This window comes from Triticum aestivum, chromosome 4B (assembly GCF_018294505.1).
Source record: "Triticum aestivum cultivar Chinese Spring chromosome 4B, IWGSC CS RefSeq v2.1, whole genome shotgun sequence".
In the NCBI taxonomy this organism is placed as follows: Eukaryota; Viridiplantae; Streptophyta; class Magnoliopsida; order Poales; family Poaceae; genus Triticum; species Triticum aestivum.
The window spans coordinates 26,383,422-26,455,510 of record NC_057804.1 but is presented as its reverse complement, the minus strand read 5'-3'; the positions used below and the strand labels follow the sequence as shown (position 1 = coordinate 26,455,510).

General features: G+C 45.5%; 3 protein-coding genes across 3 annotated transcripts; 2 read left to right on the top strand and 1 right to left on the bottom strand.

The window, feature by feature from the left end:
• The first annotated feature begins 21,410 nt into the window (after window positions 1–21,410).
• LOC123090733 (HIPL1 protein) lies at window positions 21,411–26,268 on the top strand. Its single transcript, XM_044512067.1, has 7 exons — window positions 21,411–21,648; window positions 21,736–21,893; window positions 22,901–23,692; window positions 23,773–23,989; window positions 24,535–24,713; window positions 25,021–25,262; window positions 25,590–26,268. Exons 1-7 carry the CDS (start codon window positions 21,546–21,548, stop codon window positions 25,996–25,998), a joined length of 2,100 nt encoding a protein of 699 aa, XP_044368002.1. The 5' UTR covers window positions 21,411–21,545; the 3' UTR covers window positions 25,999–26,268.
• Window positions 26,269–27,025: 757 nt separating this feature from the next.
• LOC123090732 (beta-glucuronosyltransferase GlcAT14B-like) lies at window positions 27,026–30,025 on the top strand. The gene is made up of 4 exons (XM_044512066.1): window positions 27,026–27,777; window positions 27,869–27,944; window positions 28,031–28,146; window positions 29,115–30,025. The coding sequence occupies exons 1-4, from the start codon at window positions 27,168–27,170 to the stop codon at window positions 29,726–29,728; spliced, it is 1,416 nt and encodes a 471-aa protein (XP_044368001.1). The 5' UTR covers window positions 27,026–27,167; the 3' UTR covers window positions 29,729–30,025.
• Window positions 30,026–30,898: 873 nt separating this feature from the next.
• On the bottom strand, window positions 30,899–35,995 carry LOC123090731 (uncharacterized). Its single transcript, XM_044512065.1, has 5 exons — window positions 35,562–35,995; window positions 34,544–34,633; window positions 32,913–34,415; window positions 32,109–32,298; window positions 30,899–31,778 (listed from the first exon to the last, which is right to left on the bottom strand). Exons 2-5 carry the CDS (start codon window positions 34,556–34,558, stop codon window positions 31,150–31,152), a joined length of 2,337 nt encoding a protein of 778 aa, XP_044368000.1. The 5' UTR covers window positions 34,559–34,633; window positions 35,562–35,995; the 3' UTR covers window positions 30,899–31,149.
• Window positions 35,996–72,089: the final 36,094 nt, after the last annotated feature.

The window sequence follows — 72,089 nt, the reverse complement described above, 5'->3', positions numbered from 1 at the left end:
ATCTTGGTGTAAGAGTTGGCTCACCCAGCGGATTCGGGACCTTCTTATAAATGTTGCCGTCATGAGACCCTCACGTCTCGGTATCCATTGGTCCTTCTGGATCTGTATACTTTTTCCATCCCCTACACGCCAGATCAAGCCTTTCTTAAGGAGTTCTAGTCCAAACTCAATTGCCCTCCACACCGGCGATGCATCAGAAGCGAACACCGTATCCAGGAGGTTTCCATTTGGATAGTACTTTGATTTGAGCACTCTCGCGCATAGGCTATCCGGATTTTGGATCAGTCTCCAGCCTTGTTTTGCAAGGAGGGCCTAGTTAAACAAGTGCATATCACGGAAGCCAATGACACCCGCTCTTTTTGGCATTATCATACGCTCCCAAGACATCCAATGAACCTTCCTATGCCCCTCCTCGTCACCCCACCAAAAATGCCTGATCATCCTCTCATACTTCTCACAAAAACCTTTGGAGAGCATGAAGACACTCATGGTGAAAGTAGGGGGGCTTGAAGGACCGATTTGACGTGGACCTCCTTTGCGGCGAAAGACATGAACTTCTCAGTCCAGTCATTGCATCTCTTGCCAAACCTATCCATGATTGGTTGAAAATTATCATCTTTTATTCTTCCCTCGGGTGTTGGCAATCCAAGATACTTACTTTCAAAAGAGTCTGTTTGCACACCAAGAATGCCCTTTATTTCCTCTCTAGTGCCAGCTGGGCAGATCTCGCTGAAGAGGAGTGAGCATTTGCTCGTACTCAGCAGCTGGCCCGTACATCTCTGGAATGTATTTAGAACTCTTTTGATTGTCTCAGCTTGTTCCGGTGTCACCTTGAAGAAAATCAGACTGTCATCTGCGAATAGAAGATTGGATATGCCCGGGTTGTTTCTGGCAATCTTCAGAGGGGTCAAACTGTTTACCGCCAATTCCTTCTTCAAGAGATGCACTAGACCATCAGCGACAAAGAGAAAGAGGTAGGGACTTAGAGGGTCTCCCTGTCGCAGTCCCCGGGAGGGGATGAAAGGGTCCAACAAGACTTCGTTGCATCTCACAGAATATCGCACAGACCGAACACACTGCATGACCCACCCCATCCATTTGTCATAAAAACCCACCTTCTTGAGTACTCCTTCCAAGAAATCCCAATCCACCCTATCGTAAGCTTTGGCCAGATCCAATTTATATGCGCAATACGTGTCTCTGGTGTTCCTGCTGTGTTGGATCTTATGGAAACATTCAAAGGCAATGATAGCATTATCAGTAATCATCCTTCCTGGAATGAAAGCACTTTGGGTCTCCGATATGATGCCATCAAGAAGAGGCTATAGGCGGTTCACGAGGCACTTCGCAATCACTTTGTAGATGACATTACAAAGGCTGATTGGTCTGTAGTCTTTCAGAGATTGAGGATCTTTTCCTTTTGGTATGAGGACAATCATGGTATCGTTAATGCCTTCTGGGAGAACATCTCTCTCAAAAAAATCTAGCACACCTCTCACGACATCCTCTTTAATTTCCCCCCAATTTCTTTGAAAGAAATGGGCCGGGAGGCCGTCTGGGCCCGGTGCCTTAAGGGGGCCGATCTGAAACAGAGCATCGCTAATTTCCTCGGCTGTGAAGAGTTTTGTTAGCCCATCATTCATAGCTGCATCAACGCATTCAGTCACAAGCTCCAGGATTTCAGTGGGGTCAATGCCCGCTTCTTTCTCATAGAGGCTTTTGAAAAAAGCCATCGTCATATTGTGTATAGCTTTGTCTTCCTCAACCCATATGCCTCTGTCATCCTTGAGTTTAATAATTGTGTTTTTCTTTTTTCTCCATGTCGCTTTCTGGTGGAACCACTTTGTATTTCTGTCCCCATATTTAATATACGTTGCTCGTGATCGTTGCCTCCACATAATCTCTTCCCGCCGTAGCAGCTCATCCAATTCCCGCCCAAGCTTGCTCATTTTCTCTTGTGCAGCAGCCGATGGAGGGCCATTCCATATCCTGCTAAGTTTTTTCCTTATTTCTGCAGTCTTTCTAAAGACCGAGCCAAAATCTTTGCTCGCCCAGTTCCTCAGCTCTTTCTGCAAGTTCTGAATTTTGGCACCTACCTTCTGTAAATTAACTGTAGGTCCATCTCTGTTCCAAGCTGCGGTGACTGTTGGTTGCAGGGAATCCACTCGCTCCCACATTTGTTCGTATCTGAAAATTTGCAAGCCCTTTTCTCCCACAGGTCTCCATTCCTTCTTGCAGCCCACTCGCATCAGGATAGGTAAATGGTCCGATCGCGAGGAACAAATGTGTTCCACTGTGGCTTCTTTGAAGTACTCTGTCCAAGTAGGTGAAGCTATAGCTCTATCTAAACGGGCACGCACATTGTCTCGCCCTCCCTGTTTGTTGTTAAAAGTCCATCCCGAGCCTTTGAACCCCAAATCAAACAGGTAACGGTCTGACAGAGCTTTACGAAAATCTTCCATATATTTCTCGGACCTCTTTGCCACAGAGAAGTGTTCAGACTGCCACATGGTTTCATTGAAGTCGCCCATCATCAGCCAAGGTAGATTATGTGTGTCTTTAATCCTTCTTGGTAGAGTCCACATGTGGTGGCGCTCATGGGCTTTTGGTTCCCCATAAACAAAAGTACCACTCCACAACAAGCCATGAGGGTTTAAGCGAATTAACACATCAATATACCTCGTCCCAACGGCAATCTTTTTTATTTCAACATTCTCATCATAGAAGAGGGCAATGTCGACACCTTTTCCAATGCCGGGTTGCGCGATACAGTGGCGGAGGCCCAGCCTCCCCTTGAGGTTCATGACATACTTATTGCTTTGCCGTGTTTCAGTGAGGAAGACGAGCTTGGGCTTGTATGTGTGCACGAGGCACACTAGCTCTTGAACTGTTCGAGGTTGCCCGAGGCCTCGACAGTTCCAGCTTAGTACCGTCATGGCTCCTGGTGGGCGCCATCCTTAGCACCCACCAGTTTACCGGGAGCCCCTGGTCCGGTTGTTTCCTTACCGCCATTGCTGCCAAGAAACTTTCCATCCTCCTCTGTCATGGTGCCCTTACTCTTCTTTTTCTGCTCCTTGTTGTTCTGTTCGCACGCCATCTCTTTTATCACGTCTGCATCCTGCTCTCTGTCGCCCCTCTTTCCAAGGACGGAGACCGTCTGATCGGTACTGATTCTAGTCCTCCTGTTTTCTTGTGGCTTCTTGATCTGAAATGCAGTTCCACTTGTGGGGGTCATCGTCCCTATCTGTGAGCCTACTGGCAGGTTGTTCGGAGTATCAAGCACGCCATCCGCCCCTCCTGAAGGCAAGGGAACGACGCCAGCATGCACAATGAACTGGGGAACCGGGCCGAAACCCGACGGGAAAGCAGGCTCCTCCAAATCTTCCATCCCGGCGTTCTGAAGCTCCTCTGCCACATGACCCAGGGGTGCAGGTTTGGCCGGGCTCCCCTTGCTGTCTGCCACGAGGTCCTTGGCAGGATCGGTATCCGCCTTTAGGAACACCGTGGGTACTAACCCGCCTCCAGCAGCTTTGGTTACACGCTCGTCCAGGGGCGCTTGCTGCTTTGTCTGGGTAGTCCCGTCAGATACTTTCAGTGCACTGACCGCCGCCATCACCTCCTGCACCAGCGGGTTCGAGAGCACCTCCTCGGGGATCATCCCGTAGTCAGGTTTCGCCAGTCTAGTTGAGCTCTCTCTGTGCACTTCCTTGCCGAAACTAAGGAGCCGGCGGGCGCTATTTGCTACCGGGGCGACATATCCCCCTCTACTGCTACTCTTTTTGCATGGGGAGGCGCGCATTGTTGCCGTGTACCTCATCTCTTGGAGGTCCTCCGGCAACTTACAATCGTGTTGGCCATGCCCAAGGAAGCCACAAAATCCACAAAAACGTGGCACTCTCTCATACTTAACCTCTAAAAAGAAAATCTCATTTTTTGCCTTGTCGTGGGAGGTGATTTTACTACGGAGGGGCTCATCTACATCATGGCTCGCTCTAACCCTAATGAAGTCACCCCACAGCTTACCATGGATATTTGTGTCCACCTCAAGGACCTTGCCTAGTTTCTCACCAAGCTTCCAGGCCACCTCTTCATCCAGCATGATTGGTGGCACATCATGGATGCGAACCCAAACTGGCATGTGAGCAACCTCAACATCAGTTGGCCGAGCGCCACCGTCCACAGCCACCATTAGGAAGGTGTCGCCTTTGTGAGTCCAGGGGCCGTTCTCAAGAATGAAACGACGATCACCCTCCCGCTCAAACTCCAGCAGGAAACGATTGTTCTTGAGGGGCTTGTAGTTGAGGTGGCCGTGGAGCCCCCACTTTCTCTTGAGCTCGCCGAAGAGGCCCTCGTTGCTATAGGGCAGGGGTGAGAAGAAGAGCCCCACAGCAATCCAGCGGGTCATCATCGCAGCTCTCTCTCTGGTAAGGTCCAACTCCACTACGTCATCGATCCCCTGGTTCAGGTTCACCAAAAATCTTGGGGCGACGACGTCGCCGCCAGCTCCGAGCCTCCTCATGGCAGCCCTCCCACCTTGGACGTGGGAGGACTCACCCTGCAGAAGCACCCTGGCGAGGCTGCAGCCGTCACCGGCACGGCCTGCAGCGGCCCCGCCTTCCATGGGCGCCTTGTTCTTTTGGTTGTCCTTGTTCGCCATGGAAAGGGGTTTGCACTTGAGGAGACAGTGTTGGTGATGGGAGGTTTGGATCCATCCCTCGATGATCCTTTTATACTTGGTTCCTGTTGCTGGTCCGATCCAATCATCATACGGTCTGCCGATTTGATAGGTGATTCCTTCCCTCCTATGTGATCTCTTTCCTCTTTCTGTGGATCCATGATCCCTCTGCCCTTGTCAGGGGGATCCGTGTCGTACGAGCAGGCGTTTCCTGGGGATCTTGATTTGCATCCCCTCTCCCCTAAGCCCTGCATCAGATCCTCTCTCATCCCCTTCAGTCTTTCACCGATTTTCCTCAGCGCATCACCCGCTCGGGCAGGTGATCTGGTTGCTTCGCCCGGCCGATTCCGCGCAACCCCATCCTTTTCTGCAGCGATCTTGATGATCGCCTTCCTGGCTCTGAGCCATGCCTCTCTCAGTCCCAGGGGATCTACTTCCTTCACGGGCCCTCTCTTTCCTTCTGCTGAATCTCTCTCACTCCTCCGATCTAGGGATCTTGCCGTCGGCAAGTCCGTGTCATTGTCGCTCAGGAGTCGCCTGGATGTCGCCCCGACAGGGGCTCCGCTAATCACGCCCATCATCCCCTGTCATCCAGCTTCTGTGTCCACTATACTCTGCAAGTGTAAAAAATATATTCATGCCCGTGAAATACTAAACATATGGCGTGCTTGATTGACAAAATAGAATAACCGATGCACACATACACTTTGCTTATTGTTCCGTGGCAACACACGAGACTAATGGTGTGGTTGAATTTCTCACGTGAACAGCCATACGCAAGCGTATGGCCAGCATGACACGAGACACACGCAGCCCCTGCCATATGAGATCTAGGGTGATCCTCATCCTCCTACGCTGGTAGATCGCCGGCCTCCTCCGCCGCCACCGACTCCGTCGGCAGGAGTTTGTGAGAAGACCTAAATCTACCGGTGGGAGCCATAGTTTCCTTCTCTTGGAGCATTAGATAAGTTTCCGTTCGGAGGTGGCTTCACGATGGTGCTCCGTTGGCGTGGAATAAGGTTTCCCTGGCTCGCCCTCGTTCCAGTGATGCTTACTCGTATCCTTGGGAGATGTGTGAAAGATGGTGTGTCCTCATATTTCGCAGGTCTGTCTAGGTCATGTTATCTTGCGAAGCGGGCAACATGGTGTACGTCTTGATCCTCCTATTTTAGTTCCGACTGACGAAGATCAGCTAGCCTCGACCTCGTCGGAGTGCGTGGAAGGTTTGTGTTCCCCGATTCCGTCTGACTGCAACTGGGGTGCTCTCTCTCCATCGTTTTCTTTTATGGGGTGCTGATTTCCTGCACAGATCGCGACGGTCGGGTTCTTCTGGTCTACATTGATGGCTTCCTGGGCGCTGCTTCTACAAACTCTTGGGTTTAAATAAGTTTTATTTGTTGATAAACCCAGAGACAACAGTCAGTTTTGCTCAGGGTGTGCCCCCGGTTGATGTAGGAGGAAGAGGATTTGGGTACCTTCAAGGATTTGGATGCAATTTTCAATTTATGTAAGGGTGTTTTGTAAGGTTTTGTGCTAGTAAATATATTGCCTTTGGACATTTCAAAAAGAAAAAGAAGGGACCACGGTGTTTGACCCTAGGGCGGATCTAGCCTGGCCTTTAGCCCGGTGCTTAGGCCCAAAACTAAAAACTACATGAAATGCTGGGAGCAAGGAGTGGATTTCGAGGCTAAAAAAATTGCCACTGGTTGCCTATGACATGGCGTTAAGAATGGATTGGTTGAATACACCGTCGGGGAACACTCCTATTTCACGCTTTTTGCGCTCATAGGTGGATGCAGCACACATGAGGTGTCTTGATGCCCCGCCCATGCACGTTGTAGCGGCAGTTGAGGAGGTATCGAACGTTGATGATCCTCGGTTACTGTATATCACGCATACTTTAGCAAATTACTGTAGGTCCATGTTCCTGTAGCAGTTTACTGTATCAAGTTCTTTTTGCAACATAGTACTTTTTAAAAGCTGCACATATTTTAATATGTCGAACACTTTTTGAGAAGTGTTTCTTTTTTTATTTGTGAATAAAATAAGATTTTTTTAAAAAATTTCAACAAATTTTGAAAACGTTAACTTTTCAAAAATCACGAGCATATTTCTATAACCAAAATATGAAACACGAATATTTATTGAATTTATGAATATTTTTGGAAAAAGGAGCATTTTATTAAATTTAAACAAAATATGGAAACATGAATATTTAAAAAAAATGTAGAATATTTTTTTAAAAAAAAGTGAACATTTATTGACTATCCGGAATTGTCTTGGAATTTCTGAATATTTGAAAAAAGGAAACTATTTCAAAAAGAAAAGAAGAAAAATAAAAAGAGAAAACCCGAATAAAACAGAAAAAAGCCTGGAAGGTTCCTAAAACTGGTAAAAAACAGAAGGAACCTACTGGAAGGATCGCAAAACCAGTGTGTACGCTAGCAAAAAATAAGATTTTTTTTAAAATTTTCAACAAATTTTGAAAACGTTAACTTTTCAAAATCACGAGCATATTTCTATAACCAAAATATGAAACACGAATATTTATTGAATTTATGAATATTTTTGGGAAAAGGAGCATTTTATTAAATTTAAACAAAATATGGAAACATGAATATTTAAAAAAAATGTAGAATATTTTTTTGAAAAAAAGTGAACATTTATTGACTATCCGGAATTGTCTTGGAATTTCTGAATATTTGAAAAAAGGAAACTATTTCAAAAAGAAAAGAAGAAAAATAAAAAGAGAAAACCCGAATAAAACAGAAAAAAAGCCTGGAAGGTTCCTAAAACTGGTAAAAAAACAGAAGGAACCTACTGGAAGGATCGCAAAACCAGTGTGTATGCTAGCAAAAAATAAGATTTTTTTTAAATTTTCAACAAATTTTGAAAACGTTAACTTTTCAAAAATCACGAGCATATTTCTATAACCAAAATATGAAACACGAATATTTATTGAATTTATGAATATTTTTGGAAAAAGGAGCATTTTATTAAATTTAAACAAAATATGGAAACATGAATATTTAAAAAATGTAGAATATTTTTTTGAAAAAAAGTGAACATTTATTGACTATCCGGAATTGTCTTGGAATTTCTGAATATTTGAAAAAAGGAAACTATTTCAAAAAGAAAAGAAGAAAAATAAAAAGAGAAAACCCGAATAAAACAGAAAAAAGCCTGGAAGGTTCCTAAAACTGGTAAAAAAACAGAAGGAACCTACTGGAAGGATCGCAAAACCAGTGTGTACGCTAGCTGAAAATTGACCGGCCCCTCCGAAGCAATAATGTCGCATCTCCTCCTGGGGAGCTCCTATACGCCGGCATCGCAGTCGCTAGGTTCGAACTCGTGATGTCGCAGCACCAAACAAGTCCTGCTCGCCACTATACCTTATCGCAGATGGTGGCATGTAATAGCCTGAATGATTTTTAACTACAACATGATATTCACTCTAGCGTCCTATCTACTGTAGCGTACAGATTGTTTAATTTTTTCAACCATTTAAAAAATTTATAACAAATGATTAAAGTTTTGAGCAAAATTTGAAATCTTAAAATACAGGAACAAAATTTAGAATTTTGCCAGATTTCGACAATTTCTGAACATTGTTTGTAAAAGAACAAAATTTGTTTTTATATTTGCACATTGTTTGAAAAAAATTAAACACAAATTTAGAATTATGGGGACATTTTTTCCAATTTGGGAAAAGTGCTGAAAGCGCGAATATTTTTCTTAAGTTGTGGGGAAAAGATTTGAAAAAAAAGAATTTTTTGAAATTCCTGGACATTTTTTGAAATCCAAAACATTTAAGTTAAAATTTGAACATATTTTGAAGACGAGAACGTTTTTTGAAGTCCCTAAACATTTTTTGAAACACGAACATATTATAAAATCATGAACAAATATGGAAACACAAATTCTTTTATTAAATCATGAATAAATTTAGAAAAAAATAATATTTCATGAAATGTCTCAACTTTTTTAAAATCCTATTTTTTTATATGAGAACAATTTTTGAAACACAAACATTTTATTAAATTATAAACACATTTTGAAAGCAAGAACATTTTTGTAGTTCTTGAACATTTTATGAAACACGAACATATTTAAAAAAATGTGAACTCAATTTTGAACACAATAACATATTTTGAAATTCAGAACAAAAAATTTCAAAATTTCAAAAAAAAAACAACGGAAAAAGGAAAGCAAAAAATAAAATGAAAAAGGAAAAATAGAAACGAAAAAGGGAAAAGAAAAACAAACAAAAACAGTAACAGAAAATAACAGAGACAAAAAAGAAAAGGAAAAAAGGAAAACCGGGTCAGGAACCTTCTAGAAGGTTCTCAAAACCGATAAAAACCACTGGGAACCCTCTAGAAGATTCGCAAAACAGAAATCTGCTACCTACGACAAATGAGCTGGCCAAATCGCTTGCTCAATCGCCTCCTCTCTATGTTTGCTCGACAGTTTGACGCCCTCCTCTTGTGCAAAAACTCACGGGGCGCGGCCATGTGCCGCCCTCGGCGACACCGACGCAAGGTTCGCCTACAGGGAGCCTAAACAGGGCCGGCCTAGTAATAAAAAATGCCGCATCATGCTGACTTCGTGCGTATTTTTAATTTGTCCTTTTTACCTTTTTCTTCACATTATTATTCTTTTGTCATTAGAAAAATGTTTCAACATGCATTTCAAAAAAAACGGAAGGCCCTGTACGCCAAACAATAGTTTATGGATAAACGCTTGTGTGCGGCGCGCCGGCCGAACTTTCGGCCGGTCACGCCGTTGTACTCGTGCACATACATAACAAGCAGAGGCCCACCGTACCTCACGTCCTTATCTCCACTAACTTCAGCGGACCAGCACCGCTTTCCCTAGTCCACACAAATCCTGCAGCTCGCTTTCCCTAGTCCACACAAATCCTGCAGCTCGTCCTCTCCGCTCGCGCATCGCCTACCCTCAGCTTTTGCTATCCGCTCGCGCATCACCTGCCTCAACTCTGCCTCGCGCCGTCGGATCCTAATTCCGGCGAGCCCCGCCACCAGCAGAGAGTTCCCTCTACTGCTATTTCTCCCTCTCCGGCGAGCTTTCCCCCTTTTTCCCCATAGCTATGCCAGCGTCCTTCTAGCTCACTGACGCCCCCTCTCGTCCCAGGGATGGACCATGGACGGCGGACGGTGGAGCTGCAACCGGCCACGCTGGGAGCTGCAACCGGGCATGCCGGAAGCTGCAACCGGTGGACGGAGGAGCTACAACCGACGATGGGTTGAGCTGCATCTGACAGCGCCGCGCCGACGGGCGAGCTACAACTGGCTACTACGGGAGCTTCAACCACTGGTGGCGGAGGTGCAATCGACGTTTGGGCAAGCTTCATCGAGCAGGCGGAGCTGCAATCGGCGTTTGGGCAAGCTGCATCGAGCAGGCGGAGCTGCAACCTGCGGGGGCCGCCAGTGCTGGAACCAGTATGGTGGCGAGCTGGAACGGGCGTCCCATTTTGCTGCAACCGGAGTGAAGTGTTGCTGGAACCCGCTGTTCGATTTGCTACAATCAAATTTATTGGAGTTTGCTGTTTGTGGTATTTTTGCTGGAACCAGAATATTTTTTTGCTGGAACCACCTTTTTATTTTGCTACAATCGAATTTGCTGGAGTTTTGCTATTTGTGGGATTTTGCTGGAACCAGTGTTCTTTTTGGCTGGAACCAGCCATTTTTTTGCTTCAACTAACCACCATAGCTTTTTTGTTTTGTTAGAAACCGGCGGTGCTAGGTGACGACGGCAGCGAGCCGGAGCCGAGGACACGAGGATGTTGCAACCATGGCGACCATGTGCTAGAACTGGCTAGCATCAGAGCTACATCCACGCTGACCATGTGCTGGGACCCACCAGCGATCGTGCTGCAATCCCCGCAGCCACGAGCGGGGGACTTCGCCGGTGCTCGTCGGCCACGGCCCCGACGGCAGGGCAAAGACTACTTTTGAGATTTGGAAGCGTCGAGCCGGAGACGGCACTGGTCTCTCCCCCACTTCTTTTTTTTGCTGCTTTTGTTTTTTGCTGTGAGGTGGTTGAAGGAACCGCATCGTACGGTTTAAAAAAGCCTAATCGTGTGGTGGCGTGTGGACCGGCCCAAATTTGGGCCGGTGCGCCGGCACCTATCATCGCCCTAGTTTATGAGTCGTTTGTTCTGTGTAAATAGAGGTGGACATTTGGAGGATACGATTGGGTGGCCGGCTTCCAAAATTAAGTTCAAACACTAGGCCAGACCGATCCATAGACAGATACCGTGTCCATTTTAGAGGTATGTGTTTGAGATGCCCTAACATCACAAGCATCCTTAAAAAATCAACATGCCGCCAAGTCAGCCTTCAAAACTGCAGCAATACTGGGAGCATCCGACTAAGAAACACTTTTTTCTGGCCTCCGCGGCTGCCTTGGCTCCAAAAAAGAAGATTAGGGTTCCTCTGCGTTCCGCCAGTGCTGCCGTCGGCCCGTCTTATCTCCTGTGACCTTAGGACCATGGAGACGTGGTGGATCCCTGCCCTTGACAGTGGGAGGGCTCCGTGTTTAATGTTTTTTCAAGTTTTGGTAGGGTTTGTGTCCTGCCCAGGAAGACGAGATGGCGTCAGCTCTTTTGAAGATGGAATAAGGTTCTCCCCGTCTAGCCCCCATCCCGGTGACGCGTTTGGTATCGTCGATGGGCGTGTGGAGATGTGTCTCTGGCGAATCTGTGGTGGATTTGCTCAGATTTGTTCGCCATTGGTCTACTTTGTGTCTATTTAGATTGAATCCTTCCGACCTATGCTACTCTTCATCGGCGGCGGTCGTTGTTCTGTGCGCTGGTCATATGGGGCCTTAGCATGACAACTTTCTGACTATCTACTGCATCAAGTTTTCTCGACTCCGGCAAGGGAGAAGGGAGGGGCGATGACGATGGCGCGCCTTTGACTCAGCTCATGTACTCATCGCTAAGTGGTCTACGAATCTGCATGTAATTTTAATTATTTCTGGTGTTCGTTGTACTATCACGATTAAAAATAAATAGGTAGGAAGTTTTAAAAAAATTGGGAGCCTCCGCAATAAAGCACCATGCAGCACAATGGTCCCACCCCGCGCGTCATCGGTACTATACACCATACAATACCGCAGAGGTGCTTGATCGGCGATCTGGACGATCCCATCCAGATCCACAGTCTTGTGCTCCACAGTCAACCGACTGCGTGAGCCGGATGCAATAAATCCTCCCCCATGCTCTCGTGATGAAGTCAAACATGTGGACACTATGGCCAGCATCGATCGCTCGAGGCAGAATTTCGTGTTTTGACCCTTTTCCCTAACAATTTCAGGATCTGACCCCCGTTTGAAATATTTTCGGGATTTGACCCTTTTTCTACCGCCAGGGCCTCTGGCGGTAGGGTTAGACAGCCTACCGCCAGGGGCCCTGGCGGTAGGGTGTGACAGAGGGGGACGGCGGCCGTTTGCCTGCGCAGATGTGGATAAGTACCTTACCACCGGGGGACCTGACGGTAGCTTATCTAACCCTACTGCCAGGGACCCTGGCGGTAGGGTCCTGTGTTTCGTCGTGTAAAGTTTCTGTAACGGAATATGCAAGGGCCCTGGCGGTAGGTTCACCCTACCGCCGTGGGGGCTGGCGATAGGATGTCTAACCCTACCGCCAGGGTGCCTGGCGGTAGGGTCCTCTGTTTTGTTGTTTCAAATTCATTTGGTTGCTTGTTTTCAATATGACAGCAATATCACAGCAAGTTTCACAAAATATGACAACAATATCACAGATTTTAAACAATTAGACTTGGGCATCACATAGATCCATATTAAGATAACTTGAAGTGCATAGAACATTTCAAACGAACTTCAACTAATCAGTAAACTGAGTTCCACATAGTAGCAAACACATAGATCCACAAATAGCAAACATGTAGTTCCATGTAGTTTCACAACCACTAGACAAGTTCAACCAAACGAAGTTCAACCCAACTACAAGAGCCAACTATCAAAGAGCATAATCACTTGCTCCTTCCTCTCTTGGAGGTACGGTCCTCGTTGTTTTATGAACGAAGCTCTTCAGTCTTCTTCTTGGGCCGTCGAGGAAGCGGTCTCTGGAAAGGGTTCGGACTCAGCAAATCCTTCTTCTTCGGATTCCTCTTCGGCGGCAGCTGAGATGCTTGAGATGATTGAGTTGTTGAAGGTCCATAATCTTCATCGTACTCCTCCTCCCCATTGCTCTCATCCTCCTCCTCCTCCATTTCTTCATGTGTGGCTTCCTCCTCCTCCTCCTCATCATCATCATCATCATGAACCAACCTAGATGACGAGGGTGCATGGCTCGATGAGGCGATGTGACCCTGTGTGGCTACAGGATGATAAGATTCAACCGACCCAGCTCCAGCACAACCAAGCAGCCCTACCAGCTTGCGACAAGCTTCATGAACTTCTGCACTCACAATGAAATAAGGGCATAATAAGTATCACGTTTATGTTTGCAAGTGAAGAAGATGCATCTGTTCCGAGGAGGCTGGAATTGTACCTTCATCGTCCCCCTCATTTTGTTATCGGATTGTACGCTCCCGGGGATATCACCTAGTGCATCTGAGGCTTCAAAGATGCATCTGTTCAGCTCACCAGACTGCAACGGCATAAGTCAGTCACGTTGACGAGTACAATAATTTAAATATAACCTCTCGGTTCAAACTTACCACTATGTTGATGAGGGGGGGGGAATCCCTAAATCCACTATGCATGTCTCTGATGCCGGTCTGGTAGGCCTCTTCGTCGGGGTCATCCCTCTCCGGCTCCGCGATGTCTTCCGCCGTCCACCGAGGCCTGAGACAAAGACGATGCTTCTGGCCATCGTCGTACCACTTCATGTGTCGGTTCAGGTAAACATCCCAGTTAGTCACCCTCCTCTCCATGTCTTTCCGGTACCTCCGTCGATTCCACTCCGTCACATGATTTTTATGATGCTCTCCCTAGTTTGTGATCGACTGATTCCTCTGCCGGCTCATCCTGCAAGGCATTAGCAACAATAAACATCATAACAAAGTCGAACGCAATAAATTCATGGGCAGGAAGAACAAGCGCGGGCACTCACAAGTGGAGCGCATGGCCGCCGGTATTGGTGGGCTGGCCCGGTGGGGTATGTTGAAAAATCCCAAACTGCGTTGCCATGCGTTGTGGCAAGTGCCACTCGACGGCGTACACACAGATCATGGGCACGATGCACCGCCAGAGACCATTGTCCTCATCGCACACTTTGTTCAAATCAAAGTCCCACTCTCGGTCATGATACGGCCACCAGGTTACCTATTACATATACGGTGCTAAGTTGCCACTCTCGGTCAAAAGTGGAATCAAAGAGAAATCTGTTTAGCGAGTTCATATACCTATGTATGCATCAAAGCGTCCAACTCGTTGGTGTAGGTCTTGTACGGAGTCTTGTTTAGGCCCGTTAGAGTTTGACAACGTCCCACTCGTAAGCTACAGTGGGGTGTCGAGCCTCGTCGCCGTCTTCGCTATAGGCACCCCATGGGCGTCTTGGCAGCTTCTCAGGACGCCCCACCGGCAGATGCTCCCACATCCAAATGGAGAAGGCCCAAACAAAGCCACCCATATTGGACTTGTCTCCCGTCCTCTGTGTTACATCGTCAAGCTGCAAAAAATCAAATGAGGATCAGATATAACAAAATGTCATGGACATACTTTTATAGGTAGACAATTAGATACTCTCTTACCGAACGGTATAGGTAGGCGAGAGATGCGGTCCCCCAACTATACCCTGCATCCCAGTCGGCTAGGAAGAACAGATAGGACCAGTTGGCAGAGTTCCCGGATGCGTCTGGAAACAGGACCTCCGTGAGAATATACCACAGGTAGGCCCTCGCGTACCACTCCACAGTCGTCTCATCGGTGTCTTCGGGGTATGTCTTCCGGTGCTCCGAGAGCCAGGACAACGGCACACCGGATGTACGGTTGCCCTTAGCATCGGGGCAGCTGCCGATGAGGGTGGTAACCCTCTCCTACCAGTTGGTCATCTCCACTCGCCCGGTCAGTGCATGACCCTCGAGCGGCATGGCAGTGATCATCGACCAATCCTCGAGGGTCACCGTCATCTCCCGCATGGGAGATGGAAAGAATGGGTCTCCGATCGCCACCGGTCAATCAGAGCTGTGTGGACAAGCGTCGGCGGCTGACGCTTGAACTGCAACACGAAACCCAACAGCCGGGCTCTCTTGAAGAACGGCGCGTAGCGCTCATCGTAGTCCATATGCCCATGGACCCCGTGACCCCTCATGCGCAGTGGCTGGAGTGTCTGTCAAAAAGTGAATGCCAAAAGTTCGAAAATTATTTTCATCAATCCCAAAACTTTGATCAATATTTCTTTCATATTACTTACCTCTCCGTTCTCTATGAAACGGGCATGATAACCCTTGTCGAATGCGTAGTCAAGCATGGAGTACCGTGGGCCGATGTTGTCCGCAAGAGGTGGCCGCCTTAATAAAAATTCATAAACAAAAACACAAAAAAATCAAATCATATCACCATGCATCATATCACCATGCATCATGTCACCATGATGGATCAAATCATATCAACATTACTCATATCACAAAAAAAATCCTCCAACAATAATCTTCAATGTATTATCTCCCAACAACATGTTCATATCATCATATCAACATGCATCATCACTCCAACATGCATCATATCATCATATTTTTAAACAAAAAAAAAATCCTCCAACATGCATCATATCATCATATTTGTAAACAAAAAAAATCCTCCAACATCTTCATATCATCATATCAACATGCATCATCAACCTACAATCAATTCCTCCCGCATGCATTACATCATAATTTTTTTAACAAAAAAAATTATGAACTAGGGTTCATCTTCACACTAACATATGAACTATTGATTAGAGTTCATATTCATTACCACTACTTAGTAAAGAACTAATAACTAGAACTAGAATCAAGCTAAAACAATCTTAGGCCAAAAAATCCAATCTAAGTTAAAAAAAATGAGGGATTTGAAGCAAATAATGCGTCGAATCGGAAGCAAGTTTGCAAAAACTAATTTGAGGGATCGGAGGAGCTTACAATTCTCTCTTCGGGGCCATCTCGATCCGCCAAAACGGTGAAGAATCAGTGAAGATCCAAGGGGGTGTTGGGGAACGTTGCAGAAAATAAAAAAAATTCTACGGTTTCACCAAGATCCATCTATGAGTTCATCTAAGCAACGAGTGAAAGGAGAAATGCATCTACATACCACTTTGTAGATCGCGAGCGGAAGCGTTCAAAAAGAACGGGGTTGAAGTAGTCGTTCTCGTCGTGATCCTATCACCGGAGATCCTAGCGCCGAACGGACGGCACCTCCGCGTTCAACACACGTACGGTCAGCGTGACGTCTCCTCCGTCTTGATCCAGCAAGGGGGGAGGAGAGGTTAATGATGATCCAGCAGCACGACGGCGTGGTGGTGGATGCAGCAGAACTCCGGCAGGGCTTCGCCAAGCTGCTGCGGGAGGAGGACGAGGTGTAGCAGGGGGAGGGAGGCGCCAAGACTTGGGTGCGGCTGCCCTCCCCCCTGCCCTCCTTTATATAGGCCCCCAAGGGGGGGCGCCGGCCCTGGGAGATCAATCTCCCAAGGGGGGCGGCGGCCAAGGGGGGTGGAGTGCCCCCCAAGGCAAGTGGTGCGCCTCCCCCCCCCCACCTAGGGTTTCCAACCCTAGGCGAAGGGGGGGCCCAAGGGGGGGCGCACCAGCCCACTAGGGGCTGATTCCCCTCCCACTTCAGCCCACGGGGCCCTCCGGGATAGGTGGCCCCACCCGGTGGACCCCCGGGACCCTTCCGGTGGTCCCGGTACAATACCGGGTGACCCCGAAACTTTTCCGATGGCCGAAACAGCACTTCCTATATAGTTTTCTTTACCTTCGGACCATTCCGGAACTCCTCGTGACGTCAGGGATCTTATCCGGGACTCCGAACAACATTCGGTTTGCTGCATACTCATATTCATACAACCCTAGCGTCACCGAACCTTAAGTGTGTAGACCCTATGGGTTCGGGAGACATGCAGACATGACCGAGACAGCTCTCCGGTCAACAACCAACAGCGGGATCTGGATACCCATGTTGGCTCCCACATACTCCTCGATGATCTCATCGGATGAACCACGATGTCGAGGGTTCAAGCAACCCCGTATACTATTCCCTTTGTCAGTCGGTATGTTACTTGCCCGAGACTCGATCGTCGGTATCCCAATACCTCGTTCAGTCTCGTTACCGGCAAGTCACTTTACTCGTACCGTAATGCATGATCCCGTGACCAGACAGTTGGTCACTTTGAGCTCATTATGATGATGCACTACCGAGTGGGCCCAGTGATACCTCTTCGTTATACGGAGTGATAAATCCCAGTCTCGATCCGTGTCAACCCAACAGACACTTTCGGAGATACTTGTAGTGCACCTTTATAGTCACCCAGTTACGTTGTGACGTTTGGTACACCCAAAGCACTCCTACGGTATTCGGGAGTTACACGATCTCATGGTCTAAGGAAGAGATACTTGACATTGAAAAAGCTCTAGCAAAACAAACTACACGATCTTGTGCTATGCTTAGGAATGGGTCTTGTCCATCACATCATTCTCCTAATGATGTGATCCCGTTGTCAATGACATCTAATGTCCATAGTCAGGAAACCATGACTATCTGTTGACCAACGAGCTAGTCAACTAGAGGCTTACTAGGGACGTATTGTGGTCTATGTATTCACACGTGTATTACGATTTCCGAATAATACAATTATAGCATGAATAAAAGACAATTATCATGAACAAAGAAATATAATAATAATCCTTTATTATTGCCTCTAGGGCATATTTCCAACAGGGGGGAGTGGAGGAGATGAGAGAGGGAAAGAGGAGCGACTTGGGGGAGAAAATGAGGAACTGCCGACGGGAGGGGGGGAGGGGGAGGGGGGAGATGGCAGGGGCGCGGGGGTTTGGGGCGAAATAATTGTCCGGGCCCTACCGCCAGGGGCTCTGGCGGTAGGGTTAGACAGCCTACCGCCAGGGGCCCTGGCGGTAGGATACTTATCCACGTCAGCACGCGGAAACGACCGCCGTCCCCCTCCGTCGCACACTACCGCCAGGGCACCTGGCGGTAGGCATTCTAACCATACCGCCAGAGCCCCTGGTGATAGGAAAAAAGGTCAAATCCCAAAAATATTTCAAACGGGGTCAGATCCCGAAAGTGTTAGGGAAAAGGGTCAAAACACGAAATTTTGCCATCGCTCGACTCGCCAACGAACCCAATCGTTGAATTTGTGTACTCCGCGACGGTGACCTCCGGCGTTCTAAAATCAGAGCGGCACCGAGGTTTTACTTTTGCCCCGCGGCCGTGTGCCTTTGCCGATTCGCGCACGTCCACACCAAACTGACTCGCGCTTCAATCAACTTGGCTCGCCGTCGACAATGTTTGCTCGCTCGCTTTTTTTTGAATGGCCGTCACCTCACAGCAAAGCAATGTCTGTGCAGTGATCTTACTACTCCCTCCTTCTCAGTTTATAGAGCATGCACGTAGTTTTAGGTTGGCAATTTAACTAACTAAATATGCATTATATGTGATAGAAAAATATATGTTTAGAAAATACATCCTCTTGAGAGTCACAATAGTATACTTTTAATGAAACAGAACTCATATTTGGTTAGTCAAATCGATGACCTAGAACTGCGCGCACGCCCTATACACCAAGATAGAGGAAGTACTACCAATCAGTGAGGTCTAAAACAAGGCAAGGCCAGAGTTCCTGCTTCCAGTATAACAACAAACCAGCCGATAAGAAGAAAATCTTATACGACCGGGTCGCATGCTTTCCGACGAGCGACCCTGTCCATCCAACGACACTTCTTTCCCACTTCCTCTTGTAGATTAAGGGGCTCATCGTCCTCTTCGACTCCGACGACTGCAGTCGCGACAGCTGCACCTCCTCCTAAGACGACTAAGACCCTCCACCAGCCCCGAACGCCTACGGCTACGCCGGTGACCGGAAGGGCAAAGGCCTGATGAGGAAGTGGTGAAGCTCCGCCGTCTCCGTCTTTAATTTCAAATTCTTAGTAATCGAGTTTAAACTTTTCCGTTGTTTATGTGAATTATGTGAACTTTGGCGATCTTTTGGAGATTCGTTGGTGATCTTTCGGTGATCGGAATGTGCATTTCTATGTCCGATTCCATGTCTTTTTGATGATCTACGTAGTTTATATAGTTTCACCTTGCATGCTTAATATGGATATAGGCTACCGGATATGAGATACACGGATGTGAAGGACCGGATTAGGGGAGTGCACGGTCAGTGCCCGCGGACGCATCCAGACGTGTCCGCGGGCGTTTGAGAGTCTGAATTTGCTCATCACAACTGTAGATGCTCTTAGTATACCTCCTGGAGGGAAATACTTTGCTCTAAAAACTCCGATTCTGGTTCACAACTTGCTTCCCGAGCATATAGCGAGATTAAACGGAGAAAACGATTATAATTAGCTACGTGCAGTAACGGTCGTTACTGTGTGATGAATCCGATCTCACGTGTCATCAGCACTACAACACCGTGCAGTGCAGTGCAGTAAGTATATCTGGTTGAGCAGCGATGTGGACGATCCCATCCAGAGTGGATCGACTGCGCGAACCGAACGCAACAAACCCTCCGCTCTTGTTGTTAAGTCAAACGCGCATGGACTTTGCGACCAGCCTCGCTCGACTTGCCAACCAACCCCGACCGTTGAATTGCGCCCTCACCTCCTCGGCGGACGGCGACCCACCGCGCGCAAAGGGACGCCGCCGTTCTGAAGTCAGAGCGGCGCCGAGCTTTTACTTTGCCCGTGAGGCCGTGCCAATTTGCGCACGTCCACGACAATCAGAGCAACTGGACCGGCCGGGCGAGGACGACGCGCGCGGCCGTTGACTCGCTACCGCACAGCTCCTTTCACGAGCGCTGTGCGTGCATGGCCGGTGATCTTATTTTTTTCAGCGCTCTGCAAAATGCCGTTGGCCGTCAGGCATCAGCTTTCTGAAGAAGTCAAAGTGGTGCGCAGCGTTGTCAAGCTCGCCCGCCGTTCCGCCAACTAACAACAACCAGAGCCTGTAGCTAGCTCGTGGTATAGTTGATATTGTCAAATCGCCATACTTTCTCTCGACCAGAGGCAGGAAATCCGGATGGATTATTAGGGTAGTGGAAATGTTTGGTTAGAGCATCTCTAGCAGATCCGCTAAAAACTGTTATAAATTCCGTTCGTTATATAGGTTTGTACTTTTTTGGGTCTGAATAGATCCGCTAAAAGTCCACAGGCCGTAAAGAAAAGGCGTTATACAGGTTTGTGCTTTTTTGGGTCTGAATAGATCCGCTGAAAGCACATCTTCCCCCACATATGGCGATGTCGCGCCTCCGGGGAAGATATCCTTGCCGCTGAGCACGCGGTGCCGGCCGGCGAAGAAGGGGGCTCCGACCCGCCTTGAAGCCGCCGAGAGCAAGCACCAGCTCGCGGTGGCGCAGTGCAAATCCGCTGTGAAATTTTACCTCGGCATCAACGAGTGAGCTAGGGTTAGGTTTTTATTAGTACGTAATCCGTTCGGTAATGTAAGGATCCTTTCAATATGTGATGAATTTGTCTCCTTTTGTGATGATCGTAAACAAATTCTCGCACGAAACATTTTTTTGAATTATGCAGTATCGTTTATGGGATCTGTTCCGGCTGAAGAAGTTGCAACCCGGCCTGTAAGTTAATTTAGAGGTACTAGTTTGGGTGGGAGCTCGTGCTTGGGCGGACCAGTTTTGGGCCTAGGACGCGTCGAAGCTCCGCTCCGGGTAGACGATGGTGGCTCGGTCTGGGTGGTGCCCGCAGGCGTCGAGGTCCCTCTCCATCGCGGGTATGGTGGATGTTGGTTGTGGTCGGGTGATCGTGTATGTCGGACAGATCGGCGTCAAAGACCACGGGCATGGGTGACGCTCCGATCCGGATCTGGGGATCCGTCCTCACCAAGCTTGTCCTGGAGACGGCGTAGTGGCATAAGTGAGCTGCCGAGCGAGAGCTCTGTGCCTCGGCGCCGACGATGGCGACGTTTGCGGGTACCGCTATCTTCTTGAAGAAGTCATGGTGGTTCTTCTGTCCGTGTCAGGGTTTTGGGTGAAGACCTTTGTTCGTCGCGGACTCGGCAAAGGAGACGCTTTGCACCGTTCTCCCTTCCGAGGGCGTTGTGGTGGAGCTTAGGTGTGCCAAGGCTTAATGTGGTGTTGTGTTCAGATATGCCTATTTTCTCTTTGGATTGCGTGGTGTTCTGCGTATGACTGGGATGGGCTTTGCAGTAGGGCCGTCTCATCAGCTTGTATCATCCGGCCGTGTATCTTGTTTGGTTGTGTCTTTATTTATAATTAAAGCAGGATGAAAGTCTGTTTCGAGAAATTAAATTTAAGTTTGTGGATTTTAGACGATCTGCCAGAGATGCTCATGCACTCCACCCGTGCTCAGCCACGTCTCACTCCGACGGCCGATTGATGACAGCAGGTGTGTGATCTTACTACCAGTATCAATCAGTGAGGTGAGGTCTGAAACAAGGCACGGCGAGGTTCCTGCTTCCAGTATAAAAACGAAGCGGCCGACAGATGTCCCGCCGCCGCCATTATTCAAAGCTAACTTGGTCAACTCTCACATGCCGCCCGCCCGCGCGCCTTCATTCTTCCTCCTCCCACTCCCCACGTCCCCATCGGCATCACCCCAGCCCCCAATAAATCTGGCAGCCCCTCGCCTCGCCGCTACGCAATCATGCCCGTGCACGACAGCCGAGGCCAAGAACCGGACCAGCGATGGGGAGGCCACGCTCTCTCCCGCTCCTGCTTCTCCTCCTCTGCTGCCTCTCGTGGCAGCAGCCGTGGCTCCTCCACGCCCTCCCGCTCTGTACCGACGCCAGTGAGCAGCCTGCCTTAGTGTTCATTTGGTTCTTGTCTCCGTTGCGTGGACGTTGGTGCTATCGGATCTGTCTGCTGCTGCTTGCAGGGGCGCCGGCGCCGCTGAACGGGACGGTGGGGTTCTGCTCCTACAGCGGGAGCAGCTGCTGCGACGCCGCCGCCGACGCCGCGCTCAAGAAGCGGTTCGAGGCCATGAGCGTCTCCGACGCCGCCTGCGCTGCCGTCGTCAAGTCGATCCTCTGCGCGGTACGGACTGCCTTCTTCTTCCTCCCAGCTCCCGTTAGTAGGGACTGATGAGTAGCATCTCCTCCAGCTACGAGAGATACTGCCCGTTTGTGCTGTCGTTGCAACCAACATGTGTTTTTATCGGGTTGCACGCTACGTGTTCGATGTTTTGCCTGAGCTGGGGACCTGCAAACGGAAGGTTTGATCAGCCGAAACCTGGGTACCTGGGCAGCGTTTCTTTAATACTGATGTTAGACTGCTAGTGTTGATCCGTCACTCATATCAGAAGTAGAAACCTCATGATTATAAAAATTATAGGATGGATGAATATGGTGTTGTTTCTGTTGTATTGATCCGACCCTCATATGGGGTATATATAGAATACATTGTGAGGGAGAGAGACTTGAAGTAGAGGGCAAGTCGTACATGTTAAACCTATTCTATCTCTAACTCCTACCTATATCTTAAACACAATAATATTCTAACAATGATATGCTATATGTATGTGCAAGGGAAAAATGTTGCTGAGTCAAATACCGGGGGGCACACTACTTGCTAGTGACCATCATATTTTCTGTGTTTCCGAATGGAATCTCTGTTCTTAGAAAGAAACTTGGGTGAAGCCATTCTTCTCCTGTTCTGCAACTGAGATGTTTGCTTTAGGTTAATATTATGTGTTATAAACATGTCTGAACATACCTGCAAAAAGAACTTGTCTGAACATGATGTGGAGTTTTTAAGAATTACTACTGTTTATTGCTCCATAGGGGGGATAACTTTAAATTTCGAACGATTTTTTTATAAGAAAAGCACGAAGTTGAGATTAAAATTCTAGAAACACACCAGTCACCAGGTTTCTAGAACAGGTAGCAGATCCAAATTGACCCTTTTTGGTTGATTTGCTGGTAGCTAGTGATGACCAAGAAATCTGGTTATCACCGGGCTGAGATTTTTCTTCTTCTCCATGCTTACTGTTAGTTTGTTATCCATAGATATTAATATTAACAAGCTTTTAGTTTTATTTTCAGAAATGCAGCCCATTTTCAGCCGAGTTGTTCAACTCAAGCTCAAAGATTTGGATGGTTCCACTTCTGTGCAACTATACCTCTTCCGGAAGTTCTGCTCAGTCAAAAGATTCCACGCAAGATTACTGCAAACTAGTCTGGGAGACCTGCAAAAATGTGACAATATTGAACTCTCCTTTTCAACCTTCCTTGCAAGGAAGTGGAAGACTGCCTAGTTCTGCATCAAAGCTCATTGGTGTCTGGCAGTCAGAAAATGACTTTTGTACATCATTTGGTGGATCGTCTGATGATAAGTCAGTATGCTTCAGTGGAAATGCAGTTTCATTCAACACTACCGAGCCACCACCCTCCCCTAAAGGGGTGTGCCTCGAGAGAATCGGCAACGGGTCATACCTGAACATGGCCCCTCACCCTGATGGATCCAACAGGGTTTTCTTGTCCAACCAAGCAGGAAAGATATGGTTGGCAAATGTCCCAGAACAAGGGTCTGGAGGCATTCTGCAGTTCGACGAGGCGAACCCATTCCTTGATCTGACCGACGAAGTGCATTTGGATTCTGAGTTTGGGCTCATGGGCATAGCATTTCATCCAAAGTTTGCTACCAACGGGCGCCTCTTTGTTTCCTATAACTGTGATAGAACTCAATCACCTAACTGTGCTGGTAGATGTTCATGTAATTCTGATGTTGACTGTGACCCTTCAAAGCTAGGCACTGACAATGGTGCGCAGCCATGCCAGTACCAGGTTGTTGTTTCAGAGTACTCTGCAAAAGTCTCCTCATCAAATGTTTCTGCGGTATGCATTTGGATACCCACTTCCGTGCTGATATAGAGCTAACACTTGAATAGCATTCTCATTGCTATTTTCTTTTGCAGGCAACATCTGCTAATCCATCAGAGGTTAGCAGGATATTTACAATGGGGTTGCCGTATACAGCTCATCATGCAGGACAAATACTTTTTGGACCTACAGATGGGTATCTGTATTTTATGATGGGGGATGGTGGGAACAAAGGCGACCCTTTCAATTTCTCTCAGAACAAGAAGTCACTTTTGGGAAAAATAATGAGGCTTGATGTTGACAATGTACAAAGTAAGTTAGCACTTGAAACATGGATCTTATTTTATTTGCTGTCATATTTGCATCCTGTTGACTCCATCTCATAAATTTTTGTTTACTTAGTATAGTCTGTCTGTTGTTCAGTACCATAGCATTTGATTAAGGCTTATTAATATATTTATCAATTGTACATTTTATCATTTCAGAAAATCATTTGAAATACTTAAATTGTTGATATTATAAATATTCAGTTTATCATTTCAGGAAATCATTTCAAATACTTAAATGTAACTATGCTACTCCCTCCTATCCATTGTACTAAATCAGTGACAATTAATATGGATCGGAGGGAGTACTAAAGTTATTGAAAATTTAACACTGGTGGGAATTTTCGCTACTTAGGAAGCTAATCGATTGTTTTCAGCTGTTATGCTGAAGTTACCTTATCAGATGAACATTGGCGTTATAGAAATTTTATAGATGGAGAACCCGGTAGCATGGGTAGTTAACGTGGCACGCCAAAGATTCAACTTTCGTTATCTTTTTTCTCCTAAACCCTTGTAATATTTTGTTTTCAGGCCAGAAGCAAATTGGTAACCAGACCTTGTGGGGCAACTATTCAATTCCAAAGGACAATCCATTTGCTCAAGACAGTGACTTGCAACCAGAGATTTGGGCCTTGGGGTTTAGAAACCCATGGAGATGCAGTTTTGATTCTGAGAGGCCTTCCTACTTCTACTGTGCAGATGTTGGGCAGGTACGTCGTGAAGACTACAGGCAACAAATTTCACATTTAACTTGCTTGTTGCTCAATTTTGATTAATGTAGCATGTAGTTAAAGTGAAGCTGCAGAAATAGACTCTAGAAGCTATGGTCACAAATTTGTGTTATTTCAAATTTATATTGCATTCATTTCTGCAGTGCTTTGACTGAATATTGTCATATGAGTATCAGACACATAACCTCTGAACAAACCATAATTTCCTAGGTTGATCTTGTTCAGAAATTGCATTTGCTCTGTCTGTCCATCTAAATCCAATGGTGTTTTTACCGCACACGCACAGGATGCATACGAAGAGGTAGATTTGATCTCCAAGGGCGGAAACTACGGATGGCGTGCATACGAGGGCCCGTATGTCTATCATCCAGAATGGACACCCGGAGGGAACACATCACTTAGTTCCATAAATGCCATCTTCCCTGCCATGGGTTACAGCCATTCTACTGTGAACAAGAACGTTGGGTCTGCATCAATTACAGGCGGATATGTGTATCGTGGGTCTACGGATCCCTGCTTATATGGAAGGTACACTTCTCCTAACATGAATAATAAATGTGCAAACAAGTAAAAGTAGTACGTGCTTCTGGACATGGAGTTTCTGCTTGCGAGCTCAAATGTTTTCTCATGAGCAGTAAAATCAGAAAAATAGTAAAATAAATAATAATAACCGATGGGTATATTTTTTGACAGCAAACGTTGACGAATTGTTTACATACGTACATATTTTTGTGAAGAGAAAACATTTCCAAATGCTCCGGGCAAAAAAAATTTATCAATACTCTAAGAAAATACTGTTTTTGAAAGCATTCTTACAACCTCTCTGACCCACTACACATGATTTGATGATCGCAGGTACATTTACGCCGATCTATATGCATCGGCGATGTGGACCGGCTCGGAGACCCCACCGAGCAGCGGGAACTACACGTCCACCCTGACGCCGTTCAGCTGCTCCAAGAACTCCCCGATACCCTGCGAGTCCGCCGGCGGGGCCGGGGCCGCTCTCCCGTCGTTGGGCTACATATTCTCCTTCGGCGAGGACAACCGCAAGGACGTGTTCGTCCTGGCCAGCAAAGGCGTGTACCGGGTGGTCCGGCCCAGCCTGTGCGGCTACACCTGCGCCTCGGAGACGCCGGCGACCGGTAACGGAACTTCCACGCCGCCTCCCGGCCCTCCGTCGTCTCTAGCCTCGGTGACGCGAGTAGGGAAGTCCATGGCGGTAGCCTTGGCGTGTGTTGTAGTATATGCGCTGTACTTTTGAGCTCCATGTGTGTGTGTGTGTGTGTGTAAAATTGCAGTATTTCTTTTTAGGTCAGAGGCTCACAACGCGCATGCACACTCACATCTATGAATATACGCACGCAAAACCCTATCCGTATGAGCAGCTCCGAGAGACCGAGCCGGCAGTTCAGTATTGGTTATGTACTAAAGTGATGAAGACTTGCCACATTGCTTAGCTGAAACTCTGTTTCTTTTTGTTATCGTCGGAGATACTCCTTCGTCTCATCATAATATAAGAGTATTTTTGACACGGTTGGGGCTTGTGGGTCCACAGTGGTGCCAATGAATGTGTTGGGGCCGGCCGGGTCGGGTTTGTCCTAGTACTAGCAACTTGTGTTGTGAAGCTGCTGCAGTGCTGCCTGTGTTCGGCTAGGCCGTCGCCATCCCGGCTTGAATGAATTTCTGCTACTACTAATTGGGCCTGCCAACGGTTGAGAGAAGACGGGAGGAAGGAAGCTCGTCGGTCGTCTTGCTTGCTTGCTGTAGGGGAATGGATTGTTTAACAACCGAATGTCACCTTCATTCTGCGGTTGGCTCCTGATCCTCGAGTAATCGTGCAGACGTGTCCACAGCCAAACCGAAAGTGAGAAGAAAAATACTACTTAGCCTGCTAATCTGTCGTCATTTCTAGCTAGGCACCAGAAGAGAACCGGCAGAGGATAGAATCCAATCCAATTCTGTTGGGGAGGGGAGGTCTCTTCCTATCCTGCTCGATGCACGAACCAAGCGAGCAGAATGGAATCAAAAGGATACTCTACTACTAGCTAGTAAATAGTAATGTCATCATTTTTGGGTGGGTACTGACTGCACATTACAGGTGCGTACGTGCTCGTCGTCCTCAGCGACACGGACCATCGGCCGGCCGGCCGGCCCGTGATGCCGGCCATGACGGACCATTCGCCGCGGCATCTAATCATTGGCTTTGAGATTAGTGCTGCCACACGTTTAACCTACCAGGTGTTATAGCTAACTGCATGCATGGTTCTCTCTTCTCCCGCCATGATTGCCTCGTCGTCATCCCCCTTCGTGCTCTCCCACACTCCTCACGCTCCATGATGGCATGATCGATCCATCCACGTCCCACCGTGTCCGTATATAAACACGAGCCCTCCCAGCTCCATCGCTCGACCATACCCACCATATGTGTTGATGTCGTCCTCCTTCATGGACCACGCCGGCCCCTCCGTCCTGCGCTGGCTGCTCTCCGTCGCCGCGGGGGGCCTCTTCGCGCTCTTCCTCCTCGTCGCCTCCCCGGTCCCGTTCCCCTCCGCCACGCTCTTCCTCGCCCCGACCGCCCCCTTAGCCTCCTCCGCCTCCTCCGCGCGCGCCTCCAAGAACCTCTTCGTCGACGCGGCGCTCTCGGCGCAGGCCCGCGCGCCGCCGGCCGCCCCCGCCTCGCCGCCGCGGTTCGCGTACCTGATCTCCGGCTCGAAGGGCGACGCCGGGATGCTGCGGCGGTGCCTGCTGGCGCTGTACCACCCGAGGAACCACTACATCCTGCACCTGGACGCGGAGGCGCCGGACTCGGACCGCGCGGCGCTGGCGGCGTTCGTGGCGGGGCACCCGGTCCTCGCCGCGGCGCGCAACGTGCGGGTGGTGGAGAAGGCGAACCTGGTCACCTACCGCGGCCCCACCATGGTGACCACCACGCTGCACGCCGCCGCGGCCTTCCTGTGGGGCGAGGGCCGCGGCAAAGGCGCCGACTGGGACTGGTTCATCAACCTCTCCGCCTCCGACTACCCGCTCGTCACGCAGGACGGTGCGTCGCCGTGATCTCCTCTTCTTGGTCAACGAAATTAACCAGTTCGCTAGCTGATTTAGAAGATTCTGCCATGGCATGCCGCATGCAGATATGATGGAGGTGTTCTCGGAGCTGCCGCGCGACCTCAACTTCCTCGACCACACCAGCGACATCGGCTGGAAAGCGTGCGTGCTCTACCTAGCTTCGATTGGAGGGCCATGCAGTGCATCTTTTTACAAGCTTCTAAAGTTCATCGTGGCATTCATGGCAGGTTCGCGAGGGCGATGCCGGTGATCATCGACCCGGCGCTCTACATGAAGAAGAAGGGCGACCTCTTCTGGATCCCCCAGAAGCGGGAGCTGCCCACCGCCTTCAAGCTCTTCACCGGTACGTACGCCATGTCCTCCGCTTGCATTGGCACGTAGCAAAGCATATCATCAACTAGTATAAGTAACTTGGATCTTTTTTGGGATATTTAGTTGTGCTCTATAGTGTCTGCCGCCGTTGTGCACGTGTGACACGGCACCATCCCGTGTGTGCTGCCGATCATTTAGTAGGGTCTAATAGCCAGCTTATACTGTCGGTCACGACATTTCCCAGGGAGGAATTGTCTCATTACAATATCGTCCCGTTCGTGGCTGGCACATTGGCTACGTACGACGTGACCAAAAAACATGGCCGGTGCGCTGCACATCTTAAAATGATATGATACTCCCACCGGCCCTTATTACATGGCGTCCTCGTTTTGCGTGATTCAATTTTAATCATGTATTTCACATACAATATACTCCCTCCGACCCAAAATAAGTGTCTCAAGCTTAATACTTATTTAGAGACGGAGGGAGTATCAAGTAGTATATGTCATAAAAATTACCACTACGTTCGAAACTACTCCCTCGGTTCACTTTTACACGATGGTCTAACTTTTTTTCTGATTCAAACATATGTAGACATATTTTAGTGTGTTTGTTCACTCATTTCAGTCTGCATGTAATTTATATGTTAAAACATCCAAAACATTTTATTGTGAATAGAAGGAGTACGAACGTTATACTTTTTATGAGATATAACATATGTTTTATTGATGAAATTAATGGTCAAAGATGAATATAGACGTAGACAAAGGGAGTTCCACTAACATGGCAGTACTATTTTATATACGACGGCAGGACATCTAGATGGCCGGCCACAACCAAGCACAAAAACAACAAAAACAGCTTGACGACATCAACTACTCCATCTCCCTTAATCTTTTATAATTCTCAAGTTAATCCTTGGTGGCCAATCGAGAGAACAAAAATAATTCTCAGATAATTTTTTTGATTAAGGATGATATATGCTTTGCTTCGTGCCAGGTTCCGCGTGGATGGTGCTATCGAGGCCGTTCGTGGAGTACCTGATCTGGGGGTGGGACAACCTCCCGCGCACGGTGCTCATGTACTACGCCAACTTCATCTCGTCCCCGGAGGGCTACTTCCACACCGTGGCCTGCAACGCCGACGAGTTCCGCAACACCACCGTCAACCACGACCTGCACTACATCGCGTGGGACAACCCCCCGATGCAGCACCCGCACCTGCTCACCCTCGGCGACTGGGACGGCATGCTCGCCAGCGCCGCCCCCTTCGCGCGCAAGTTCCGCCGGGACGACCCCGTCCTCGACAGGATCGACGCCGACCTCCTGTCGAGGGGCCCCGGCATGCTCGCCCCGGGCGGCTGGTGCGCCGCGGAGGTGCCGGCTGCCGGTAGCAACCGGACCGGCAGCGATGACCCGTGCGCCGTTGTTGGGAACGCGGCGTATGTTCGGCCTGGCCCAGGGGCTGCGCGGCTGAGGCAGCTCGTTACGTCGCTCTTGTCGGAGGAGAACTTCCGGCCGAAACAGTGCAAAGTAGCAGTAGTAGAAGAACATATTCCCGCCAAAAAAATAGAAGAACATATTCCCTCGGAAAAGGTAGAAGAACATCACTGAAGCGATTGGCCCAATCCATTCTTTCCGGATGTCATTTTAGTGTAACGTTTCACACAATGTATGTATAGTGCACACCAGAGCCTGGTGCCTGATGCAGACAATGGGTCGATCTCAAGTGACAATTTCTCTTCTTGGCATCTTTAACTTGTGTAAGGGCAACACCAAAGGGCCAACCTAAACGGATGCAGAAAGTGTCCGTTTTTTGTCCATTTGAATGACAGACAGGAGTCCGGCCAAAGAGGAATTGGAGAGCCTGAAAGAAAAACTCGATCTGATAATGATTGATCAATGGAGTACCGATGAGTAGACTCTTTGTTGGGGTGATGTGAGAGATTCAAGGCAAGGAAATTTTACAAGTTGTACTCCCTCCGTAAACAAATATAAGATCATTTACATCACTACTTTAGTGATCTAAAGTTCTAAACGCTCTTATATTTCTTTACAGAGGGAGTACTTCAGAAATTTAAACCACCCAAAGTACTCCAAAACTATGGTTTCGAAGACAAAAAGCATGATGAAACACAAGGTTTTTGCTTGGGTAATGTTTATGGACAGAGTCAATACCAGAGATTTACTATACAGAAGGCATTTTGACATTGGTGAGGACCACTCTTTGCATGCTCTGCCCCTCTGGTTCCTTAGAGACAAACAAGCATCCGTTCTACACGTGTCAATTCAGTATTGAATGCTGGAACGAAATTCATATCCACTGGGACACCAATGCAACTATGCAAGAGATGATGGAATTGGCCCAAGGGAATGGCATCGGCCCCTCTTGAAAGAGATTGTTATTTTGCAGCATGGAACATTTTGGAAACAAAGAAATAGATGCTACTTTGAGAAGATCAGACCATCTCTGCCAGATTGGAGGAGAATGCCTACTGCTGACCTAGACATCCTCAAGCCTAGAGTAAAACCAGAGCTTGCTGAATTTATTGGCAATTTCATCTCTTCTTTCTAGGATTAACTATCTTGTATAGTTTCCTGTTAGTCTCCTCTACCTCTTTGAGGACATGTAAATACTCTGCTAATTTAATACTCCCTCCGTCCCATAATATAAGAGCGTTTTTGACACTGGTGTAGTGTCAAAAACGCTCTTATATTATGGGACGGAGGGAGTACTATATAACAGTGGGAGCCTCTCCTGCTGTTTTCACTGGTAAAAAAACAAATTTCAAGGCGGAATGATCAATTTTCTATAATCAATCCCACCCCAGCACATCTTGGTTACTGTTTCAAAGAAGAAAATTGTCCAGTATCTAGTGACATAATTATATCATAGACTAGAAAAAAATTGCTGCGTCTGGATCAACAAGCCTTACATCTGTTACAGCATATAAGCTTGAAGATTGTCCATGAAAAAACTAACTCAGACTTGTCACTGTACTTTGTTGCGACAGACTGAATTTTCTCGATTTGATCTACATACATGCAGCGGCCGACCCTGAGAGTGAGACGAATTCCAATATGACTTCCTCCAAGAGGTCATCATGCAACATCATGGATATGTGCTTGCCGACCGTATATATGTCATCACCAAGTTCAAGCCAGTTTGGATCCAGAACCTTGTCATCAGGATGCGCTATCGCCAGCTCCTCCTGCTGCCTAACCATCATTTGCCAAACCTTCTCAACAGGCCCTTCAGGGCCCCAGATAGGCCTGCACTGTCTAGTAGAACTCACCCATGGGTGTATATTGGTGCAAGGTGCAAGGACATCGGAGAGAACAGAATTTGCAAGATCAAACATAAGTCTCCTCTCTGGCTTTGGCCATGAGGTCATTTTGGCGTACTTGCTCTCAAGCCTCTCAAAGACTTGGGGAGCAACAGGGAAACTAGATGAGTGCCATGACTTGCACAAGAGCTGCCAGTCAGTTGAAACTATCATACCAGAGCTTATGAGAATATCAAGGAGATATGAGAAGTCCCTGTCCTCCTCAACCTGAAATGCTTCCAAAGATTTGTAAGAAGAATCATTGCCATCATCACTTGAGATGGTGGAGACTTCAGGCTCATCTCGGAATCGACGATGGTCTATTCGTGTCTCCATGCCTGAGGTCAATAAAGAAGTTGCAGTTAATGAATGCATGATGCAAAAATCCTGTAAACATATCTTCTGTGCAATTCTCATTAATAGCTGCAAAAGAAGTGATTTAAAACTCAACTTAACTATACACCTAAATTCTTTGCTTGAACAGCATGTTGCAATGTGGGAGTTAGCAATAATGTTTATCAGATGCTATGTCGTAACTCGTAAGTATTTAGCTTAATTTAATGATTTTTTGTATTAACTTCGCAGTTTAGGAGAGCTAGCAATGTACTACAAAAAGACACAAGCACTAGTCTATGCAGTACAGCCTTCTAGCTATATTGTTGTCTTACTGAGCATGTCTTGCAAGTCATTCTTGAAGAATCCAGAACAGCAACTGTCTTCATCAGTTGGGGGCTGTAGAATGGACACTGGGCTCGGCTGCTCAAACTCTTCCAATCCTTTACGAGACTTTGCCAGATCATCATGATTAGAAATAGATACGGATTCATAGTCATGACACTGCAAAGGCGTTGCTGAAACCTAAAAAAGATAGGGAAACGACTTGAAGAGCTGTGCACCATAAACTTAGGCTTCATGGTATCAGCATGAAAAGATTTAACAATCTAAACTTGTCAACAGATGAAAGTTGCATTAGAGTCTACATACTTAGTGGGAAAAATGATGAGGTTTAAATATGACATAACAACAAGTATTCTACTATAGTGGAACAGTGCACATCTTATATCATGAAAAAATAGAACTTAGAAAACATATTAATGTTAAAGAAAAAACATCATGAATTGTACACAATTCAGGATCAATAACTGAAACAGTCTCATTACAATGATTCTGAGTGAGTGAATTGAGTTCACAGAGTTCTTTTGTCTTGTCGCACTTGATATTTTTTAATGACGGCAGAAACACATCCTCGTGATAATAAGAAAATTATGAAACAGGAGTATGATTCAAAGCAGCAGTTGAACACTTATTGTTGCAGAGGAATTGGATTGTTCATGTTTCTATGTTAAATTGTTAAAGTAGAACTTTTTCGCTATTTCATTCTTGATTCGTTGAAACAACAGAACAGTTTGCAACATGCAAGAATATTATGTTTTGTTTTACTTTGCTAAATTCATGGCGCACAAAGTTCTGACCTTCTGTTCCCTAGATAATTGCAATTGAAACGAAGAAGGCACAGTTTCAGCAGGCTCGTGGATTAAGCCCTTATCTGTCGCGAACAATACTCTCTCATTTGTGCAGACAGAAGTTGAAACATTATCAGATGGACGCCATGAATGACACCTGAAATCATCAAGAGAAGGAGAAGCAGGTCTCCGCTGCTCCAAGGCAAGACTTTTTACCACAGAAGCATTCCTTAAGTTATTTTGCCTCCCGCTGGCAATTTGCTTGAGCCTTCGTTTGGCCAGAAAAGAATCAAAGGTAACCTTGCCATTGTTGTAGCTAACTGAAGGATCTGGGAAAATTTCACTGTTAGGAGACCCTTCGCAGGAAGAACTCCTGTCCAATGAGGTGTGAAGAGACAGTGGAGATCCATGCTTTGGTAAAACTATAAAGCATCCTTCCTTGTTGTGGCCTTTGCCCTGGTCAAGTTTATTGTGTTGAATCTGAGCATGCGGGTTCAAATTTTTCTTTACCCTCTCTGAATCAGATAAAGCAAACATCTGTGCAAGAGTTCTCGATCCGACATCACCTTCATCATACTTCCGAAAGGATTTCCCAGGTAAGCTACTTGATGATGACTTGTTTTGCCTGGAGTCAATGTCATCGCCAGAATACATCTGAAATGATCCAGCGCTATTCATATCTACGATGTTGAATTGATCAAATGATGGCTCCTCTCCCTTTGACAGAGAATTGATGGCATCACTAGTCAAGTATCTTTCTCTTTTTATTCTAGCCACATTAACAGTATCTAAAAGATGTTGTGAAACTCTCTCATTGCTCATTACAACAGACTCACCCAACTTCTTCTTCCTATTTCTCCTGGAATTGCAATTGTCATGAGAGAGCAACGACATGGAAAAAGAGTTCTCTGGATCATGACTGTTCCCCAAGCCAGGCTCCAGAACGACAATGTTGTTGAAATCTCCGTAATTCCCTCTCGACATATTTTTTATATCTTTAAGTGAGGAATTAGCTAAACCCACAGGATACTTCCTGAAAGTGCCTGCGGTATCTTTCTCATGCTGATTATTTGGGGAATAATTCAGATCGCGGGGGCACTTCTCAAACAAAGGATTGTCTATTTCAAGTGGATTCAAGCGATCCAAGCCATTGTTGTACTCTACTTCATTATCAAATGTTTCATCACAGTAGGGAGACTTTGATGGCATAAGCTTTTTTAATTTCATTGCACTCCTCTTCAAGCTTGGCAGCCCTTTAGGGAAATGGTATGACATCTCTTTTGTGAAAGTCTCCGGTAGCTCCTCCGACACTTCAAAGACATCCTTGAATTGTTGATGTCTTTTATTGGCTACGTAAGTAGGTGGCAATACGTCAATTCCCATCAGTTTTGCGACGACACTGGGGGATGACCGTCTTTCCTCCAATTCTTTCAGTACATCCTTCCCAACAAGTAGTTTGCTTGGAGAGCTGCTAATCCTTTGTGGCCTGCACTCCTTATATCGATGCCCAAGCTATAGACAATTTCCAAGATGAAAAGGAAAAAAAAAATCAGTGCTTCAGAATTTGGTTGTTCACAAGATATAACTATGAAACCATTCAGTTTCAAGAGGATTTTAATGAACAGAAGGAAGCAACTCACTGAAATCTGTTCCATCTTGAGAAGTGACTATATGAAGAATCAACTAAGAGGAGAAGTTCTGATATTCGTCTCAAGTCAAGTGATTTGTGCCTACAGATATACATGGAACATATGAAAAATTCTGATAATTATACCTTTGACAAAGAATTAAAGAATGCACAAAAGATGGAGAGATAAAATTAACACGTAGTGGCACTCAAAGTCTTTGATTTTTCTGCATTAAAAAAATTCTAAATGTGACTAGCAAGCCAGTAAAGTTGTCATCACTGTGACATCGATATGATCAGCTTACTGAATTAGGAAATCTACTCGTCATCTATCTACAAGCTTTCCATTGCTCCCCAAAGCCATGTCAGAACTCAGACTATACTACACAAACACAATGGCATAACTCTGCGCTTGGAGCCTAGTGAGAAAGCACGGTAAGGCGGCGCAAATATAGGTTATACACAGCATGCAAAGTAGATCTGTATATATGAAGAGCTATTTTTTGCGTAAACGAAGGAATCAATTAAAACCAGTACACTAATTGTGGCATACTAGCAACTCAACTCCCAAAGACATATATACAAACCATAACATTGTGATGCTATATTGTAGGCAAGAGACACTAAAAACAACAGTATAAACCGTACGTAAGTAAAGCAAAAGCCGAAAAAGTATAAAAGTGCTGAACTCAATACTGGATATGCCTTTCTAGGTGCCAGCATCGGAAAGCCTCTTTACGAGAAAGTTGCATTCTCTGAGGGAATAAACTAATGCGCCAGAGAAAATCACAACCCGAACAAGATTAAATGTTCTGAATGTGGCTTGTGAGCTTATCAATATCAACTGCAATTGTTCTTTGTTGGGTGTGCGCGTGGCTCTAGATAGATCTTAAAATGGAGTACTACTACAACGTTGGAGAATACAGAATACTACTAATTTTCACAGAGAGTGACTGTAAGTTGCTGCGAATGGATATTTCAGAGAGAAACAAGTTGTTAGTAAACAATCAAAGCCAAAAGTCCTCGCTCACCTTAGTTTCAGCCAGATCTGAAAACCACCGGGGTGTAGCACCAAAGCAGATTCGCTCCTAACCGGACGCGGGGCTTCCTCGCGGTACCACCGTAGCCAGAGCAATGGCTCGGGCAGCCACCCAAGAAACACCCCCGAAAAGAACCAAAGCCGCCGCCGCCGCCGCCGCGAACAGGAAGGAGCCCAAGCGATGTTCGCCGCCGGAGACGGGGGAGGTGGCGCGGACGAGCGGAGATCTCCGGTGGCAAATGCGCGCGAGCCTCCGAGAGGAATCACATCGGCATTCGCAGCCTCTCTCTTGCCTCCGCGTCTTCTTTTTTGCTATCTCGGTTGGATTGGGGGAGAGGCGGAGAGGCAGAGAGGACGAGCAGACCGCAACGGCGCGGGACCTGAAGGCCAAATGGTACCGGACGGATCAAGAATTTAATTGGCGGCGTTATGTAGATGAACTAATTAAATGCTACAGACGAGATTTACTAGTAGCCTCACACTCACATGCCTGCGTACACAGATCCCCGTCAATCTCTCATAGGAACGACGGGTGCCACCTCTGTATGGTGCCACAGTAGCGATGACACGTGGGGTCGGACCCGCATCAGTAACGACAGTGTCCGGCGCGTGGTACTGCGGGGGTCCCAATCTGATTTAGGCTGGTTGTAATGGGAGTATCATTGGTAGTATTATACATGTCAGGCATTTTTTATGAGGTGGCATAGAATTAAATGAAGAAAGAGAGCCTTGACCGTATCATATTAAATGATGTGCTATTTTGTGTCATGTGCTACTCGTATCTACTACATCTGTAATGTATAGTATCATATATTGATATCATATAGGGCTACATTTATCTTGAAATGCTATTTTTTTTATTTTATAAGTCTCAATTTGATTATTTCTATCACATGCTCAGATTTCAAGGTGCATTAATCCATTGCATTAAAGGATTAAGAAAAAATTGCATGTACTTCATTCATGCATGTATTGCAATTAATGCACTGATAAACACAATTCTTTGAGGAAAATGAGCGCATTAATTGAATGCTTTTACAAACTATAAAAATTATTTCACCACTCATCATCTGTCTTGGTTGGTGAGAATTTTAAATTGAGCCCTATAAACCGAAAAGGAGGTAGTATACCATTAATAATGGAGAATTGGTACCTCGTTGTTTCACACACGCTAATTAATGCGAAAACAATTTAGAAACGGAGGGTCGAATGGATTTAGAACCTAAGCCATTACTATACTCCCTCCTCTGTTTTTAAATATAAGTTTCTTTTAGAGATTTCAATGCGGACTAACATACGAATGTATCTAGGTGTATTTTAGGGTGTAGATTCACTCATTTTCGCCGTATCAATATCTCTAAAAGGATATGTTCAGGAATGGAGGGAGTAACTATTTATTAGTTTAATTACGTGTGTGATTAATTAGCATGTTGATTTTTTAGGATGCTTGTGATGTTAGGGCATCTCAAATAGTGGACCTCTAAAATAGACAGAGTATTTGTCTGTGGATCAGTCCGGATTAGTGCTCAGATACAGATTTGGAAGCCGGTCATCCAACCGTATCCTCCAAATGTCCACCTCTATTAACAAAGAACGAAGGGCTCACAAACTATTGTTTGACGGATGGAGCCTTCCATTTTTTGGTTGATGTGTTAGCAAACGATATATCCTTATTTACGCATGAAATAAAACCATCATGATGACAATTTCCTAAAAAAAATCATGGAGTTAAAGAAAAGGAAAAGTTGTAACTGCACTGCCATGTAGCTATACCTTTTATCTAGGTCATCCACTTTTCCATCAACATTCACAAGTACAAACTTTTTTTGAAAACATTTAAACCCGAAACTTTGCAGGTCAACATCAGGACTAGCGTGTGTAGATTTCTTTTTGTCTTTTTACGTAAGGAAATATAAAAATGATAAAAAAACTCATTCAAAAAATTTAATTTGAAAATTTTATTTTGTATTAAAAAATCAGAAACGTTTTAATCCTAGAGTGGTACTACACATTTTGTCACCCTTGTATTTTGAGTGATATGCATTAATATTTTGCTAGTCAAATATATGGCCAAAGTTTGACCCAAAATACAATGAAGACTAATAAACCCAGATGGAGGTAGTACTTGTATGGCGTTGACCTAAAAAAGTCAAGGTCAAAGTCAAATGTTCTCTTGTTTGAAAAAAACAAAAAAGAGAAATTACTATGTAAAGACAACATAGATCTTGAAGGAAGACAGAATGCCCTATATAGAATGTGTAGCTACATAGGGGTGTATAACATCCATACAAGAAGAGAAATTTATTTCCATTAATATATGCCATGCCTGAACCACGATCATGCATTAATTAGCAACTTTAATTTCTTTATATAAATCAACATATGCTAACGGGTTGACCCAACAATTTTGATACCCATTACAATAGCATGATCTAGACATGACCCGACGACCATGAAGCATGGAGCGTAGGCACCATGGTGCCCCAATACATATGTCCCATTGCTAGCTTCTATGTCATCAATTTATGCCTGAAATAAAATTAATTACATAATTAAGCACAAAAGAAGACATCATTTGGTGATAACAACTATGCGAACATATAATCAATATGACCATAAAAAAGTAAAATTCCGTCATCATAGAGAAAAAACTATGTACTGATATTCTCCAGATCAATTTTGTCTATCTTTTTACACTATTCTTTCACAAGCTTAAATAGGATTAATTTGGTTGTGTAGAATACAAAAGCAGAATAAATGAAAAAATTGGGATAGACAAAATTAATCCAAATTGAAAATCATTGCACGGTGTAGTAGTACATCTACATCCTATTGTAAATCCAAATTGGGATTTCAGCTCGGATCCTTCCTTTCACCTACATGGGTCTCATCTTCCTCTCTTTTTGCGCACAGTATTATATGGCTCTCCTCCTCAAAATTAATAAGCTCAAAATAATGACATGATGCAGAGAATTGAGAGAATAATTGCCGGTTGCTCCACTCTTCTTTCATATGATGGAAGACTACAAAAGTCTGTCTTTTCTTCCCTTCCTACTTTATTTCATTTGCTTCTTTGCTCTACCCGTGGTTGCAATGGACCAGGTCAACAAATACCCAATGCTATGTTCGGATGTTGATATTCAAGGCCTTGTAATTGAATTGGCCCCAATATCAAATCTCCCTGACTTTGATATTGACATTGCACCCAAATTCTGGTGTTTGGATGTTCACAGAATTGACATCTGGAATTTGCATGAGAGGCTCAATTGCAAAGCTTGTTTGGATGGCCAATGTGTACATTGGAATTGGTCATTTGTCATAGGATGAATATTGTACTTCAATGTAATTTTTTAATTAAATCATATGCATTATGTGACTATATTTTTGAATGTTTACATTTCAAGAATACAACCACATCACTCATACAATGGCGGCACTTGCAAAAAAAAGCAGCACTTGCACAAAAAAGGGCATCACTACTTGTACAACAACTTTTTCTTCCACGGCCAAATACAACTATCCTGAGCTGCTCTTTGTGAGATAAGGTATGCCATCCCGAGAACTACAAAATAATTAAGTAATAATGCATCAAATTGTACAACATATATCAATCAATCAAGAAAATGGATGTTCAGTCAAGCATCGAAAGGACCGAAAGCAAAATTTGTATCAACATCACACGTCTAACAGACCAATATCACACACAAACCACGTCAATTACTTTGGATCTACCTGCTGGGGATCAAAGCTCAAATCGTTTGACCTGCAGAAGATAATTGTTTTTCAGAACATCAACACATAAGTGTGAGGGTTTGAAGGGATTAGAGGATTGGAATTTCTGCCTAGGAAAGGGAGGGGGTAGGTGACAGCGGCCATGGGCTATAGGAAGTAGCAACCATGGGGGGGAGAGGCTGTCGAGCCATCTGCCATGGGGAGCATGCGCGTGGAGGTGGGTCAGGCCAACGACGGCCAGTGGGACGGGTGCGCGGGGAGGGAGGACGGGCTCGAAAGGAGGGAGACGGGCGCACGGAGAGAGAGGTAAGCACGCAGGGGAGGAGCGGAGCCGCCGGAGAGATGGGAGAAGGAGGAGGACGGTGGAGAGGGGCTGACCAGCACCGCCGGGAGCTCCCGCGTCGCGCCTCCGCTCGTCTCTTGTACCCATGTTTGGCATGTATCTTTTCGCTTGAGAGCGGCAAAGCGGTAAGTCGAGCGAGCAATCCCGAATATCTCACGAAGTCGAGCTCCTATGCTCTGAATTCGGAATAGCCAGGCGGGCTGCGAGAGAGGGCTAGCGAATATCAGGGGTCAATTCTGTGACCATCCGAACAATGGCATTCAGGCTGCCCTATGCCAATATCAATTTTTAGGCCCCAATATCAACATCCAAACAGAGTTAATGGAGGAGATTTGGCTCCGAATATATTGGCCCATCTCTAGGAGTTTTAGAAATTGCTTCCCAAAATGAAGCTCTGTTTATGAAGAGTCTACACAAATTCTGTAACAAAGAAGACATGCCTTTGGTTCGTCTGATATGGGAAACATATTATTCAACTGCGCCACCCCATGGAAGAAATGATGGTTCGTTTTGGTGGAAAGCTCACTTGAAATTAAATCTAGTTTCCAAGAAGGAGGCAATTTGCACTGTTGGACTGGGTCAATCTGTCATGTTCTGTAATCATAAATGGATAGGAAAACCTTTAGCACAACAATTCTCAGAACTTTACTCTTTTTTCGAAAACAACAATGTCTCTCTGGCCAATGTGTTGGTCACTCAAAATTTTGGCTGAAGAATCCACAGTCCTCTAAAAAACCAGGCATTTCTGTAATTCAATGTGATTGATGATGATTTCCCAAGTTAACCCATCCTCGCCTATAGACACATGATCCAACAAATGGAAGGCCCAAAACTTCTTTCCGAGCAATATGTATAAGAATATGATGGTGTAATCAGAAGCATGATTCCTTTTCAAATGGTTATGGAAACTTGCTAGCAGAATTAGACATAAAATATTCTTTTGGGTTGCCATACATGACATAATCAATACCAGGGGTTGCTCAAAGGTAGATCCTTCCCCATGGAAGCTTATGATTGTCTGTTCTAGAATGAATCTTCAGAATAATCTACCTTGCATATCCTCTTGGACTGTACCTTTGCTCGATCTTGTTGGTAGTCTATTTCCCCCAAACAAACATGGAGGCATTTCTTTCTTTGATGAAATGGTGCTTTTGCATCAAGCTCAAAGGTAGATCCTTCCCCATATTAGTTATCGCTGAAGTTGTTGTATCATTATTTTTTTTGAGGAAAAGGAATTCTCATTAAAACACTTAAAATGGGTTACAATCAGAGGCAATTACATGCATCAAACCATGTGGCACATCAACTAGAATACAAAAATCACCATATGCTCTAGCAAAGGCAACTAGCTCATGTGTGGACACATTGCATTCTCTGTAGATTTTGGATACAGTGCATGATTCAAACTCTCTGAACATTTCCTTCACCTTCACATAGCAATCCCATCAACTGGCTCTATTAGTGTTGCATTCATTCACAGCAGTTACTACAGAGGAACAATCTGTTTCAAAATTCACATGGTTCAAAGCTAATTTGTGTGTCTGGGTGAGGCCAAACAACAGGGCATGAGCTTCAGCTTCCTCAGCTTCAGTACATCCATGAAAGCAGCAGCCCGCTGAGAAGACCACCGCACCTGAACTATCTCTGCCAATAGCTCCGAGCGCAGCTAATCCATAAGCTCGAATGAAAGAAGCATCGACGCTATCTCTGCCAATAGCTCCGAGCTCATCGACGTCTAACAGACCGGACACATGCCATTATCCATGAAACCCATTTCTGATAAAACCCATACTTTAACAAAACTTGTTCAAGGTATTTCCATTCCACACGGTCATAAGCTTTTGTTAGATCTAGTTTATATGCACAATGGTTATCCCATTTGTTCTTACTGTGTTGAATCCTGTAGAAGCACTCAAAGGCGATAGATGCATTGTCCGAGATCAATCTCCTTGGAATGAAGGCACTTTGGGATTCAGAGATGAGTTCATCCAGGAGCGGTCTGAGTCGATTCACCAAACACTTTGAAATGATTTTGTAGACCATGTTACATAGGCAAATTGGCCTGAAGTCTTGTAATTTTTAGGCAATTTTCCTTTAGGAATAAGAACAATCACAGTATCATTAATGCCCTCGGGCATGATGCCATTTGCAAAGAAATTTTTCACCTCTGTAATCACGTCATGTTTCAGCTCAACCCAATTCCTCTGGAAAAATCTCGCAGGAAAACCGTCTCTACCGGGAGCCTTTAGGGGCCCAATCTGAAACAAGGCATCACTTATCTTGTCATCAGAAAACTCTCGGCAAAGGGCCTCATTCATCTCCTCAGAAACTTTATCATCAAAGAGGTTAAGTGTAGGATCGAAACTATGTCTAGAGGGGGGGTGATTAGACTACTTGACCAAATAAAAGTTTAACATTTTCCCAATTTTAGTTCTTGGTAGATTTTAACAACTTAGCACTAGTCAAGCAACCAACCTAACACATGCAATTCAAAGAGTATAGCAGCGGAATGTAATCATTGCATATGAAGGTAAAGGGAGGAGTTTGGAGGGAGCAAACGCAATTGTAGACACGGAGATTTTTGGCGTGGTTCCGATAGGTGGTGCTATTGTACATCCACGTTGATGGAGACTTCAACCCACAAAGGGTAACGGCTGCACGAGTCCATGGAGGGCTCCACCCACGAAGGGTCCATGAAGAAGCAACCTTGTCTATCCCACCATGGCCATCACCCACGAAGGACTTGCCTCACTTGGGTAGATCTTCACGAAGTAGGCGATCTCCTTGCCTTTACAAACTTATTGGTTCAACTCCACAATCTGGACGAAGGCTCCCAAGTGACACCTAACCAATCTAGGAGACACCACTCTCCAAAAGGTAATAGATGTGTGTTAATGATGAACTCCTTGCTCTTGTGCTTCAAATGATAGTCTCCTCAACACTCAACTCCCTCTCACATATTTGGCTATGGTGAAAAGATGATTTGAGTGGAAAGCAACTTGGGGAAGGCTAGAGATCAAGATTCATATGGTTGGATTGGAATATCTTGGTCTCAACACATGAGTAGGTGGTTCTCTCTCAGAAAATGAGTAGTGGAAGTGTAGGTTCGTTCTGATGGCTCTCTCCACGAATGAAGAGTGGGTGGAGGGGTATATATAGCCTCCACACAAAATCTAACTGTTGCACACAGATTCCCAAACTCGGTGGTAGGCCCGGTCCTGAGGGGAGGGTAGCAAGGGCGGCCGCCCCGGCCCCCCAAAGGCCAGGGGCCCCCAACTGGGTAGTGTTTGCGTATTGGGCCAAGTCTAAAGCAGTAAATTCTCTAGCGTAGAATTGGCCTGCGGGAGTCTTAAAAACCTAGAGATTGATCTCGATCTCCTTTCTTTGGAATCAATCTCCATCTTCCTATTTTCACAAACAATCTGCATCTTCCATAATCCTGATCGTTGTCCCTAGCTCGTTCTTAACCTGGTCGCTAGCGCCTAGGGCTAGTATGCATCTCCTGCTCCTGTTTGTTGGACAATAGAGATAGCTAGGAAATACCCAATCGTCAGCCCCACACAGCCATGCCCAAAAGCGAGAGGCCGAGTCTCTGAAAGAAGATCGCATCAAGCCCATAGGTCATTGTGACGATGCGATTCCAATTCATAGAAGGTGCATCTCTATATGTAAGAAATCTATGCCCTATGCATTTTGGCAATGATAATTGATAAATATTTTATTAATGATTCAAAATTGCGTCATCGTTCCAATAAGGCCGTTTAAAAGATCGAGGATGTCGCCTAGAGGGGGGGGGGGCGAATAGGCGCTTTAAAATAATTACAGTTTAGGCTTGAACAAATGCGGAATAAACCTAGCGGTTAATTTGTCAAGCACAAAACCTAAAACAACTAGGCTCACCTATGTGCACCAACAACTTATGCTAAGCAAGATAAGCAACTATGTGATAGCAAGATATATGACAAAGAACAATATGGCTATCACAAAGTAAAAGTAAAGGGCTCGGGTAAGAGATAACCGAGGCACGCGGAGACGACGATGTATCCTGAAGTTCACACCCTTGCGGATGCTAATCTCTGTTTGGAGCGGTGTGGAGGCACAATGCTCCCCAAGAATCCACTAGGGCCACCATAATCTCCTCACGCCCTCGCACAATGCAAGATGTCGTGATTCCACTAAGGGACCCTTGAGAGCGCTCACCAAACCCGTACAAATGGCGACCCTTGGGGGCGGTCACCGAACCCATACACTTTGGCAACCCTTGGGGCGGTCACTGGTACCCGTCAGATTGCTCGGGGCGATCTCCACAACCTAATTGGAGACCCGATCGCTTGCCCGGAGCTTTACACCACAATGATTGAGCTCCGAACAACACCAACCGTCTAGGGCGCCAAGGCACCCAAGAGGAACAAGCTCTAGGGTGTCCAAACACCCAAGAGTAACAAGCTCAAGGGTACCAAGCACCCAAGAGTAATAAGCTTCTCGACTTGTAACTTCCACGTATCACGTGGAGAACTCAAACCGATGCACCAAATGCAATGGCAAGGGCACACGGAGTGCCCAAGTCCTTCTCTCTCAAATCCCACCGAAGCAACTAATGCTAGGGAGGAAGATGAGAGGAAGAACAAGAAGGAGAACACCAAGAACTCCAAGATCTAGATCCAATGGGTTCCCCTCACATAGAGGAGAAAGTGATTGGTGGAAATGTGGATCTAGATCTCCTCTCTCTTTTCCCTCAAAAACTAGCAAGAATCCATGGAGGGATTGAGAGTTAGCAAGCTCGAAGAAGGTCAACAATGGGGGAAGAACACGAGCTCAAAGGATAAGGTTCAATGGGGAAGAAGACCCCCTTTTATAGGTGGGGAAAAATCCAACCGTTATGCTCACAGCCCGCACAGAGCGGTACTACCGCTCCAAGGAGCGGTACTAAAAAAATACTTCCGTGCCTACCTCCGCTGAGCAAAACACGAGATTTTTGGTCAGGAGCGGTACTACCGCTCAGGAGCCACGGTAGTACACCTCTGGAGCTGTACTACCGCTCTCAGGATCCGCGGTAGTACCGCTCTGGAGCGGTAGTAAATATTTACATCCGCTCTAGTCGCGGTAGTACCGCTGCAGCCTTTACCAAAACAACCACAACTTTTGCAAACGGACTCTGAATTCAACGAAACCAAGTTTGTTGGAAAGCTAACGACATGGGATAACATAATATTGATAGAAATATCAATAAGAAGAAAATGAGAAAAGGCCCATAAGAAAATGGTGAGAACCCTTTCTCGGATAAGACCGGTAAAACCTCCAACACCGAAAACATCATAGAAGACGCATGCGAACTCCGTTTTCGATGAACTCAAGCTTGTAATCAAGATGACCATAAGCTCTAAGACTCACAAAGCGAACCAAACAAGAACCAAAAAACATGATGCAAGGATGCAATGGTTTGAGCTCTCTACTAACGATACAATCAAGCTACCAACTTGAGAGCCCCCCTTGATAGTACGGCAAACGATCCTATAACCCGGTCTCCCAACTACCACCACGAGATCGGTAAAATAGAAAACCTATCAAGGGCAAACCTTTGCCTTGCACATGGTCCACTTGAGCTAGATGATGACGATCTTGACTCCCTCAAGTTGGACCACCTTTCTTGATTGCGTTGGCTCGATGAAGACTAGATGATTGCTCCCCCATAGTCCACTATGGGTGAGCCACTCTTCGGCACATCTTCACAAGTCCATTGACACCACAATGGATGGCAAGATTCAAGCACTTGATCTCTTCGTGATGCTCCACTTGAACTTGCACACGGCAATCTTGATGACGATCACCACTTGATGTCATCCTTTCCATGGGTTGTATGATATCTTCCTCTTGACGCAAGCCCATGGACACGTACCTAACCCCACATAGAACTCTCACATAGACCATGGGTTAGTACACAAAGTGCAATGGACAATGCTTACCATACCATGGGATCACTTGATCCCTCTCGGTACATCTTCTACGCTTTGTGAGTTGATCAACTTGATTCACTCTTGACTTAGTCTTGATCAACCTTGAATCTTTCCAACTCTCTTCATTTGGATGATGTCTTGAAGGTAAACATGAATGATCACACAATCTTCTTCTTCAAGACATGCTTGCAATAAGCTCAACACTCACATGACCAATCTTTGGATAATTCCTTAATAGCACCTTGGTCAACTCATAAACTCCTTGAAACCAACACATGGACTTCAAGAAAAGCCTATGGACAAAACCTTCAAATATAACTCAAGGCAACCATTAGTCCATAGAGATTGTCATCAATTACCAAAACCAAACATGGGGGCACCGCATGTTCTTTCAATCTCCCCAATTTTGGTAATTGATGACAATCACTTTCAAGAGAGTTTATACAAGGAGTTATGCATCACAATGCAATGCAACAACCAATGATGCAGGAGAATGAGATGCAAATGCTTAGGAACAAAACCAAAGCAAGGAGAAAACTTTGAAACCTTCTCCACAAAACTCTCTGAAACTTCTCCCCCATTGGCATCGATTGCCAAAATGGGCAAAAAGCTTAGAAGGCCAATATAAAACGTGTTCCTCCATAAATTGTGAATTTCTCAACAAGATAGTGGAATGCCATAGACATATCCAAAGGTAAATACTTGGAGGAATACAAACTATATTGAGGCACAAATATTGCTAACGAATGATATGCCACAAGGACATAACAAAGAGAGACACAAGCAATCAAGCAATGAAAAGATACCAATTGAAGCAAGCAACCAAAGGATATCAATTGAACCAACTAGACCAAAGATCCTACGAGCCACATGAATAAAGGATAATATGATATGAGCGAAGGAGTGTTCTAAAGAAACTAGAGAAGCTCCCCATGATTTGTGCACACATAAGAATTTTTGTATTTTGATACAAAGTGCACAAAATAGGATCATAGCTCCCCCAAAATCAATAGAAACATACAACAAGTGCAAGTGAGCATAAAGAAACTAAGCCTAGCACTTGCAACAAACATATGGTTGAGCAACATGTAAAAGAGGCAACTTAAGAATGGGCTCAACCAAAATGATGTGTGTGAGTCATGGCAAAGCACATGAGAAGACTAATATATGGATGAGCATAAGCATCAACATAGTCTTGAATGAATGAGATACACGGTGCAAAGCCTTTCATTCCCACACACAACTAAGCAAATGGGTTCACAAGAACACTAAATATGCAAAATGAATAACCAACACTTGTGACAACCCAAGGTGAAGATAGAAAGCATAAGCATCATCAAGACATGGGATACCAATTAAGATGGCAAAAGCCTCGTCAAGACAAGCATGAGGGAAATAATCTTGACCACACAAGAGTGCATCAAGATGCAATGAGATAAGACATGCACTCAAGGCAAAAGCTTTCATGGAGCCACCAAAGAAATAACATAAGAAAGACAAGGTGGATGTGAAAGAAAGGATATCATCTAGAGATGTAATTTCTCTCAAGCGTATAAGGGTCTAGGTAGACGAAATCATGACGATATATATCTACAAAGAAGGATGTACACCCGAAATAGTTACAACATGAAGGAACAAGATATCCAGAAGGAAGTCATACATATACCAATAAGATATGTGCTTGGAAGCATAGCCCAAGGCTAGATATGGTCTTATTGTATATAAATGAATTCCTACCACACAACCATCAAAGACATCGCAACTAGCAGCAAAAGATCATTGTTGGGATGCTTTGAGAAAGGAAACAAGTATCACAAGAAAGAAAGAATAACATGCCATGATACAACCTACACACGGTTGATGCAATAATGTGTGCATGTAGTAGATGATGATACTTGTTACCGAGATAGCATTGGAAGGATGTAGTAGATACCAATTGAAGGTAGAAAGTAGTTCATAGATCATCCTAGCTTGACTCCAATAAGCACATGGTGACAACACCTTCCTTTTGAATGAGCCGAGTATCCAATGCATCTCCAATTGTTCCTAGAACAACAACACAGACAAAATGGTACCCAAACTCATTGGGACCAAAGAGTTAGAGAACCAACAATACATAGGACAAACTCCACATAGATATGTGCATATAGATATGAAAATGAATCTCATGCACATCTCATCCAATTTGAGACTTGGTGGAGTTTCCCCTATATATTGGGTCAAAGAAAGAAAACATGCCAAAGGAACTACATGAAGTAAAAATGCATGCTCAAGACTTTCAAGAACCGATACCAAAATACAAGGAAAAACCAAGTGAAAAGGATACCAAATGGAGAAATCATCACTTGGAAGATATCATTAAAAGATACATCAAGGAATGAGATATCCATTGGAACACACAAAAAAGATGTCAAACTCCCAAAGGAGAGGATGGTTCCAAACAAACCAAGCTCTCTACAAAGTTTCATGATGGCACAAGGTACCAAAAAGGAGACGGCTTGCCTTCCACCCACACACACTTGATAAGGATCACAAGATGAGCATTTTTACAGAAAATAGGATAGCTCTCCCACGAGTTGTGCATTAGAGATAATTTGCATTTGAATACAAAATGCACAAGGTGGGATCACCACTTTCACTATATCTAGAAAACACTAGACAAGAACAAGAAATAAACAAGATCCACAAGTGGTATGGAAGACAATTGGAGTTGACACAAACCTTGGCAAGAGAAAAGGCAAATAAAAACAAAAGCCAATGTAAAGATGATCAATAAAATCTACCACACACAAGTGACTACCAATTGTTAAAAGACAAGAGGTAGATGGAAAGAATTCCCGGTGGTAGATAGCAAGGATATCCAACATCATCTTCACACCATACACAAGCAAATTGTAACTTGTAGAGCTAACATGCCACCTAGGAACATGATAATTTACAATATCAATTCTAGGTGACAATATCTCAAATGTACACATTTTCTAGGCTTGTAATATGCACATAGCATATTACTCCCCCATAATGTGATACAAATAAGAACTTAACAAGAGGCAATAAGAGGATCCAACAAGAGATAATCAATGGGATTTTTAGAATTTGAATTTCTCATGAGAGATATACCACCTAGGGACTAGATAATCTTGTAATATCAATACTAGATGGTATTCCTCATGTACACACATTTATAGGATTGTGAGGTGCACAAAGCATATCACTCCCCCATAAATGGATATTCCATTAATCTCTCACAAGAGCCAACTAGGATACAAAAAAGAAGCCTAAAGGCTCAACGCATGACACACACGTACATGATGTGCAAACCAACACACACATACTTGATTGCTCAAGATAAGCAAGTTGGCAAACACAAGCAAGGAACAAAACCAAAACATGCAAGGGGGCAAGTAACTTTCAATGTAAACAATTTAAGTACAAGTTACCATAAGGAGGCACATTGGATATAAGATAGAAACTTGATAATCCAATTGACTTGGCTTGAGACAATAAGAATGATGAAGTCCCCTTAATTGTTCCTAATGTAGACAAGTCTCCAATGCCCTCCATCAACACATATTGATCAAGTTTGAGCTTGGTGGTCCCCAACCAAGTTGGGTCCTAAGAGGTTAGTCACAATAGTCTTGGCTACCCAAATGGTTCTTTTCTTGACACCACTTTGAGTACCAACAAACTTGGAAAACACATTGCCAACCTTATCCTTCCTAAGAGAATAGATATCATCAATAATAATTGGGTTGGATAAGTTACCACTAGTGCATGAAGAAGCGACGTGACCTTTCTCACGACATAAGTAGCAATATCTACTCTTCACTTTCTTCTCACTTGATTTTTCCACAAGAGAAGCATTAGCTTGAGTCTTCTTTGGAAGTGGCCTTTCTTCAACTTGAGGTTGAGCATGAGATTGAACTTGTGGCCTCTTCCCTTGTTGCTTGTCACTGATGGCCTTCTTCTTCAATGGGCAAGATCTAACATGAGTCCTTCAATTTTGCACTTGAAGCAAATAATCTTGGCCGAATTCTTGACTTGTTCTTGGCCCTTCTTCTTGATTCTCTTGGACTTCTTCTTATTGGAGTTGAATCCAAGTCCACCTTTGTCATTGGGGTATTTTTGCACACTCAAGATATTGTTGAGTGTGGCCTTCCCTTCATGACACTTTTCCAAGTCTTTCTTCAAAGAAGTGACTTGTGCCTTGAGCTCTTTGATTTCCTCTACATGGTTAGTCTCAACACAAGCACTAGAGGAAGTATAAGCTTCATCGTGAGAGCAACAAGGCAAGGAAAGCAATTCATCACAAGATGTAGCAATGTTATGCATGGATGAATATGAGGACTAGCACAAGGCAATATAGCATTTTGACTAAAAGTAGTGCTAGTATCCACATGAGGCTCACTAGATGTTACCTTGATACTCATAGCCTCATGAGCTATCTTTAGCACATTATGGGATACTAGAAGATCATCATGAGAGCTTGAGAGCTTTTCATGACTTTCTTCCAATTTCCCATAATTGCTAGATAGCAACTCAAGTTGAGCCCGTAGCTCAACATTCTCCTTCAAAATGGATGCTTCACAAGTAATAGAGTTAGTAGCACAAGCATCATCATTAATACAAGAGGAGAAGGCAACTTGGCAAGCTCTTTAAATAAGAAGCTTCAAGTTGAGCATGAGACTCGGTGAGTTTGATGAGCTCACCCTTGATGACCCTTGAGCCATTTTCGAGGTGCTCAAAATCCTCAAGGAGTCTAGCATGAGCAACTTCAAGCTTAGCATTTTTAGTTTCAAAAACATTGGCCACCTCGAGAGCTCTATCATAGATTCCTTCATTCTAGATAATTCTAGAGCAAAAGTCTCCTCAAGAGATTCCTTGGTGGTTTGTTCAAGTTCAAGAGCTTGAGAGAGGTCCGCAATCTCATTAGCGTAATCACGCTCATGACCTTCCATTTTCTCAATGGTGACCTCATGCTCTAGATGAGATTCCAACTCCTCAATATATTTCTTGCCTCAATGGCAATGGACATATTTCCATGAAGTTGGAACGAGCAATTTTATTTTTATGAAGAGCTTTAAAAATCATTTCCCCCTTATTTTTAAGGAGGCAACATTATCATTCTCTTCATCATTATCCTCATCATCATTAGCATCAACATCATCATCAAGAGACATATTGGGATCCTTTATTCTAGATAGTTCTAGAGCAAAAGTCTCCTCAAGAGATTCCTTGGTGGTTTGTTCAAGTTCAAGAGCTTGCGAGAGGTCGGCGATCTCATTAGCGTAATCACGCTCATGACCTTCCATTTTCTCAATGGTGACCTCATGATCCTCTAGATGAGATTCCAACTCCTATATTATATTTCTTGCCCTCAATGGCAATAGACATGATTTCCATGAAGTTGGAACGAGCAATTTTATTCTTATGAAGAGCTTTAAAAATCATTCCCTATTAGAAGCACATCATCCATCTTGTTCCATGGAGTGTTGGGTTTCCTCTACATTGTTAGCACAACAATTCGAGGAAATAGATGCATTTTTATCATGGCAACAAGATATAGCAAGCATATCATCATGAGATTTAGTCAAACGATTTCTACATGATATGCAAGGACTATCAACACAAGCATGTGAAACATTTGGAGTGCTCGAAGTGCTAAAGTCCAAAGATGAAGCATTGCAATAAGAAAGTGATGAACGATTATCAACAATAAGCCCATTATCATCATTGCAATGAACACCACTACTCACCATGTCATTACCTTATGGCAAACCACATGTAGGTGAAGTAGAAGAAGTTGAGAACGCAACACAGCCGGAGGTGGAGGGAGAACGATCATCCTTACAAATCTTGGACACACCATATTTATTTTGAAGCTTTGTCCACAACTCATGAGCATCCCGGAATGGCATGAGTTCAAATATAACTACATTGCTCAAAGCATCAAAAATCACATTAGAAGCTTGAGCATTGAGATAAGAGTTTTTCTCATCCTCTAAAGATAAGCTTTGAGGATACTTTGGAGGAGAAATACCCATATCTACAATTCGCTCTAAATTTGGGTCCATGACCCTAAAGATATTAAGCATGCGAATTACCCAAACATCAAAAGTTGTGCCATCGAAACTAAGAGTGTCAGAGAATCCTAATCCCCTAGTCGACATCTTTACTCTCTAGGCGGTTAAGCCCAACAAAGAGAGACGAGGCTCTGATACCAATTGAAAGATCGAGGATGTCGCCTAGAGGGGGGAGGGTGAATAGGCGCTTTAAAATTATTACGGTTTAGGCTTGAACAAATGCGGAATAAACCTAGCGGTTAATTTGTCAAGCAAAAAACCTAAAACAACTAGGCTCACCTATGTGCACCAACAACTTATGCTAAGCAAGATAAGCAACTATGTGATAGAAAGATACATGACAAAGAACAATATGGCTATCACAAAGTAAAGTGCATAAGTAAAGGGCTCGGGTAAGAGATAACCGAGGCATGCGGAGATGATGATGTATCCCGAAGTTCACACCCTTGCGGATGCTAATCTCCGTTGGAGCGGTGTGGAGGCACAATGCTCCCCAAGAAGCCACTAGGGCCACCGTAATCTCCTCACGCCCTCGCACAATGCAAGATGCCGTGATTCCACTAAGGGACCCTTGAGGGCGGTTACCAAACCCGTACAAATGGCGACCCTTGGGGGCGGTCACCGAACCCGTACACTTTGGCAACCCTTGGGGGCGGTCACTGGTACCCGTCAATTGCTCGGGGCGATCTCCACAACCTAATTGGAGACCCCGACGCTTGCCCGGAGCTTTACACCACAATGATTGAGCTCCGACCAACACCAACCGTCTAGGGCGCCAAGGCACCCAAGAGGAACAAGCTCTAGGGTGTCCAAACACCCAAGAGTAACAAGCTCAAGGGTACCAAGAACCCAAGAGTAATAAGCTTCTCAACTTGTAACTTCCACGTATCACGAGGAGAACTCAAACCGATGCACCAAATGCAATGGCAAGGGCACATGGAGTGCCCAAGTCCTTCTCTCTCAAATCCCACCGAAGCAACTAATTCTAGGGAGGAAGATGAGAGGAAGAACAAGAAGGAGAACACCAAGAACTCCAAGATCTAGACCCAATGGGTTCCCCTCATATAGAGGAGAAAGTGATTGTTGGAAATGTGGATCTAGATCTCCTCTCTCTTTTACCTCAAAAACTAGCAAGAATCCATGGAGGGATTGAGAGTTAGCAAGCTCGAAGAAGGTGAACAATGGGGGAAGAACACGAGCTCAAAGGATGAGGTTCAATGGGGAAGAAGACCCCCTTTTATAGGTGGGAAAAAATCCAACCGTTATGCTCACAACCCGCACAGAGCGGTACTACCGCTCCAAGGAGCGGTACTAAAAAATACGTCTGTGCCTACCTCCGCTGAGCAAAACATGAGATTTTTGGTCAGGAGTGGTACTACCGCTCAGGAGCCACGGTAGTACACCTCTAGAGTTGTACTACTGCTCAGGAGCCGCGGTAGTACCACTCTGGAGCGGTAGTAAAAATTTACATCTGCTCGAGTCGCGGTAGTACCGTTGCAACCTTTACCAAAACAGCCACAACTTTTGCAAACGGACTCCAAATTCAGCGAAACCAAGTTTGTTGGAAAGCTAACGACATGGGATAACACAATATTGATAGAAATATCAATAAGAATCAAATGATAAAAGGACCATAAGAAAATGGTGAGAACCCTTCCTCGGATAAGACCGGTAAAACCTCCAACACTGAAAACATCATAGAAGACACATGCGAACTCCGTTTTCGATGAACTCAAGCTTGTCATCAAGATGACCATAAGCTCTAAGACTCACAGAGAGAAACAAACAAGAACCAAGAAACATGATGCAAGGATGCAGTGGTTTGAGCTCTCTACTAACGATACGATCAAGCTACCAACTTGAGAGCCCCCTTGATAGTACGGCAAACGATCCTATAACCCGGTCTCCCAAGTACCACCACGAGACCGGTAAAATAGAAAACCTATCAAGGGCAAACCTTTGCCTTGCACATGGTTCAATTGAGCTAGATGATGACGATCTTGACTCCCTCAAGTTGGACCACCTTTCTTGATTGCGTTGGCTCGATGAAGACTAGATGATTGCTCCCCCATAGTCCACTATGGGTGAGCCACTCTTCGGCACATCTTCACAAGTCCATTGACACCACAATGGATGGCAAGATTCAAGCACTTGTTCTCTTCGTGATGCTCCACTTGAACTTGCACACGGCAATCTTGATGACGATCAACACATGATGTCATCCTTTCCATGGGTTGTATGATATGTTCCTCTTGACGCAAGCCCATGGACACATACCTAACCCCACATAGAACTCTCACATAGACCATGGGTTAGTATACAAAGTGCAATGGACAATGCTTACCATACCATGGGATCACTTGATCCCTCTTGGTACATCTTCTACGCTTTGTGAGTTGATCAACTTGATTCACTCTTGACTTAGTCTTGATCAACCTTGAATCTTTCCAACTCTCTTCATTTGGATGATGTCTTGAAGGTAAACATGAATGATCACACAATCTTCTTCTTCAAGACATGCTTGCAATAAGCTTAACACTCACATGACCAATCTTTGGATAATTCCTTAATAGCACCTTGGTCAACTCATAAACTCCTTGAAACCAATACATGAACTTCAAGAAAAGCCTATGACAAAACCTTCAAATATAACTCAAGGCAACCATTACTCCATAGAGATTGTCATCAATTACCAAAACCAAACATGGGGGCACCGCATGTTCTTTCACTGTTGATAATCAATAATTGGACACTGTTTGTCATATATTATCAGAGATTTGTCTTTTGTGTGTTCCATGTGATAATTGTCAGGGGTTGGGTGCGACATATGCCAACGGATGGCTTATCATGGTGGGGGCGAGTAGAACATCGCCGGTGCCTGGAAGCGGGATAAGGCGTAGACACGTACGCCGACGAACTTTACCCAGGTTGGGGGCTCTCCGTGGAGATAATACCCCTACTCTTGCTCTGCGGGGTCTCCGCATGATCACTAAGGCACTAGTGCTACAAGTTGCTCCTTGAGCTGCGTCTAGAGGTAGGAGAAGGCACGACTAGCTCTTCCCTGCCCTAGGTAACTGGCTAGTTCTATCAGAGTTGGACCCCTTTGCATGGGTGCCTTGGGGGGTTTATATAGGCCTACCCCCAGGGGTACAATGGTAATCTGTCCAGGTGCTGGGCCCGGCTGTCAGCGTCTCCGGCCTCCGGCTTCTCCGCCGACCGTTGGGGCCTGCCGCCTGGCGGGCCCCGCCGACTGGTTGGTGGCTGCTCACTGTAGCTGTGCCGTTGATGACGAGGGCCTGGTCATCTTTAGCGTGGCTACAGTCCCGCCGCCTGGTGGGAGATCACTGTAGCCACACCTGGTCTCATCAGCTTAATCGCGTGCTTGCCTTGGGGCAAGGGACGACCACCTGCTGGAGGCCGGCCCTGCCCGAGTCTGACTGGTTGGGATTCCGCCGTCTTCCATGGAGTCTCTGCCCGATAGGGCTCACCGCTGGCAGGCCATATCGACAGGCCATCATGGGGAATAGGACTCCACCTGCTCGGAGCGACGTCAGGGGAGACATGGCATAGTGCCCTGATAACCCGCAAGTATACGGATCACAACAGTTTTGGATAAGTAAGAGTGTCGAACCCAACAAGGAGCTAAAGGTAGAATAAATATTCCCTCAAGTTTTATCGACCACCGATACAACTCTACGCACGCTTGACGTTCGCTTTACCTAGAACAAGTATGAAACTAGAAATACTTTGTAGGTGTGAAAGGCTAGGTTTGCAAGACAATAAAGATCATGTAAATATAAACTAGGGGCTATTTAGATAAAGATGCAATAAAGTAAATATTAGTAGAGAGCTTTTTGTTACGAGAAAGTTATTTGTCCAAGGCAATCGACAACTAGACCGGTAATCATTGTTGCAATTCTATTTGAGGGATAGGCATAAGCTAACATACTTTCTCTACTTGGATCATATGCACTTATGATTGGAACTCTACCAAGCGTCCGCAACTACTAAAGATTCATTAAGGTAAAACCCAACCATAGCATTAAAGTATCAAGTCCCCTTTTATCCCATACGCAAACAACCTACTTACTCGGGTTTGTGTTTCAGTCACTCACGCAACCCACCATAAGCAAATCATAAACATATTGCAAACCCTACAGAGGGAATCCCTCACGCTTGCGCGACACGGAGGGCACAATAGGACAACACCAATAATAAAACATGCAACTCAAACCAATCACGATCATCAATTAACCCATAGGACAAAACAGATCTACTCAAACATCATAAGATAGCCATACATCATTGGGAAATAATATATAGCGTTGAGCACCATGTTTAAGTAGAGATTACAGCGGGTAAGAGATAGGTTACACCGTTGCATAGAGGGAGGAAGAGTTGGTGATGAAGGCGGTGAAGTTGTTGGTGAAGATCGGCGGTGATGATGATGGCCCCCGGCAGCGCTCCGGCGCCACCGGAAGCAAGGGGGAGAGGGCCCCCCTTCTTCTCCTCCTTCCTTGACCTCCTCCCTAGATGGGAGAAGGGTTTCCCCTCTGTTCCTTGGCTCCCATGGCATGGGAGGGGTGAGAGCCCCTCCGAGATTGGATCTATCTCTCTGTTTCTGCGTTCTCTGATTCTACCCCTTCACCGTTTCCTTTATATGTGGAGATTCGTAACTCCGATTGGGGTGAATCTTTCGCCCAGATTTTTCTCACAAAATTAGCTTTCTTGCGGCAAAAGTAGAGCCTCAACTGCCTTACGGGTGGTCCATGAGAGCCCAGGGCACGCCCAGGGGTAGGGGGCATGCCCCCCTGTCTCGTGGCCACCTCGGACACTCTTTCGCGTTGATTCTTCCTCCCAAAAATCATAAATATTCCAAAAAAAATCTCCGTCCGTTTTTATCCCGTTTGGACTCCATTTGATATTGGTTTTCTGCGAAACATAAAACATGCAACAGACAGGAACTGGCACTGGGCACTGGATCAATATGTTAGTCCCAAAAATAGTATAAAAAGTTGCCAAAAGTATATGAAAGTTGAAGAATATTGGCATGGAACAATCAAAAATTATAGATACGACGGAGACGTATCAGCATCCCCAAGCTTAATTCCTGCTCGTCCTCGAGTAGGTAAATGATAAAAAAGATAATTTTTGATGTGGAATGTACCTAGCATAATCTTGATCATATGTCTAATCATGGCATGAATATTAAGACACGAGTGATTCAAATCAATAGTCTTTCATTTGACATAAAAACAATAATACTTCGAGCGTACCAATAAAACAATCATGTCTTTTCAAAACAACATGGCGAAAGAGAGTTGTCCCTACAAAATCATATAGTCTGGCTGTTGCTCTATCTCCATCACACAAAGTATTTAATCATACACAACCCCGATGACAAGCCAAGCAATTGTTTCATACTTTAGTAATCTCAAACTTTTTCAACTTTCACGCAATACATGAGCGTGAGCCATGGATATAACACTATAGGTGGAATAGAAAATGATGGTGGGGGTTATGTGGAGAAGACAAAAAGGGAGAAAGTCTCACATCAACTAGGCGTATCAACGGCCTATGGAGATGCCCATCAATAGATATCAATGTGAGTGAGTAGGGATTGCCATGCAATGGATGCACTAGAGCTATAAGTGTATGAAAGCTCAAACTGAAACTAAGTGGGCGTGCATCCAACTTGCTTGCTCATGAAGACCTCGGGCATTTGAGGAAGCCCATCATCGGAATATACAAGCCAAGTTCTATAATGAAAATTCCCACTAGTATATGAAAGTGAAAGCATAGGAGGCTCTCTCTATGAAGAACATGGTGCTACTCTGAAGCACAAGTGTGGTAAAAGGATAGTAACATTGCCCCTTCTCTCTTTTTCTCTCATTTTTTTTATTTTTTTCCTTTTTTCTCTTTTTTTTATTTATTTTTTTCTTTTTGGTGGGCTTCTTTGGCCTCTTTTTTTATTTGGGCTTCTTTGGTCTCTTTTATTTTTCTTTAAGTCCGGAGTCTCATCCCGACTTGTGGGGGAATCATAGTCTCCATCATCCTTTCCTCACTAGGGCAATGCTCTAATAATGATGATCATCACACTTTTATTTACTTACAACTCAATATCTAGAACAAAGATATGACTCTATATGAATGCCTCTGGCGGTGTACCGGGATGTGCAATGATCTAGCGTAGCAATGACATCAAAAAACGGACAAGCCACGAAAACATCATGCTAGCTATCTTACGATAATGCAAAGCAATATGACAATGAAAAGCTCAAGTCATGTATATGATGATGATGATGAAAGTTGCATGGCAATATATCTCGGAATGGCTATGGAAATGCCCTGATAGGTAGGTGTAAGGGCATATTTATCCCCAAGATGTTTTGGTGATTGATGACAATGCTTTTGCGGACTAATCGTGTGCGTTGAGTTCTTTCAGAAATTCATCCTTTGGCACGAGACGATTACTTCCCCTCGGTGTTTTATTCAAGACGGTGTAGCTCCTTCGTTTCTCTGCTGGTGGTCTAGTTTCGTAGGAGTCACCGTACTATCAAGAGGGGATCCGCTTTGGTAAGGCTAGGGTGGAATCAACACGTACACATCCTTATCACACCCGATGCTTCTTTCCGCTTCATTGGAGCTATCTTTCCTAATCTGTGCCTGCCTGTCCTGTCCCAGCGGTAGTACCGCGATCCTCAGCGGTAGTACCGCCGAAGCTCGTCAAGCGGTAGTACCGCTCCCTGAGCGGTAGTACCGCTTGCGAACTTCGGCCGTAGTACCGCAGTGGTTCCGGGCTACTACCGCCTCAATTCTCGACCGCTGTTTTTCATGTCGGGTTTTACGGTACTAGTAGCGGCAGTAGGGGCGGTAGTACCGCTCCAAGCGGTAGTACCGCCAATACTTCCGTGGTAGTACCGCTCTGGGGCCAGGACCCTGCATTTCTCGTCAGCATGGTAGTACCACTGGAAGGGAGCGGTAGTACCGCTTATCAGTGGTAGTACCGCCCTGCCCAAGCGGTAGTACTGCTCTGTGTGTGGCTGTTTGGGGGGTAACGGTTGGATTGTTTCCCCCACTATATAAAGGTGTCTTCTTCCCAAAAGTTGACTCACATCTTCCCCCAAAAGCTCCATTGTTGCTCCAAGCTCCATTTTCGCCCGATCTCTCTCCCTAGCCAATCAAACTTGTTGATTTGCTCGGTATTGGTTGAGAAGGCCCCAATCTACACTTCCACCAAGAGAAATTTGATTCCCCCCACTAATCCCTAGCGGATCTTGTTACTCTTGGGTGTTTGAGCACCCTAGACAGTTGAGGTCACCTCGAAGCCATACTCCATTATGGTGAAGCTTCGTGGTGTTGTTGGGAGCCCCCAAGTGTTGTGGAGATAGCCCCAATCTTGTTTGTAAAGGTTTGGTCGCCGCCTTCAAGGGCACCAATAGTGGAATCACGACATCTCGCATTGTGTGAGGGCGTGAGGAGATTACGGTGGCCCTAGTGGCTTCTTGGGGAGCATTGTGCCTCCACACCGCGCTAACGGAGACGTACTTCCCCTTAAAAGGAAGGAACTTCGGTAACACATCCTTGTCTTCACCGGCTCCACTCTTGGTTATTTCGTGCCTTTACTTTTGCAAGCTTAGTTCTGTTGTATCTATTGCTTACTTATGTGCTAGTTGTCATTGCATCATATAGGTTGTCCACGTAGTTGCATATCTAGACAACCTATTTTGTTGCAAGGTTTAAATTGTTAAAGAAAAGCTTAAAATTGTTAGTTGCCTATTGACGCCCCCCTCTATTCAACCATATCGATCCTTTCAATTGGTATCAGAGCCTCGTCTCTTTATTAAGGACTTTGCCGTCCGAAGAGTATGGTTGACACCAACGACGGTGCAGAGGAGCACTCCGGTGTGAATCCTATCTCGTCTATGGCCGATGGGGGAACCTCGGTCTCACGTGAGGAATTCAATGTGGCTTTAGACACATTGAAAACCTCCATGACGACCGAGGTTAAAAGCATGTTTTCTGAATTCCTAGAAGGACTTAAACTATCCACCTCGCCAATGAAAGTGGGTGATCCCACTAACAAGGTGACGGATGCCACCTCCGACAAGGGGGAAGCTAATAGTGAAAAAGGTCCTTCTACTAGTGGTAGAAATGGCTCCGGCATCTTTGCCCATGTGGAACCTCCTACTTATGGTGGACCGATTCCCACTACTCATTTAAATCATGCCGGTCCTCCTCCTAAGATTGTGAAAAATGAGGACTTTGATCTTGGGTTTATCATTTCAAGCGTCATTTAAAACATGTGAATACTAATCTTTGGAGAATTATAGAAGAAGGTTTCTATCCACATGAACCAAGCAACTTCACCCCTCGAGAAGCCGTGGATAATCAATTCAATGAGAGTGCTCTCTTCATCATCCAAGATGCAATCCTTCCCGAAGATCTCCCTCATCTTCGTCCTCATGCCATGGCTAAACAAGCATGGCAATGTGTTGTGTCTCTCTATCGAGGAAGTGCTAGCATTCAACGCTCCAACTATGAAGTGGTGCAAGATGAAGCCGATGAGTTTGCAATGAAAGAAGATGAAGAACCTCGTGAGCTCTTTCGAAGAGTGACCAAACTCGCGGTCGCACTCCGAGATCATGGGAGCAAGGACACAGATGACAATTGGATCAAGCGCAAGTTCCTCAAGGCCATGATGCCCTACAACAAGGCCATGTCCTCCTTCATTTGTCAAAGACCGGACTTCCACTCCCTAACCTCAAGTGAAGTGTTGGATGAGTTCGTTGCAATGAGCATCTTGGAAAAGACCGACAATGCGGTGCTCTGTTCTCAAAGGGCAAAGAAGCCCAACCTTGCCTTGAAGGCCAAGGTTAGTGTGGAAGAAGAAGAAGAAGAGGAAGATGAGGAGAGCAACCCCGAAGACACGAAGTATGATTATCATGAGCACATGGCTCTTGCCTCAAGACAATTTTGGAGTAAGAAGAATACAAGACCCAACTTCAACAAGAACAACTCAAGTGGCCTCAAGGGCAAGCAACAAGTTAGGACGTGTTTCAACTGTGGCAATGTGAGCCATTTCGTTGCGGATTGTCCTTACGAGAAGCGGGAAGACAATGGTGGCAAGTTCATCCGAAAAGACAAAGCCAAGTCCTTCCCCATCAAGAACAACTTCACCAAGAAGACTCGTACACGCGGGTTGGTAGTTCAAGAAGAATACCGTGAGGATGACGATGATGATGAAGATAGTGAAGCAACGGCTATGGCATCCGTTGCCATTGCCACAACTCCCCGGGTGTCTCTCTTTGATTCACCCAACGAGAACATCACCGCCAAGTGCCTCATGGCTAAAGCCACCAACAAGGTAACCCCCAACATCAAAACCATCATTATTCCTAGTCCTTCTTCGACGGTTGGCTTTGATGATGGTAAGGGGTCCCAAAGACACAAAGTATGATTATCATGAGCACATGGCTCTTGCCTCAAGACAATTTTGGAGTAAGAAGAATACAAGACCCAACTTCAACAAGAACAACTCAAGTGGCCTCAAGGGCAAGCAACAAGTTAGAATGTGTTTCAACTATGGCAATGTGAGCCATTTCGTTGCGGATTGTCCTTACAAGAAGCGGGAAGACAATGGTGGCAAGTTCATCCGAAAAGACAAAGCCAAGTCCTTCCCCATCAAGAACAACTTCACCAAGAAGACTCGTACATGCGGGTTGGTAGTTCAAGAAGAATACCGTGAGGATGACGATGATGATGAAGATAGTGAAGCAACGGCTATGGCATCCCTTGCCATTGCCACAACTCCCCGGGTGTCTCTCTTTGATTCACCCAATGAGAACATCACCGCCAAGTGCCTCATGGCTAAAGCCACCAACAAGGTAACCCCCAACATCAAAACCACCATTATTCCTAATCCTTCTTCGACGGTTAGCTTTGATGATGGTAAGGGGTCTAATGATGAGGTAAATGAATTTGAGTCCTTCATGAGTAAGCTCAAGGGCAAATCCAAGAAGCACTTCGTTGCTCTCTTGGAACAACTTGGTGAAGCCAATGACATGATCGAGGCTCACGAAGAAACCATCTCTAAGATGGAAGGTCATAGTCGTGACTATGCCGATGAGATATCGGATCTCTCTAATGCTCTTGAGGAAGAGCGTGGGCATCGTTTGGCTCTTGAGGAGTCACACAACGATGACCATGCCAAATTAAAGAAAGATCTTGATCATGCTCTTGTTGTGTCTCATGTTCTAACTTCCGAGAAGGCTAAACTTGGGGTTGATCATGCTAGACTCAAGGAGGAGTTTGATGTACTTGACAAGGCCCATAAGGTCTTGAAAGGTGCTCATGCAAACCTCAAGGAGTCTCATGCTCAACTCCAAGTTAAGATAACCAAGGAAAAGGCCACATTTCCTCACATGGTCTTAATTGATAATGCAAATGCTACTAACCCGTGTTGTGAGCATGTGCATCTTGTGGAGGAGAATGCCAAGTTGAAGGAACAACTCGAGAAAGGTCTTGTGTCATGCATACAAGGTGAGAAGAACCTAAATGACCTTTTGAGCAATCAAAAGGAAGTTGTGGGCAAGGAGGGAGTTGGGTTCTCACCCAAGTCCAAGAACAAGAAGAAGAACGAGGAGAAGAATAACAAGACCAAACGACCTCCCCCGCTCAAGCAAACTTTTGTGAAGGAGGGAGAGGGTGCTCCTAAGGAGAAGAAGAACAATACGAAGAGTGGTGATGCCAAAAAGGGCAAAGCCATCTCTCCCAACAAAGTCGGCGACTTTAACCCCTCTTATGTGTTGTGCCGTGCTAGTGATGGGCATGTTTATGCTAAATTTGTTGGTTCTTCTTATGAGTACATTGAATGGTCTATTTGGGTTCCTAAGACCCTTGTTACTAACATCAAAGGACCCATTACTAAATGGGTACCTAAAACCAACCATTGATCTCTTGTAGGTGTTTGCTTCCGGTGGGGGATCATGGTTGCTCGACAGTGGAGCAACAAATCATATGACCGGGAGCAAGGACTTGGTGGTGGACGTGCAAAAGATCCCATCTATGCCCACCAATGTCGAGTGGGGTGATGCCTCACATTCTAAGGTATTGGGTCTTGGCAAGGTTGTCATTTCTCATGATCTAACGATCGAGAAAGTCATGCTTGTTGAGTCCCTTGCGTTCAATTTACTTTCCGTTCGTCAACTCGCACTCATGGGCTTTGCCACCTTCTTTGATATTGATACCGTGGCCCTCTTGTGGAGCAAGACTCTTAAAGTAGCCTTTGTTGGGCATGTCGAGAACTGTCTCTATGTGATTAACTTTTCGGAGCAACCCACTAAGACCGCGACATGCCTAATGGCTAAAGTTGATGTGGGATGGCTTTGGAATCGCCGTTTAGCCCATGTCAATATGAGATCTTTGCAAAGTCTTCTCAAGGGGGACCATGTCCGTGGACTAACAAATGTTAGTTTTGCCAAAGATCGTGCTTGCAGTGCCTGTATCCAAGGAAAGCTTCATGAGACGGCTCACCCTCCCACGACTATCATGTACTCGAAGAGACCCTTGGAGCTCCTGCACATGGACCTCTTTGGGCCTCCATCCTTTGATAGTCTTGGGGGTAGAAAGTATTGCTTGGTGATTGTGGATGATTATTCAAGATACACTTGGGTATACTTATTCAAGAGGAAGAGTGAGACTCAACAAACCGTCATTGACTTTGCAAGTGAAGCTCAAAGTCAACATAATGCAAAGATCTTGACAATAAGAAGTGACAACGGCACCGAGTTCAAGAACTACACCTTGGATGAGTTTCTTAGTGATGAGGGGATCAAGCATCAATATTCTGCACCATATACCTCTCAACAAAATGGTGTTGCGGAGAGGAAGAACCAGACGTTGATGGATGCGGCAAGGACCATGATGGCGGAGTTCAAGTCTCCATACAACTTTTGGGCCGAAGCCATCAACACTGCATGTCATGCATCCAATCGGCTCTATCTCTGCAAAGGCTTGAACAAGACCCCTTATGAGATACTCACCGGGAACAAGCCCAATCTCAAGTACTTCCGGGTGTTCGGGTGTAAGTGTTTCATTCTCAAGAAAGGTGTTCGTTTGTCTAAATTTGAGTCTAGAGCTTATGAGGGCATATTTGTTGGTTATGCTACAAACTCTCATGCTTACCGTGTTTTCAACAAGTCCACCGGACTCATTGAGGAGACGTGTAACGTGGAGTTTGACGAAAATAACGGCTCCCAAGTGGAGCAAAGTGGTACTTGTGATGTAGGTGATGAAATTCCTCCCCAAGCCATAAGAAGAATGGGTATTGGTCATATTCTACCCATTGAGGAACCCCTTGTGGCCGAAGGAGAAGGACAATGCTCCACTCAAGTGGAGCCTTCACCTACTCAAGACCCACACGCTTCCGAAGAACAAAGTGTAGGCCCTCAACCTCGGGAACAAGACCAAGGGCAAGATCAATCTCAAGATGATGGTGAACCTCTAAATGATGCCCAAGGTCAAGTTCTCCCCCTCGAGAAAGTTCAAGATCATGAGCAAGCTCAAGATCAAGAACAAGCTCAAGACGACGCTCAAGATGATCAAGTTAACCCTCCTCCTTCCACATCCGAGGAGGAATTAGAGCATCGTGCCACGAAGATTGCTTCCAAACTCACCACCAAAGGCCATCTCATGGAGAATGTGGTTGGAAGCCTAAGAAAGGGGGTAAGCACTCGTAGACAATTAGCAAACTATTGTGAAAATCACGCGTTTGTCTCTTGTGTTGAACCCCAAAAGGTCTATGAGGCGCTCGAAGACTTGGATTGGCTCAATGCCATGCATGAAGAACTCAACAACTTCGAATACAACAAGGTGTGGAGGTTGGTGCCAAGGCCTTCGGGGAACCATAACGTCATTGGAACCAAGTGGATCTTCAAGAACAAGCAAGATGCTCATGGGAACATCATTCGCAACAAGGCAAGATTGGTAGCACAAGGCTATTCCCAAGTCGAGGGTATCGACTACGGTGAAACCTTTGCTCTCGTTGCTCGCCTTGAATCCATTCGTTTGTTGATTGCTTATGCTTCCCATCACAACTTTAAGTTACAACAAATGGATGTGAAAAGTGATTTTCTTAATGGTCCTATTAATGAGTTGGTTTACGTCAAGCAACCCCCCGGGTTCGAGGATCCTTACTTCCCGGATCATGTGTATCAACTCGATAAGGCACTTTATGGCCTTAAACAAGCCCCACGTGCGTGGTATGACCACCTTACCGAGTTGTTACAAGATCGTGGATTTGAAGTAGGGCAAATCGATCCCACTCTTTTTACTAAGAAGGTCAAAGGGGAGTTGTTTGTGTGCCAACTATATGTTGATGACATTATCTTTGGTTCCCCTAACAATGCTTTCAATGAAGAATTTGCCTCTCTCATGACCTCTAAGTTCAAGATGTCTTCGATGGGAGAGTTGAAGTTCTTCCTTGGTTTTGATATCAAACAAAGAAGAGAAGGTACCTTCATCAACCAAGCCAAGTACACTCAAGACATGCTTAAGAGATTCAAGCTAAGTGATGTCAAGCCGGCCTCTACTCCGATGCCCACCAAGTGCCAACTTGACATTGATCCCAATGGTAAAGCGGTGGATCAAAAGGTATATCTCTCCATGATTGGTTCCTTGCATTACCTTTGTGCATCTAGTCCGGATATCATGTTGAGTGTGGGAATGTGTGCATGATTCCAAGCCCCACTAAAGGAAAGCCACTTTGTAGCGGTCAAGCGAATCTTTCGATATTTGGCTCATACCCCAAACTTTGGCCTATGGTACCCAAGAGGAGCTAACTTCAAGCTTGAAGGATTCATGGATTCTGATTGGGCGGGAGACAAGGTGGATAGGAAGTCCACTTCCGGAGGGTGCCAATTTCTTGGTTGCTCTTTGGTAAGTTGGTCTTCTAAGAAGCAAAGTTGTGTATCTCTCTCGTCCACCGAAGCGGAATATGTGGCGGCCGGTAGTTGTTGTGCACAACTCTTATGGATGAGGCAAACTTTAAAGGAGTACGGTGTCATTTGTGACAAAGTGCCTCTTTGGTGTGACAATGTAAGTGACATCAAGATTTCTCTCAACCCGGTGCAACACTTCAAGACGAAGCATATTGAGATTCGGTATCACTTCATCCGGGATCACATTAGGCGAGGGGAGGTCGAGCTCAAGTATGTCAACACTCATGATAACCTTGCAGATATTTTCACAAAGCCCTTGGATGAAGCAAGATTTGGTGAGTTAAGGCATGAGCTAAATATCATTTATTCGAGCAATGTGACTTGAACCCGTGCACCCCCCACCACACTCAACTTGTTGTCTAGTTTAGATGTAGGCATGGACATAGGGGGAGTGTTGTTCTGTCAATGAACTCTCCCTCCCCCCATTATGCATAATTTGATCTAGTCTTTCACTTTAACCATATTTTTATGGTACTAGTGCTTCAAGGACGAGTTTTGGTCATGGGTCCAAGGTTAAAATCTTCGCGATGCCATACCTCTTGACTCAAACATAGGTGGCCTCGGCCACCGCCCTCTCTTGAAGAGGTGTGTTTTGGTCCATTGTTAGTGTGTTTGTGGCCTTGCTGGTCTTCCTCTTTCTTGCCTGTGTTTTTTTCCGTTCTTTTTGAGCTTAAGCCGTGTGTCTAGAGGCCTGTGGTTGTTGAGCGGTACTACCACTGGTGGTGTGCGGTACTACCGCTCTAAGCGGTAGTACCGCCCACCAGCGCGGTACTACCGCTGCGAGGCGGGGGCAGGGGGTTATATCGGGGCAGGGGGAGTTTTCTTCTCCGCCATACCCATTCGCTCGCCCCCACGCCCTGTTCATCTCTCCAGCAACCAGCGCCGCGGGAGGGCTCCAGCGGATCTCCCTCTCCGGGGCGCTCCTCTCCATTTCCTTCGGTGGAGATGATCCCCACCTTGTCCTCTTGCCATGGATGCCGGTATTGCCCCCGTTCCCTCTCTCTTCTTGTCTAGATTTCCAATCTAGCATCTTAGGGGAAATAGTAGTTGCATCTCTAGATTTTTGGCCAAATCTAGGCTTGATTAGGATGGAGAAGGCATCTAGGCAGTTTGGATTGGTGTTTGGTTGGAGTTTTTTTGAATTTGGTAGGACGGTAGTGTCGGATCTGACCACGGCAGTAGGAAACTGCTGTTTCCCATCCCGAGCGGTACTACCGCTCCCTCTGGAGCAGTACTACTGCTTTGAGCGGTACTGCCGCTCACAGGTCGTGGTACTACCGCTCTCTACCAGGTTCCACCATACTTTTACTAATCAGTGATCCTTTTTGGTTGTGTTTGGTGGCTTATGCTCGTTCTTTCTGGTTGTTTGCGTGTTCTTGTGTGTGGTTCCAGGTGATGAGCTTCCTGAGCATCAGGCTCGGCGTGTCAACCCCGATCGTGCCACGTCCAAGCGGTACCGCACAACTGAGTCTGCAGGAGGTTCCTCAAGTGCTCCTCCTCCACCCCAACTCCAGAAGAAGCCTGGTGTCAAGCCAAAGCAATCTGGCAAAACTGTGCCAGAAATGCCAGCCAAGGAGTTCTGGGCAAGACGTCGCCGCAACCCCTATGAGGCAGAGCAAGATCCCACTTTGGTCAACCGTCTGTTCTGGAACAGGTTTCAGTTTGCCATCTTCTTTGATGTTCTCAAGGCCAAGAAGAACCTCTTTGTCAACATGCACTCCATCGACACCGACCATATGGAGAAGGATCCTGAATACTTTGGTGAAGCTCTTCAGATGTGCACTCAACTGAACATTCTTGGTGTCATGCAATTCAACAAAGATTATGATGCTGATATTGTGGCCCAATTCTATGCCACGGTTCATCTTGGGACTGATGAGGACAGGACACTGACTTGGATGACCAATGGCAAGTTGCTTTCAGTCAAGTGGAAGGCGTTCATGGAATTGATTGGGGTGGAAGATCAAGGGCTTGCGTCTCCTGTCGGCTTTTGCCCACACCGCAACACCACCGCCACTCACAAGCAAGCTCTATGGTCCTACTGCACTTTGAAGATCAACCCTGAGACGAAGAAGGAAACATATGAGCTTACTGCCTTTTTGGACATTCTTCACCGTGTCTTCCGTGAGACTCTTTTCCCTCGCATCGGGAATCTGGATATGGTTCATTCTTATCTCGTGGACATGCTTCTTTTCTGCTAGCGTGAGAAGGAACAAAACACTGGAGAGTCCTTGGATATATCCCATGTTATGTGGTCTGAGCTTTTATCTGCTATCTCCGAGCGCAAGTGCCCGATTTATGGTCCGTTCATCATGCTGCTTATTGAGAAGGCCTGGGGTCGTGTCTATCCCAAGGTGATGCTAGAGACCGGGGAGTTGGTTTCTCACGACTGAGGCTGAGGCTGAGGCTGAGACTGAGACCGGGGAGTTGGTTTCTCATGACTAGCGTCTTAGGAAGAAGGACAACTGGGGCTCTTAGGTCCCTAAATCTGGAGTTCCTTCGTCTGCTACTACCATGGAGGCTGAGGCTGAGGCTGAGGATGATGATGACTATGTGCCTTCTGCGGCAGAGCCCTCTTGGGTAAAGAAGCTCAAGCTCAAGATGAAGAAGTTGTTCTGCATGGAGGCTCACGGTCAGTACATGACTCATGTGGGTGAGAAGAAGGCCCATCGTCGTCACAAGGAGCTCATGCGTCAGTTGGGTGCCACCGTTAACAGTGGATCTGAGGACCAGCTTACTGAGGAGGAGGAGTGGATTCAGCAGCACTGCCCGTGGACCGATTCTGATGCCGAGCACTTCCCGACAGACGATGGTGGCGCAGACGATCCCGCTGAGACCTGATATTTGTGTCCCTCTCTTGCTATCACCTGGAGATGTAGCAACACTCCCTCTCCTTTTTGGTGTCTCGATGCCAAAGGGGGAGAGAGTTTAGGGATTTGTGTTGTGTCTTCCGTCTTCTGTGTTTTCTCGCTGTTTGCCTTGTTTGGTTTGTGTCTGGTTTGTGTCAGTGAGACCTAAGTTCCAGTCATATGGTGTGAGACATATGCTACCTTATCTTTCGAGTATCATTATCTATGTCTATCTAGCTTATGAGTTGCATGCTTATCCTGTTATCTATGTTGCTTTCATATATCCTACTTAGGTAGTTGGTCTTTAAAATGTAGGGGGAGCGTTGATCCTGGTATCTGTGCCATGCAGTCCAAAGCACTTATCTAGACAGCACACATCCAGGGGGAGCCCTTCTACATTTTAGGACGGTGGGGCTTTGCGCCTATCCTATATCTTTCCTGTTTGTGCAAATCCCGTATTGTCATCAATCCACCAAAAAGGGGGAGATTGTAAGGGCATATTTATCCCCAAGATGTTTTGGTGATTGATGACAATGCTTTTGCGGACTAATCGTGTGCGTTGAGTTCTTTCAGAGATTCGTCCTTTGGCACGAGACGATTACTTCCCCTCGGTGTTTTATTCAAGACGGTGTAGCTCCTTCGTTTCTCTGCTGGTGCTCTAGTTTCGTAGGAGTCACCGTACTATCAAGAGGGAATCTGCTTTGGTAAGGCTAGGGTGGAATCAACACGTACACATCCTTATCACACCCGATGCTTCTTTCCGCTTCATTGGAGCTATCTTTCCTAATCTGTGCCTGCCTGTCCTGTCCCAGCGGTAGTACCGCGATCCTCAGCGGTAGTACCGCCGAAGCTCGTCAAGCGGTAGTACCGCTCCCCGAGCGGTAGTACCGCTTGCGAACTTCGGCCGTAGTACCGCAGTGGTTCCGGGCTACTACCGCCTCGATTCTCGACCGCTGTTTTTCATGTCGGGTTTTACGGTACTAGTAGCGGCAGTAGGGGCGGTAGTACCGCTCCAAGCGGTAGTACCGCCAATACTTCCGCGGTAGTACCGCTCTGGGGCCAGGACCCTACATTCCTCGTCAGCACGGTAGTACCGCTGGAAGGGAGCGGTAGTACCACTTATCAGCGATAGTGCCGCCCTGCCCAAGCGGTAGTACCGCTCTGTGCGTGGCTGTTTGGGGGGTAACGGTTGAATTGTTTCCCCCACTATATAAAGGTGTCTTCTTCCCCAAAGTTGACTCACCTCTTCCCCCAAAAGCTCCATTGTTGCTCTAAGCTCCATTTTCGCCCGATCTCTCTCCCTAGCCAATCAAACTTGTTGATTTGCTCGGGATTGGTTGAGAAGGCCCCGATCTACACTTCCACCAAGAGAAATTTGATTCCCCCCACTAATCCCTAGCAGATCTTGTTACTCTTGGGTGTTTGAGCACCCTAGACGGTTGAGGTCACCTCAAAGCCATACTCCATTGTGGTGAAGCTTCATGGTGTTGTTTGGAGCCTCCAAGTGTTGTGGAGATAGCCCCAATCTTGTTTGTAAAGGTTCGGTCCCTGCCTTCAAGGGCACCAATAGTGGAATCACGACATATCGCATTGTGTGAGGGCGTGAGGAGATTACGGTGGCCCTAGTGGCTTCTTGGGGAGCATTGTGCCTCCATACTGGTCTAACGGAGACGTACTTCCCCTTAAAAGGAAGGAACTTCGGTAACACATCCTCGTCTTCACCGGCTCCACTCTTGGTTATTTCGTGCCTTTACTTTTGCAAGCTTACTTGTGTTGTATTTATTGCTTGCTTGTGTGCTAGTTGTCATTGCATCATATAGGTTGTCCACGTAGTTGCATATGTAGACAACCTATTTTGTTGCAAGGTTTAAATTGTTAAAGAAAAGCTTAAAAATTGTTAGTTGCCTATTCACCCCCCTTCTAGTCAACCATATCGATCCTTTCAGTAGGTATGGTGGCTGTTTTGAGGAAGATATAAGGAGGCTTATGTGTGATAGAGCGTATCATATCACGGGGTTTGGATGCACCGGCGAAGTTTGCACCAACTCTCGAGGTGAGAAAGGGCAATGCACGGTACTGAAGAGGCTAGCAATATGTGGAAGGGTGAGAGTGCGTATAATCCATGGACTCAAGATTAGTCATAAAGAACTCATATACTTATTGCAAAAATCTACAAACCATTGAAAACAAAGTACTACGCGCATGCTCCTAGGGGGATAGATTGGTAGGAAAAGACCATTGCTCGTCCCCGACCGCCACTCATAAGGAAGACAATCAATAAATAAAATTGTGCTCCAACTTCATCACAAAGCGGTTCACCATACGTGCATGCTACGAGAGTCACAAACCTCAACACAAGTATTTATACTAATCCACAATCACCCACTAGCATAACTCTAATATCACCACCTTTATATCGCAAAACTATTGCAAGGAATCAAACATATCATATTCAGTGATCCACAAGTTTATGTAGGATTTTATGACTAACCATGTGAATGACCAATTCCTGTCATCTCTCTAAACAGATATAAGTGAAGAAAGAGAGTTTAATTCTTTCTACAAAAGATATTCCCACGCTCTAACAAATATAAGTGAAGCAAAAGAGTATTCTACAAATGGTGGTTGTCTATATGAAGAGAAACAGGCAATCCAAACTTCAAATGATATAAGTGAAGCACATGAAGCATTCTACAAAGCCATACTCAAAAGATTTAAGTGAAGTGCAATGAGTATTCTATAAATCAACCAAGGACTATCTCATACCAGCATGGTGCATGGAACAAAAATGAAAACTAAATGCAAAAGACGCTCCAAGACTTGCACATAATGCATGAATGAAACGAATACGAAAACATACCAATACTTGTTGAAGAAAGAGGGGATGCCTTCCGGGGCATCCCCAAGCTTAGACACTTGAGTCTCCTTGAATATTTACTTGGGGTGCCTCCGGCATCCCCAAGCTTGAGCCCTTGCCTCTCTTCCTTTTCCTCATATCGAGACATCCTCGATTAGACACTACATCCACACAAAACTTCAACAGAAAACCCGGTAAGATCCGTTAGTATAATAAAGCAAATCACTTACTCTAAGTACTGTTGCAACCCAATTCATATTTTGTTTTTGCATTGTTCCTACTGTAGCATAACTTTCCATGGCTTAATCCACTGATATAAATTGATAGATTCACCAAAACAAGCAAACTATGCATCAAAAATAGAATCTGTGAAAAACAGAACAGTCTGTAGCAATCTCAACATCCATCATACTTCTGGTACACCAACAATTCTACCAAAATTAGGAACAATAAACAAGTTGTATAGAAAGGCAGTGCAAAAAGAATCAGAACCAATTGACATTCCAAATAAAAATGTAAAATCGTGCACTACAGCCAAAGTTTCTGTCTTCCACCGTACAAACCAACAAGCATTGTAAACATCCCAAAGGCAAACCTTGGCACATTATTTTTATAATACAATGGAATTGTACAAGGGTATAATTATTTTTGTTGAGAAGTTTCTGTAATCAAGATTCACAAAGTTTCGGTGAGCATGAACAA

Coding starts and splice junctions, on each gene's coding strand:
- LOC123090733 (XM_044512067.1), top strand. CDS start 21,546: ATGGGGAGGCCACGCTCTCTCCCGCTCCTGCTTCTCCTCCTCTGCTGC. Junction 23,990..24,534: donor TGATGTTGACAATGTACAAA/GTAAGTTAGCAC, acceptor TTTTGTTTTCAG/GCCAGAAGCAAATTGGTAAC. Junction 25,263..25,589: donor GATCCCTGCTTATATGGAAG/GTACACTTCTCC, acceptor TGATGATCGCAG/GTACATTTACGCCGATCTAT.
- LOC123090731 (XM_044512065.1), bottom strand. Junction 32,299..32,912: donor AATTATCTAGGGAACAGAAG/GTCAGAACTTTG, acceptor TATCTTTTTTAG/GTTTCAGCAACGCCTTTGCA. Junction 31,779..32,108: donor TGACTTGCAAGACATGCTCA/GTAAGACAACAA, acceptor TATTGACCTCAG/GCATGGAGACACGAATAGAC.
- LOC123090732 (XM_044512066.1), top strand. CDS start 27,168: ATGTCGTCCTCCTTCATGGACCACGCCGGCCCCTCCGTCCTGCGCTGG. Junction 27,778..27,868: donor CCCGCTCGTCACGCAGGACG/GTGCGTCGCCGT, acceptor TGCCGCATGCAG/ATATGATGGAGGTGTTCTCG. Junction 28,147..29,114: donor CGCCTTCAAGCTCTTCACCG/GTACGTACGCCA, acceptor GCTTCGTGCCAG/GTTCCGCGTGGATGGTGCTA.